The 70,813-nt window shown below is 39.1% G+C and overlaps 7 protein-coding genes and 1 non-coding gene across 9 annotated transcripts in view; 4 read left to right on the forward strand and 4 right to left on the reverse strand.

The window, feature by feature from the left end:
* Window positions 1–10,957: 10,957 nt before the first annotated feature.
* Window positions 10,958–12,772, forward strand: LOC117492881 (lipid droplet assembly factor 1-like). Its single transcript, XM_034143300.1, has 5 exons — window positions 10,958–11,053; window positions 11,204–11,352; window positions 11,500–11,668; window positions 11,771–11,916; window positions 12,247–12,772. The coding sequence occupies exons 2-5, from the start codon at window positions 11,251–11,253 to the stop codon at window positions 12,304–12,306; spliced, it is 477 nt and encodes a 158-aa protein (XP_033999191.1). The 5' UTR covers window positions 10,958–11,053; window positions 11,204–11,250; the 3' UTR covers window positions 12,307–12,772.
* An 882-nt stretch (window positions 12,773–13,654) lies between these two features.
* LOC117493074 (ER lumen protein-retaining receptor 2-like) lies at window positions 13,655–21,697 on the reverse strand. The gene is made up of 5 exons (XM_034143465.1): window positions 21,406–21,697; window positions 18,021–18,121; window positions 17,761–17,919; window positions 16,816–17,068; window positions 13,655–14,971 (listed from the first exon to the last, which is right to left on the reverse strand). The coding sequence occupies exons 1-5, from the start codon at window positions 21,494–21,496 to the stop codon at window positions 14,937–14,939; spliced, it is 639 nt and encodes a 212-aa protein (XP_033999356.1). The 5' UTR covers window positions 21,497–21,697; the 3' UTR covers window positions 13,655–14,936.
* A 2,447-nt stretch (window positions 21,698–24,144) lies between these two features.
* Window positions 24,145–27,589, forward strand: si:ch211-139g16.8 (immunoglobulin superfamily member 6). The gene is made up of 6 exons (XM_034142695.1): window positions 24,145–24,230; window positions 24,422–24,739; window positions 24,824–24,921; window positions 25,014–25,061; window positions 25,308–25,430; window positions 25,543–27,589. Exons 1-6 carry the CDS (start codon window positions 24,179–24,181, stop codon window positions 25,594–25,596), a joined length of 693 nt encoding a protein of 230 aa, XP_033998586.1. The 5' UTR covers window positions 24,145–24,178; the 3' UTR covers window positions 25,597–27,589.
* Window positions 25,897–32,195, reverse strand: mfsd13al (major facilitator superfamily domain containing 13a-like). The gene is made up of 7 exons (XM_034142692.1): window positions 31,699–32,195; window positions 30,807–31,121; window positions 30,287–30,706; window positions 29,463–29,617; window positions 29,282–29,365; window positions 28,949–29,092; window positions 25,897–28,110 (listed from the first exon to the last, which is right to left on the reverse strand). The coding sequence occupies exons 1-7, from the start codon at window positions 31,897–31,899 to the stop codon at window positions 27,969–27,971; spliced, it is 1,461 nt and encodes a 486-aa protein (XP_033998583.1). The 5' UTR covers window positions 31,900–32,195; the 3' UTR covers window positions 25,897–27,968.
* A 315-nt stretch (window positions 32,196–32,510) lies between these two features.
* On the forward strand, window positions 32,511–40,775 carry cdr2a (cerebellar degeneration-related protein 2a). 2 transcript variants are annotated; one of them, XM_034142693.1, is made up of 7 exons: window positions 32,511–32,730; window positions 34,212–34,324; window positions 35,935–36,083; window positions 36,181–36,357; window positions 37,677–37,991; window positions 38,338–38,608; window positions 39,282–40,775. In XM_034142693.1, exons 1-7 carry the CDS (start codon window positions 32,652–32,654, stop codon window positions 39,543–39,545), a joined length of 1,368 nt encoding a protein of 455 aa, XP_033998584.1. In that variant the 5' UTR covers window positions 32,511–32,651; the 3' UTR covers window positions 39,546–40,775. The 2 variants fall into 2 exon arrangements, with proteins under 2 accessions (XP_033998584.1, XP_033998585.1); XM_034142694.1 differs by having other exon boundaries at window positions 38,338–38,631; window positions 39,282–39,364.
* Window positions 40,776–41,908: 1,133 nt separating this feature from the next.
* Window positions 41,909–41,990, forward strand: trnal-uag. The gene has a single exon. It is a non-coding gene; the product is annotated as a tRNA-Leu (tRNA).
* A 1,070-nt stretch (window positions 41,991–43,060) lies between these two features.
* sdr42e2 (short chain dehydrogenase/reductase family 42E, member 2) lies at window positions 43,061–53,192 on the reverse strand. The gene is made up of 12 exons (XM_034143758.1): window positions 53,105–53,192; window positions 52,183–52,569; window positions 51,173–51,268; window positions 50,313–50,370; window positions 49,526–49,644; window positions 48,881–48,956; window positions 47,033–47,115; window positions 46,517–46,654; window positions 46,146–46,211; window positions 45,520–45,583; window positions 45,345–45,418; window positions 43,061–43,647 (listed from the first exon to the last, which is right to left on the reverse strand). Exons 2-12 carry the CDS (start codon window positions 52,519–52,521, stop codon window positions 43,405–43,407), a joined length of 1,356 nt encoding a protein of 451 aa, XP_033999649.1. The 5' UTR covers window positions 52,522–52,569; window positions 53,105–53,192; the 3' UTR covers window positions 43,061–43,404.
* A 17,222-nt stretch (window positions 53,193–70,414) lies between these two features.
* Window positions 70,415–70,813, reverse strand: part of mosmoa (modulator of smoothened a) — a 22,571-nt gene continuing 22,172 nt past the window's right edge. The window contains exon 3 of the mRNA XM_034144018.1: window positions 70,415–70,813. This exon is cut by the window's right edge and continues 2,011 nt beyond it. The gene's annotated coding sequence lies outside the window, so the exon portion shown is untranslated.

Raw genomic sequence — 70,813 nt, forward strand, 5'->3', positions numbered from 1 at the left:
CATGTACCCATATACTCACATATGTATACCCACATATACACATACACATATATATACATGTACATACCTACACCCATACCCACACATTTACATACACATATACATACACCCATATACACATACACATACACGTACGTACATGTATATAAAAAACAAAAAAACATACATTCATAGTCCCCCCTTTCTTCCTAACTTAGTGTCTTAAGTTCAGCTCTGCAGGCCATCACAGAGCCCCAGACAGATTCAAACATTTCTGAAGAGCCCCTCAGGTTATATTTCATCTTCTCCAAGTTCAGGTTAAACATTAGATCTTTAAGCCATAGAGATGCTTTAGGTGCTATTAAGGATTTCCATTCAAGGAGTATTCTTCTACGTGCTAATAGAGATGCAAAGGCTATACTGTCCTTAGTTTTCCTCCTCATCATTCGGTGGTCAGGTAGTACTCCAAAAATGGCAGTTTCTGCACATGGTGTCAATACCACGTCCAAGGCCTCAGCGAGGTGTTTGAAAATGCTTGTCCAGTATCCTTGTAGGCGAGGACAAGACCAAAACATATGAGTCATGTTTGCTGGTGACGTGTGGCATCTGTTATAGGTATCCGTGATATTAGGGTATATTTTGGAGAGTTTAGAATTGGTGTAATAGATACGGTGGACAACTTTAAGTTGTATAAGATTGAGCCTGGGTAGGAAGACTGGCAGACATTGAAAGAGGTACAGGGAGCGAGGGAGCACGTTCATTTTGATACAGTTTACCCTCCCAGCGATAGTTAAATGTAAATTATTCCACCTTTCCAAATCAGATTTGAGTCTATCGGGGATCTGGAGGGCCAGGTCATTTACAGGGAAGCACTCACTCTTGGAAAAGTTTAATTTGCACCCTGAAAAGGTTCCGAATCAAGTTAACAGATCAATTATCTGAGGAATGGTAGATATAGGGTTAGAAATGAACAATCGTAAATCGTCAGCGTATAACGAGAGTATGTGTTCTGAACCATGACTAATTAAAGTCTTGACAGCTGCGCTGACTAAGCCCACACTTTGTCCCTGTCAATGTCGGGATAGGTGGGAAACATAGCATAGTGTACATGAGAACACATACAGTACACAGATTGCATACGCCTATATTCACCTCTGGTTGAAGTTAAAGAAGCGCATGTGTATCAGCTTTCCAACTCCACATGGTAACATCCACAGGCACGGTCAGCCAATGATCAATATGCAGAGCTTGTAACAAGCCAAATAACACCTAAAACACTTCTGGCACAAACTGCTCACTGTGGACTGACAGTTCCCTGCATAAGCAATGCAGTTACCGTCCTGCTGCAACAAAATAGATCAATGTGTTTGTTTCAGTGACACAACCGGCATCTGGCCTCTTACAATAAATCACCACTTGTAAAGGCTGAGGTCACTTACACTTCTCATCTATACCGTAATATAAAGAAGGTCTGTCTGATAAATGTCCCGTCAGCCCTGAACCGTTTTCTCATGTGAAGCATATGCAGCAGACGAGCAGAGAAAAGGAGAAAATTAGAGAATGAAGACAGAAAGATGGAAGGACTTGTCTTCACACGTGTATGTGTGTGTGTGTGTGTGTGTGTGTGTGTGTGTGTGTGTGTGTGTGTGTGTGTATGTGTATGTGTGTGTGTGTGGTGTGTGTGTGTGTGTGTGTGCGTGTGCGTGTGCGTGTGCGTGTGCGTGTGCGTGTGCGTGTGCGTTTGCGAGTGCGTGTACGTGCGTGTACGTGCGTGTGCGCACTCACTGCCAAGTCTTACGGGTGTTGCTGCAGTGATAAAGATGGATGAGTCTGTCTGCTGCTGTGATTGGGCTGTTGTGGATTCTGAGTGAGTGCACATGCAAAGTTTTATTTATTTATATATTTATTTAAATGAACAGGCTGGTGTGTGCATTTAAGAGTGAAATAAGCAGAAGAAAAGAGTGAAAAAAGGGAACATTACATTTCATTTCAAACCTTTATTTATCCAGGTTGTATCCCATTGAGATCATTGATCTCTTTTTCAAGGGAGACCTGCTCAAGTAGGTTCCACATGAAACATTAAAAACATAACAGAGCAACAAACGGACATCATACAGTAGCATTACAGGGATTACAATTTACATAACTATCCACATGCACAGGTACCAACAGCTTCCGATTCAGTAGCATCTAACCGAGCTTTAAAAACATTTAGTGGCACCAGATTGCTCAGTTTCCATTTTAATTGCAGACTATTCCAGGACAGTGGAGCTGCGCATCTAAATGCTATTTTCCCTAAGACAGTCCTAGCAGTTGGCACATTTAATAAAACCACAGCATGCGATCTCAGGCAGTAGCCACTTACAATTCGCCGTGAGATCAGGGAGCAGATGTAGGATGGAAGTTTCCCTAACATGGCTTTATATATAAAAATGTACCAGTGACTGAGCCTCCGTACAGTTAGCGAAGGCAAACCAGCCATCTCAGCATCACTGCAAGGCAAGGACCATTGTAAATATATGTCAAGGTTATTTATCATATATGTCTGTCAAACTGTTATTTTAATGATGGATTTTCATTGAGAAGCATACTTACATACTGCAGATAACATTGAAAAATGTGCTGCTCAATGAAACATACATCAAAGCATGTGTTTTAAATGTATACTGACATTCAAGCAGTAAGTGGCGACAAATTGAGAAAAATTAAAAATAATGACATTCTGTCTATTTTACATAGTTCCCCTGTCTTTCTCTCACTCATGTTCAAATTATACATATTGCAAAAGCATAACATATAAAGTGTCCTCTGACTTAAAACTGCACGGTTCATAATAAGGGGTTGTCACATTTTTTTTTAAATTACAACTAGTAATATCTGAATTCCATTTGGCTGCTTCAGTTTCAGGGTCCATTGTTCATGCTTCTAATGCCCCATAATCATTGATACTGACAGTCAATGTATTCCACTTTGTGAAAAGTTGTGTCAGACGTGAGCATATATATGGTCTGAGATCAAGTAAGACCTGGTTGGAGCGCTGCCCAGCAACACCAGCTGCAACGATGTGATTTCAGACTTTTAGCAAAGATGTGTTTTCAGCTCTTGTCTGAGTGATACCTCTTGCTCAACCTCAAGAGTCTGCGAACCTGGCCAATACAGACCTCTACGTCTGAGTCTTTGCTCTTAGAGAGATTACATTTAGATTATAAATGCTACCAAACTTCTCACACTACAGTGATTTATTTGATTTAATTCTACTGTAATGACAGTACATTTGCTTAATGGAGCTAACTCAAAATGTGTTAACTTTGTGAGCAGAAGGCAGCAGATGTCAAAGAAAATGTATGAATTCAAATTAAGTTCTAGGATTATTATGATTATCATTTATTCGCCGGGACAAATGAATTTGCTCTTGCAGTGGCATTACAAAATCCTTCAGTTCTAGATGAAACACTTTGTGCTTTTCCTCAACATTTAATGGTGCCAACACATCCACTTAACCTTGAGGAGGCACTATGAGGAGCTAAGTGTTTCAATCATAATCTGCTAATGTAAAATATGTTTTAAAGGGGTGCAAATATAGCAGAAACCAATTAAAATACTGCAATGACTGCACTTGTGGTGCTTTTATACTAAACTCCATAGTATTTTGTAATGTATAAGTGTTCCAGCCCATTGGTGTTTCTGATATTTTGTTTACAAAGGGTTGAATTCATCGCTGAGTTGTTCTATTGGATCGGGTTATATCTTTATTGCTTTTGCCGCTGATGTAGGATATCTGTGTCATTGCCTCAGTCTCTCTCTGAAATACTCAACTCATCTTCTTTATCGAGCAATAACCGCTATCATCTTTTGTATAGCCGGACCAAGTGTTTGATATTGGAAAAATAGAAAGACAGAAGAGATGGATTAAAGATAAAGGAGAATGAGGGAGGAGAGACGGCAGCACGCTGTCATTATACTCAACTGATGAAGTGCAAGTCCTTCATGCAAGAAAAACCCACACGAATTACCGAAAATGGATTTTCACCGTGCACAGGCAATCAACTGACACGGTGAAATACATCAGTAAGAATTTGGATTTGCAGAATCAGTCACAGGTGTGTCGAACCTGAGCCTCGTTATGGGACTGCAGCTGGTGGGAAATAACAAATGTGTACTGGGAGTGTTGACGCATCAAAGCAGGCACTTTAACAGGAGGTTGGTACTGAGGGACACTGTGGGCTAAAGTGACTCTCGCAAAAAGTATCTAATAGGCAGTAAAAACTCCTGAAATGCTGATTTTTGTAGTGCCAAAACATATGCTGTTCAATAAAACGTGGTACAATAACACGGAACATGCTAATTTCTTTATTTGTAATGGAGATATCAGAACCTCCAAATAGTTGATGATGACGGCAGAGTTGAATAAATAAACACAACTAACTGGGGGGGGGGGGGGGACCTCAAGAAAAACATCTGAGGAGTGATCTCTCTCTCAGGACTGACCGATGCAAAATATGTTGTGTGAAAAGCATACATTAAAACATGGAAAATACATATAGATACTGTTTTTTTTGTGATTGAGTCATGAATACTTTATGAGAAATGCACCACTAAAGCCCCTTCAAGTTGTATATGGCTTTACTTCCTTAAAAAGGTAACATTAAACACAAAATTATTTAACCAACTGGATTTAGGACTAAAAAGATCAATTACTGTCCAATCAGCTTATTTTTTACATGATTTACTTTTAACTTTTAACTCCAGTCAAGGAAAACATTACATACATGAAGTCCATTTCTGTTTGAACCTTCCATTTGTGAAAGATATAAACGCATTGGTGTTTTGTTGTCAACTTAACGCGACTTCAACAAACAAACCTGCTGAGCTCTTATCCTGATAATCGCGGAGTCTCTTCATGTAGCACTCATGGCTTTCCTGTGATAGGGAGATTTGATGAATCCATGCTAATCCCCCTTTCATCACACCTCGTCCTTCTCCCTAGCTGCCGGCTCTGAAAACCTGCCTGTTTAATGTGCAGCCCTCTCTGCTTTCATCAAGCTAACCACGGCGCCTTGATGTTGAAGTAGTGCTTGATACGGGGTGGTTGGAGCATCAAACAATCTGCAAGTCCAACCAAAATACAGACACAAAAGGGTCACCTGGGAAGTTGACAGTGGCAAGTATTGTGTGGGTGAGATATTATGCACATGCACCTGACTAATTTGTTAATGTTTACTTCATAAAAGATTTGCGAAAGACCACTGAACAGTTTGATCAGAGTATGTTCTACCATGAGGTATGATGGATCCTAGGCTCTTTTTCCTGCGGCTGCATGGTTCCTTCTCTTGGTTCAAAATGATCAAGCCAGGTTTAATAAGCGAGTCGAGCAGCTGACATAAAGCTGCGGCACATTGGACATTGGACTCAGCATGCCTTACTCAGGGGGGAGTATTGGAAAATACAAAAGGATGGTCACAGTTTTAATGAGACAGAGGAACTCCTATGTTGCAACACCAGTCATTTTCTCCTCTTCATTTAGTCAAAAGGTCTCTCCTCCAGGTCAGACTCAGACAAAGGAGTAGCAAATAATGGATGAGGGGGTGATATTCTACCATCACCTTTCTTTAATGATGACCTCTTTCTCCTTCTTGTTATTCGTTCCTCTCTCTAGAGCTGTCACTAGCCCTGCTTCAGCTTTTAGCCGTCTCCCTCATTAATCATTACTCAAACAGTGTATCAAAATGCAAGAGCAAATAGAGGCAACGGCAATCCATCAACGCACTGAAGCCGCATGCATATGTAATGGGGAGTACAGTAGAAACAACACAACAACATTTTGCTTCTCAGGTTAATTTTTCTTTCAGGTGCAGTTATGAAAACCCACTGACCTGACTTTGAAATTGTTCACACTGCTTTGTTATTAAAAGTTAGATTTATGCTTTGGCAGTGTTGATTTATTATAGTTGAATTTGAAAAAACATGCTGAATAAATATTGCAAATTCAATCACTGACTACAATGAGGTGGATAATTAACAAAAGAAGCCTCATGTTTGGATTAAACAACAGATATACAAGGTGACAAGGATCATTTATTGTCATTTTACAACACAGAGTTGTACAACGAAATGCAGTTACAGTATACTAATTCAAATATTTGTATGGTGGTGTGCAGAGAAGGAGTTTACAGCTCTGGGAAAGCAGCTGTTCGGTAGTCCGCGGTACAACGATACTTGTGTATTGGGTGCCAAATGGCAGCAGGGGGAAGAGACTGTGGCTTGGCTGGCCTTTGTCCTTTATTATCTTTTGCCTCTTCGCAGGCACCTCTTCTCACCAGATGGGTAACAATGATGTGTTGGGCTATCCAGAGCCCTCCTGTCCTGGGCAGGATTGTTGATTTCCTCTCAAAATGAAATCTAGTTGTTGGTTAAAATCCAGTAAAAGTGACAGGTGTTACATTTGCAAATCAGATTCGGGGAGATTTTCAAGTGAATAAAGAGCTGGAATCAACAAAGAGCCTTCTCATGTAGGTTTTTTTTTTTTTCAATCATCATCTGTGGATTTATTGGCTCTGTATGTCTGCAGTCTGGTGAAGGTCCAGGCTGGCTGGGATGGTCTTTTTAATGTGCTGCAGAACTAGTCTCTCATAGCACCACAATGGGGGAGCATCACATGGCGGTAGCGGTGCTAATAAAAGCCACATGTGACTCCCAAAACAGATGAATTGATACACTGCGATTTTTATACGAAGATAAACAAAATCAAAGTTGTTTTAGAGAAGCAGATACATGATTTGATAGGCCTCTTGGCTGACTGTCCCTGTTTCCTTTCTCTCTGGTTAGCTAAGTTAGCTAGTTGCGAGCTGTATCTTTGTAATAATGTCTAATGTGAACAGTGCAACAGTTAACATTCCTCCTGTTTGTGCTGTGGGTGAAGTCATGCTGCTGTAGTTAGATATAGGAGGGCTCTGACGCGTCCTCCGCAGCGCCCTTTAGCACCCTCCAGGGAGCTCCCTTTGAGTCTCTTCCTCACCCCAGTGAGAACAGGAACTGAAAGCTCCCCTTCACTTCATTGGGCAAAATGACAACCAATGACAACAAGGACTGTCCTATTTGATGCAGGGCAGACTCCAAATCCTTTTTTTCCTAATGTTGCCAGCTGTTGGCCGTGCTCTCCTGTAACTTCAAAGAGAGGGGAGATGGCAAGACACGGATAGTGTGGTGGAGAAGTGTGGATATCAGGAGGGACAAGGGGGGAGAAACAACACCATGTCCCTCTTATTTTCTCATAAAACACAGCAGACATTGACTGCAGTGTGTACGTGAGGGACTGACGTCAATAATGCACACATGATATAATGTCCGTGGCCAAACCAGTTGGAAACGCATCAGTTAACATGGATTCACAGGAGATTTCTGACCTTTGTATGCCCCTCCTCTAGCAGTGATTAGTTTTACAATCAGCGGATGCAAATTGCAGTTAACTGACAGCCCATCAATCACATCATGGCTGCAATATGTAGAACGTCTCGACACGTGCCAGTAGACATATGGTCAATTTGCTCTCAGACGCTCGGATATTTCTTTGCACCACAGGTATACTGTATGGGAGGCATTAGGAACATTCGATGTTCATCTACCCTGAAGTCGAGGTACGGGATGAGTCATTTGTCTCAGGAGCCATCGAACAACTTTAATCCATCTTATGTTGTCCAACAGGAAATCAAGTGTAAAGTATAATATGTGACATTTTTTTAATATAACAATAATTGAATGTATTCCATTAACATTAAGATACATTTATAGTTTGCTCATATACAACATGCACTAGTTTAAAATGGTCCACATATATATAATTAGTAAGTTGCATAGAGCATTAATGTAAAACTAATGAACTCTCTCCCAGATGTTTCCCAGCTGTGACAGAAGATGAAGCCTTTCACCAGTAACTGAGGTCTACTATTAAACATCCCACTGCCAACTATGGTGTGTTATCAAGTGAAGCAGTGGGCGGTTGTGTGTTTGAGCATGGCAGCAACCAGGCTGTTGTGAACTCCAGAGCATAGAAAAGATAAGTGGTGTATAGAGGTGTAAGAGTCAGAAAAATAAAAGAGTAAAAAAACGGCATAGCAGAAAACATAGTTAATTAGTAGGAAGTCCTTGTTTTATCTGCACAAATGCAGTAATTGCACACAGAAGCCTTGGTTTACTGAGTTCATTGTGTTTAGCAGTCTGGAGAGGTACTGTTGAAGCTGTTTCTCTCTCACCAAATCATTCCCCTGTACTCAATACAAAAAGAGAGGGATTAATTTGTATGGCCGCCAGCTATAAAGCGTCCAAATCGGCACAGTGAGTTGTCATCACACGTCCCGGGGGTGTCTCTCTTTGGTGTAGCTCAAAACAGATCACACTGCAATTTCTCTTGCAGTTATGTGCCTGCATTTATTTAATGCTATCTGAGGGGGTAACTTAATTTGTGGGTGGCCGTGGAAACTCATATCTTTGATTGAAGAAGTAGTCAGCGGCGGTGGTAAAGTTCAGTCATTTAATATTCTGATCAGTCCCACAGAGGAGCCTGGCTGTTGCCATCTAATGGCAGTACAGAGCAGAAGGGAAGAAAGTGTGGTCATTATTTTTAAGGAGCTGTTCCAGTCTGACAGCTGTGAAGTAAACTGGGAACCCCCTCTGCTGGATCTCTAGAGAAATACTGTTGTAATTTCCCTTATGTTTGTTTTTAGAATAGAGTGTGCTGGGTGGCTTCTTATCTCATATGAAAAGTCAAAAAAGTATTTTATACCTTAGCTTCATCTAAAGTAGCCAGATTATAGTCACCTGAGAGAAATGAAAAGAGATATATAGTTTCCTCTACAATCACAAACAAATCATTTGATGATTCATAACCTGTCCAATAAAGACGATTGGTGGTTTATGGCACAATTAGGCAGAAGCAGAGAAGGCTGGCCATGACATGCATCATAATTAGTGACAGCGGTCTTTTAATGACAATGTTTAATATCCCTGAGAAGTAGCAGAAGATATGTAGTTGTACGCGCTGTAAAACACCAATGAGGATGGGCAATGCTCCCACTGTTATACATATAGCCTACATTAGGGCTGCACGATTTGGGGAAGTAATCTAATTGCGATTTTTCTGACAGATATTGCGATTCGATTTGCGATATTTGTTTTTAAGCGACCCAACGGAAGTTTATTGTAAAATGCGGCCATATCTCCGGCTAGGAAGGTCGTATCAACGTGCTCCCGTCTCTAGCACCCCCGCAGCCCGAGCTACGAGTGAAAGAACTAAACTTACATGAAACTTCCGTTGGGTTGCTTTAAAGTCAAGCTTCAGTTTAAGATTCACCCTGTAATAGATGTAAAACATGTGATGGAGCATCACTAACCTGACCCAAACCATCTAGGAAAGCTCCATTGGAAGCCATTTGGAAAAGGGCAGGCACTTTCAAGAATATATGACAGGTGATTGGATCAATCTGTCAATCACCTTATATCATGGGCCACTTCTGATTGGTTAACAATGGCTGGTACATGTAGAGCACAGCACTTCTGATTGGTGTGGATGACACACAAGAAAAATTGATAATCGCATCATTTCAAATCGTGATTTCGATTCAAAATCGATTAATCGTTCAGCCCTAGCCTACATACATATTTCTTAGACTGTTATCTTTCATCATGTATTATCTGGTCATATTCTGTGTCCTATGGGTGTCTTGAAAGGCACTTATAAATACAGTTTATTGAATATAATATTCATAACCTTTATTAGTGCACAATCACCTGAACTAAGAACTGTTGATTTTGTTACCTTAGAATGAGCCTTTGTGTGTACATACTGTAGATGTCAGGTCCACTCTGTTGCACCACCATGTTTGTAAAGAAGCTTTAACGGCAGAACACTGTTTCTGGAGGGGGTTTTTAAGTAACCTGAAAGCCATCGTACTTTACCAACACTCTTGTGAAACTGTCTTAATCCCAGCTGGTGCCTGCCAGTTGAATTTCATTGCATTACTAAAGTTATGGTGAGGTTGGCCTCTGGTTGAGGGGAAGGTCCTGCATTGCATTACTGCAGTGTTGCACTTGGTGGCTCGTAACCGCTGTCTTGTAAAGGGAGGGGTGAGCAAAGTAGTATTTAGTTGGCAGCAACCTGCAACCACAATGCTAGATGGCGCACAACCTCACACACCCCTCCCTTGTGGAAAGAGCAGATGAATCCATCACAGTAACGATGCTTGGATAATAATACAATTACTAATAAATGTATCTATATATTTGTATCTAGAGCCACCATAATGCTAGGACGTTTCCACATGAGAAAACAATTCTTAATAATATCAATCATTATAATACAACGTGTTTGCTCCTCAAACAGTGTGTGAGAACTTACTTGCAACTTTTAAACTTGTAAAACTTCTCCTACGCACCTCTGTCATGAAATAAATCTCTGATAAGTCATTTGGCTTTGTGAGCTTTCAATTCATTCAATTATGTGTTTCAGTTTCTCAGAGTGACCACTTATGATTATCAATGGACTCAGGTCAAATAGTTTGGATGCTGTACCTCATAATAGTAATAACAATAATCTAAATAATAATATCAGTTTCAATATTATTGAATCAATTACATATCATTTCCAAGTTTACAATAAATAAATACTTGCACATTCATTTTTAAGTATTGCTCTTGTATTTACTTCAAATGTTGATATCAAGTTCAATTGTATGGTCCAATACTGATCTTGCCTACTTTAATTAGAATAAAACCAGATGTTTATGATATCTAGATCCTCACATTATCTGTTGGAATATTAATTATGAAGCAGTTCTTTTGAAAAGTATTGCCCTCAGTCTCATGCTGTAACATTTTAGGTGAACAGCAGATGGCACCAGCAATACCAACACGCCTTTTAGAGTCCCTCCAGCAGAAATCCAGGAAGAGGAAGAAGGAGGAGGAAGAAGAAGAAGGGGTGTTATTATAAAAGGGTGTGTTGATACTGAGTTGGAGACAACTTCAAGACACAGTTTCATAAGTTGTGAGCTGACAACCGGACCAGGTTAACTACATTATTCAGGTTAGTCGCTTAACTTTGTTCTCAGTTTTCAGAAATGTCAAGTATTTAAAGGTTTTATGCTATACAGCTGTTAGTTAACTAAAGTATTGTATTTCATTAAAGTCACTGTTGTTTACTCTGATCCTTGATTTTTTTTTCTCATTGCACCAGCTGGCTGTCAGGCGGACTCAGTTTTCCTCAAGTCCTCAGTCTGGTGAATGGAGATGGATCAGTGCAGCAGCAAAAGCAGAGTGACTGTGTTTCAGTACTTGTTTGGGAGTTGGGCCACCCTGCTGAGCCGCTTTTATGATGACCCCAAGGTAAGACAACACTTAACACCTACATCTGTCAAAAAGAACGTTCTTTATTCTTTATGTTTGCTTTTCCGTCAGCAAATCCCAGGGGTCTGTGTTCATTTCCAGCTGAGTGAAAATGACAGCTGCATTTTGCTTTCATCTTTTTCCCAGGTAGCACATCTGATGAAAACAAAGATCGGGCAGTACCTGAGCAGCCACCCTTTCTTTGCTCTCACGGTGATGCTGTTTGGTGCCATGTCTGCAATTCCCGTGGGAATGTTCCTCTCTTTTGCTCTTGTGACCATTATCATGTCTGCAGTTGGTTTGGTTTTCTTTGAAGGTATGTCTGATCATGTCAATTACTTTTTTATGCAAGCTATAACTGTACTAATCTGACAGTACTTTTTATTAACCAAACTCAACTTATTTCTCTCTTTGTCAGCGTTCCTGTTGTTTGTAGGAGGGACGACTCTGCTTGCTGTGCTCTCTGGCATCGCCCTCTTCTCTGTCATGGTTTCATTCATCGTTAATGCGCTTTATTTCACCATCTCCAACATCCCCAGCCGCTATAACCCAAATCTGACAAAGGTAATGTACTGATGTGTGGGGTGTGTTTTGAACAAAAGAAGAACAAACACAACATTTTATTATATCACCATTTCATCCATAATTGGCCTTTTTCTTGGTAAGTTTGGTCTTAAAGATGAAATACAGCAGCCTACACAACCTGTTGAGCATTTCATTCAAAGCTTTATGCAACGCTTCTGTTAAATGTGGTTGTGGTGATACAATACAATCATTTCAGTTTCGTAATCCTATCTTCTAAAATTCCCATTTAAGTGTCCTGACATTTATATTATTATCTGTGAAATTGTTCCCACGGTGTATTTATTCTCTCTTGTCCTTTATTCCTATCAGCAACATGATATCCAGGAGAAGGAGAGTGAGGGTGAAACTTCAAAAACGAAGGAAATGTAAAAGCCTGATTATTGTTCTCTCTCAATTGTCAACTGTATGTGGAAAGGTTTAAAATTGCTTTGTGAACTGGCACCATAAATGAGCACTACTGAAGCTTGGTGGTTTGGATTGAGACCCTTGAATGTACTGTATGTAACAGATTGTGTAAGCACAAAGACTCCCTGATGGTTACTGTAAGTCTAAACCCTAAAGATTATTAGTACATTGTACTATGTGTCATTATCTCTATGTTTACATGTTATATAAGTATAACATATCACAGCCAAACTATGTAATAACTAATATTGCTTTATTAGTCCTAATACACACAGAATATTTATTGAGTTTTAGAAATGATTGTGTATGTAATGTATGTCTGCAGCTATCTGATGCACATGCCTGTTACTTGTTTGCTGTTACCTTTAAAAGAGCTCGATGTTGCACATTTGTGATGAAGCTTTGAATAAATGCACATCATGATAAACAAGTGTGTTCTTCTTCTGACAATTCTTGGCTTTAAAATATGATTCAAGATTCAAAGATTCAAAGGTTTATTGTCATAACAGATACACAACTACGGTGTTGTTATGTAATGTATGAAAAACTTAGATTGCCGGTTCCTCAACAGTGAAATTACATGGAGACATAAATAATTAACTTAACTTAAAGGTGGGGTAGGTAAGTTTGGAGAAACCAGCTCGAGATCGCTAGAATTTGAAAATACACAGCCGGAGAAAATCTGCCACTTCCTTACAGAGCCCCTCCTCCAACACACACGAACGAGCACATGACCAATGAGGGCACGAGATAAGTTTGTGCACAGATGGAAGACTGACAGGCAGGTAGGCCATCCAGTTATTTTAGCCGGGCCGGCTAAAATGATTGGTCGTGCTTTTTACAGTACTACAGCTTCCACAGATGACATTTTTTTAAGGATTTTTTGTCAAAGCACTTAAAATATTCATTGCTATCGGGATGTTAAGAGCATTCCATGGAATATAACAAAAAGTGTATCTCGAGCCGGTTTCTCAAACGTACCTACCCCACCTTTAATGGATTTAAAACAATGTATTATTGGCGATAGATGATCTGCTGAAAATAAAGTCTGGTGTACGGCACACAACAATTGTTTCTGAATTTATTTATGGATGTCATTTTTCTTAATGAGAGAATATCCTGATGTATTACAAGGAACTTTATGAAACGTCATATTTTAGTATTTCTCACCCTTACACCTGCCACATTTTCAAATATATAGTATGATGTGCTTACATTAAAGGGCACTACTACTGGCCCAAAACTCAATAGTGTAAGTGTGCTTATAATCTTAGCTTGAATGATTTTAAGAAGTCAAACAGCGACACTGGAAGGTGATTCTCAGAAGATCTTTAATGGAGGTGATATCATGCACAAAAAAAAAATTAACAGAAGACAAAGTTGTGAATTACTCATTTGAAAAGTTAAACAAGAGGCGTTTTTATAGAAATGCACCCATTGAACACAGTGATCCCCCTACTCGACAACAGACCAACATCTGTTCATTTGTTCACTCTCCAGACCGTTAACAATTGAAATGTCACAACCAGTCAAAGGGCTGAAAGATTCTCAGTCAATTATCATTATTCAGCTATATTCCTTATTGCTTTGCTCTTGACTTCATTGATTACGACCTTGAGAAAAACGACAAGTCACTGTTGGAAGGTGTTCAAGAGTTTGTTTCTGGGTGCAATGCTGGCAGAAACTAAATGTGTGCTCTATCCACATCCAAAATGTGATGTAGCATTGTTTAATTTATATTAAAGCTGAAGAACAATTGATGCATTTTGAAGCTGAAGAAAGAAGATCAATAAACACACGAATGATTTAATTCCAAAATAGCCATCATTCAAAAATACTGACATGTTTGTCCCAAAGACTGCTGGCACTAAGTTTTATATTTCATTGGTTACCTAAACTTAAGTTGAAACTATAAATCATGTAATGTTAACCGGTTACAAAATGTTTCAGATTTAAAGACAATTGTTAAAACAGAGTTTTATGCAATTTTAGAAATCAATGTTTTTACAAAATGCAAGTTTGTGTTTGTGGCGAAACTGTTGCTGTTGGCCTCTTAAATATTTCCATGAGAAGATACACGTATTATAGTATATGCAGACAAAGAAAATCCAAAAGTAAAAAAAGAAAAAGATGTGAGAAAGTGGACATAATCCTCATCAGGCACTCCGATACATTACCTCTTCATCTCACTCTTTAATAAGACTGTACATTTGTGCATTTCATTACCAATTCAAACAAGGTACTTTTCAGAGTCGACCCTATTTGTGACATTATAAAACAAAATAAAAAACAAGCGTATACACCTCACATGTAGAAAAAAAAAAAGCCTTTTCTCCTAATTGAACAGCAATGAAAATAAGTATAAGGCAAGATGCTGAACACAGAAATCCAAACGTTGACTGGGTATGATTTTTGTTCAGCTCCGCTGTTTGTTGGCATTTACCCTATCAGCAATCATCAAGAAGACTAGTGTTTTCCCCCCAAATAGTTGGCTCTTTGTCTCAGGCATTTTTCGCTGTAGGTCATGAGATGACATGATGTCATCTCCACACCCCCCTGAGTCTGCTGGGAGTCTCCATCTCCTTCCTTACGTTTTATGCCGGCAGGCTCAGCTTCTTGCCTTTCAGTACTGGGGGACGAGAGAGAAAGAAACCATCAGTGCCAGTGGTTGTTCATGCTGCCATAGCTAATCAAGTTTACATTTCTAAGAAGCTTTCAAATGGGAGTTCATCGATTTGTGTTCAGAAGTGACCACAAGTGGTTGTAATCCAAAAGCCCTTTTGAAGCAGCTATTTCCACGAGGCTGACCACAAAATGATTAAACTAGAAACTAAAAAGAACCTTGTGAACTCATCCCTGTAACCGTGTCCAACCCATCTGAAGAACTGAGAAAAATATTATAACATATTTTAAATAAAAGAATGGCTTGTGTGAGACCAAATATTCATACAGATAATAAAACACAGACAGCTGTCCTCCCTAATTTACCGCTGTGTTGTAACTTTCGTTTTTTTTACATAAACTCGTTTATACATAACATTTCTGGGCCATCTGAATGTACTAACTAAATACTTTTTTGGGGATCAGGCGGGACATTTCCGTAGAAACTAGTGGAATACTTAAAGTTTCCCCTGAGCCCAGCTAAGGAGGCCCACCCCCCACTTTGATAAAACCCAAATGTAGAGGATGTACTTCCTGTGGCAGCTAAAAAAGTTTAACTTGACAAAGTCAATGATGGGGCACTTCTAGACTGCCATCAAGTCCATCCTAACCCTCTCCATCACCATCTGGTATGCTGCTGCCACAGTGAAGGGCAGACTGCAGCACATCACCGCTCTGTGAGACAGTGATTGGTTCAATCTGCTGTCCCTCAGCAACCTGAGACAGGCGGGAAGGATTGTGTCGGACCTCTCCAAGCCCAGACAAAAACCTTGAACCTTGTACATCATCTCTTCACTTTGAATATTTGAACATCTTGAAAAAGGTTCTATACAGCCCCCCTTTCTAAAAATGTTTTACTGCAATTTATCATTTAATCTGGTTTACTTTGCCTGTGTTTTTAATTCCTCTACAGAAGTTATTTTATGTAGAGTATGCACCATCACAAAGGCACATTCCTTGTAAGTGAAAACGTATTTAAGTTAATAAACCTTATTGATATTCTGGTGTTGGCTCTCAGAAAACTACTGTTTTGAAGCTACTGTAAGGAAAGAAATGGCTAAAGTAACTGAAACACAAAGAAATGGCTAAAGTAACTGAAACACAAAGAAATGGCTAAAGTAACTGAAACACAAAGAAATGGCTAAAGTAACTGAAACACTGTCCAAGTTTTCTGAATTGTATTGTTCCAAAACAAACTAGTGTGAATAGCTGCAGTTTTGGAAGCACTTTGATAAGATTGTGAACGAAAGGTCTTGAGCGGTCTTAACTCTATATATTCGTCTCCAAGGCGACTGTAAGAAATACTTGTGAGAATAAAATCGTGAGAATAATTCATTCTGAAGGCAAACCGATGCTAATGTGAGGTCTCAGCAGTCGGAGTAAGCCGTATCAAGAGCATGTTTACAAATCAAGCGTCTCTTTAGCACAAAATCCCCTTTATGTATTAGTCGGAATGTGTTTCCTTGCTAAGCTACTGAGGGTGAACAGCAATACAAAGAGGGAATTTTGTGGTAAAAGGACCATTTCATTTAGAAAATGCAGAATGCCTCATATTAGCTTCCAATGCATTTTATTATGAGGTTTTTCAGGGAACGAGGACTGTGGATCTCTCACATCTCAGTCACACTAGGAAGAGATCGTGTCAGTGCCAGAGGAATGTGGAGTAATAATTATCCAACACATGATTATCTAAACTCTTTTAACAAACATATAGACATATTTGTATTCCTGATATATTGCCTGATAACCACGCTCTTATTTCCTTAGTTAATCCATCTAATGCCATAATCGGAAACCAGCAAGAAAACCCACCTTTGGTGACATAAAGGTAGAAGAAGTCACAGTAGAGGACAGTCTGGACCAATCCGGCCACGATGGCGATCATGTCAAAGAAGCCTTCGAAGTAGAAACGCCAGACCCAGTTGAAGAGATAGAGAGTCCGATACATGCCGAGGCAGAACAGGTAGTGGGTGGTGATGGTCTCCGCCTCGCCGGTCTTGCTGATCATGAAGAGCTGAGGCAAGATAGCCACCGACTCCAGGTAGATGGAGAACGTCCACAAGATCTGATGACAGAAACATGGTCAGGAATTAGGGATGCCACCATTGTGAAGTTCAACATTGATACCAAAATAAATGCTTACAGATTTTTTCCAATAGTCTATGGATTTTTTTTAATTGTTATTTATTCCCATTTTGTGCTAGGGAAACAATGCAATATTTAAAATAACAACTTAGCCGTTTCAAAAGTCACCTGAACTTTTAAAAGAACATCCAAAACATTCATCTGGTTGTAACTTATATATATCAATATTCCAATTACTTGTATATCGACTATTCTGCACAATTTCTATTATATTTTATATTATTTTATTTACTTGCGCTATTATCTGTTTTATTGTGTTGCACTGTGGGAGGAGCCTGTGACCTAAGAATTCCATTGTCTTAACTACACTGTAGCTATGTACGTATGACAATAAAAGCCTTGAATCCTTTATTACACTTGCTTTGATTGAACACAATTCCAACATTTATTAAAACCTCCTTTCAGAACTTTAACAAAGCCTTTTAGCCTGCTATAGAATGACCTACTCAATGAAAAGTTAAAATCAGTGAATCCCAAGAGGAATACCATTTGTTTTATATGCAAATCATACTACAGTAAGTTCAGACTTTTACAGGCATTTACAGCAGGACATCAGTTCCTTTTCAATTCATCCTATCACGCAAAGACTACAGTAGAGGAGGTTAAACCCACCTCCAGAGGAGAGAAGGTGTGGTTGATGAGAACAGCGAGACCCCCGACGGGAACAACCAGGAACTCCACTCTGAAACTGTCATGGTTGCCATCGTAGGTGGCCCTGAACTTCGCATAGATCAGGTAGACTGTCGCATACGCACATCCGATGTAGATCACCTGGTGAACAATGAAGAACAGTTGGTCAGTGAAAGTACTGGGGAGAAATGTGTGACATGTTTGAAGAGCTGCTGGCCAGAGCTGAAAAGTGACTGCCTTACCTTCATGCTGGTGTTATAGAGGGAGATGAAGGAGGTGAGCAGATCCAGGTAGCGCGCGGTGAACACGATAGCAAACAGGATTTGGCTTTTTCCAGAGATACCTTCAAAATAAATATGAATCAGATTAAACTTTTATGTTTAGCATAGCCATCAGCAACAACTTGACAAGTAGTTTGGATTAAACATGATTCATAAAATGCTTTTCTTAGTTGAACGGTGACATCTAGTGGAAATATAATGTAGCAACCCAAGTCCTTCCTTACACGTTTGTATAGGCATATTTAAAGCAAGTGCTTGTATAGAGTTCCTTATTTACAGTCAATCTTAATTACTAAATAATGCTATCTTTTGGAAAATGCAGAAACAAATGAAATCTCAGGTTGGCAGGTATGAGAGCAACTCAGGTACATGGATTTGGGTTCTTTAACTTACACAGCAGGGTACATTAGCCCTCACAGTGTACTATGAGAAAATACTAAAAAAGTGTGTACATTTTTCTCTTTGTATGCATCTCTGACTCTCTGAGCTGATCACAGCCAAACAATAACTCTTAAAACAATCTTGTAGTATCAAGGACCATTACAGACAGTTGAAAATCCCTTACACAACATTATAATATTTTATGTTGCAAATAAGCTTCAAGTGCTGTAAGATGCATGCAGATCCACACAGGGTGGTACGTTGGTTTGCACTGTTTGTCACCTTAAACAAAAAGGACCTTGGTTCAAACCTGGTGGCTTTACTATGAAGAGTTGTTTTATTATTTGCATCCGAGTGAGTTTCCTCAAAGTGTTTTCTCAATATTTGCTTACACTTTTCACATCATGTGTTGTCAGCAATATCAGCTTTATCCTTGCTTAGGATCTCTGTCTCTTTTCTTCTTCTCTCTGTGTGAGTGGCATACAGCATGCAGCGAAATGGGCTCTTTAGTTGTTCCATTATTATATGATATTATTCAGGGCCGGCCCGTAGCACTGGCGTTATAGATGTTCGCCTAGGGCGCGCTGCGCTGGTAGCTCTGGGAGGGAAACACATTTTTTTTACCGTTGGTGCTCATCCTAATTTTTGGCCTTGATGTAACAATATTCATAATTAAGAAAATGTAACACCCTTTTCCCCCCGGAAAACTTTTCATTTGCCCTGTACGATGGGCGCTGTAAGTGATGAAAATGGGGGATGTTGGCTTATCAGGCGCCCGCAGCTCACAGCCAAAGGGCGAGTGAGCGTGGGAGCGAGCGAGGGAGAGAGAGAAGAGCGCACCGGTACCGGCGCTGTTATTATAATCTGGTGCTAGCTGCTAACGGATATAAGAAGAAGATGTTTCTACAATAATGTGGAGGGAGAGTCCTCTCCAGTCAGACTGAGAGGCTGATAACTACAGCTCAGTGAGGTAATGTTACGAACTCAGAAACTCAAGGTATAGGACCCAATTGCACGACCCAGGAGACAGAGGTAAAGTATTTGTAAGATACTTTATTTTCAAAAGAAGAACAGAAATAAACACTATCAAATCTCTAGGATGAGATGACAAAAAGTGAACAAAAGAAAATCGCTCATGTAGTGAGGAACAAAAACATCTTGGTATCAAGGAGAGCATATATCTGACCTAGGCATGAGACAAGACGAACTGACAATGAACACCGGGAGACTGGGGAATTTAAACACACGACAACAAGACACAGGTGGAAACAATCAGGGGCGGGGCTGGTGCTGATGAGCACGGGAGACACACAAGAGGTAGATAATCAGGAAGCCTGGAATGACAGGTAAATAATGAGTGACAAAACAAACATAAAACAACATGAAAATGAAACTCCCTTAACATTTCTGTCGGTGCACAACAGGTAAAGGACTCTGAGTGTTTAGATAGTTCACTTTAGTCTAAGTTATCTCAGTGGGTCTCAAACGGTTTGATCACAATTGATGTAAACACATATTTCCAAGGCACTCCTTTATAATTATTGGGATGAACAGGTTTGAAATCATTCCAATGTATACTATAGGACAGTAACCAAAAATATCCTTTAAAACTGGAGAGATAAAAAAATATGCATAAATAAATGTTAACTAGGTAAAATAAGATATGAATGAACAACAAAAATAAAATAATTTATTTGTTATTGGCTATGGTAGGTGATTGGTTATGTTCATATACTTATTTGATTATTAAAATGTAAACCAATCTTTTTCATGTGGGTGTTTTAGAGTTGTACCGCCTAGATCTAGTAGTAATTATGCTCAAAGGGCACCAGATTGAAGCATTTTACTTGATTGTGTATTCCTTGGATACTTTATTGATCTTTATCTTTTCTACTGTACGATTCTCTGGCTGGGGGCGCCAGCTAAAATCTCGCCTAGGGCTGCAAATTGTCTAGAGCCGGCCCTGATATTATTAAATCATTATTTATGATGCAGGGAATTATAATGCATTTAATATATGTAGCTTGCAACAACATAACTAATGCTTTAATTTTGTTCAGATAGTTTACATTTTTGTAAAAAAAAAAATCACAAATAAACTTCTATATAGATTTTAAAAAGATGAAAAGCACTGACTGAACAGCAATGTGTGCAGCTACAGTTCTTGAGTAAATGTACTTGATTACTACCCCCACCGCCCACCTGGTATTATTAAGTACAATCGTATATGAAGATACAACTACGTGATATCTTACCCTGCATAGACTATACATAAACACTACAAACTCTGAGTTGTGACCATGGTTGTGACCACCTGACATAACCTCCAGTAACTTAGAACCTTTAGTCAACCCAGCAAATTTGCAGGAGGCCAGTCACAACACGTCTCCTCATAATTAAAAAGGTACGATCCACTGCTGTGGACTGCACACCAGAAATGTTTTTTTTTACCAATTAATATATACAGAGACCCAGAGAAAAGTGTAAATAACAGAGTAACACAAACTAAACTAGCACGTTAGTCACTTCCGTAGCGCCTTTCGAACGCCACGTCAGATGCCAGACTAGAAGAATCGAGCACCAAACTTCAAATTAACAGAGCAGGAGTAATGGATGTGTGATGTTTAGACAACATAAGTAGAGAAAGCTAAACAGACTAGTGAAATTGAAGAAATATCCCCCCAAAAACAAGTTAAACGCTGTATTACTTTGATCCTTCATCTACTAAACAGCAGGCACTTTAGTGACTACCTAAGCCCAGATAAATTTAGCCCATTGACTGCTAACGATGTTAGCCGTAGACTCAAATGAATGGGTTGTAAACGTATGCATGTAGCTAACGTTAGCTAGCTTGGAGCTTACAAGGCAAGAAGAGAGAAAGCTACTTGTTTCAGTCATTCAAAGAAAGGCAAAGGAAATCAGGGAAAAACATTGTAGCATTTGTTATACAATATATATGTCTTACCTGCACACGACCTGCTTTTCCATATTTTGAGTAGCAGGATGATGATAGCAGCCAGATGAGAGAGGTCCCCTGTCAGTCTGAAGATGTTCATGGTTGCAGAATGAATTAACAGACTCCAGCAAACACAGATGTCGCCTTTTATCCTTTGAAGTAGGTTTTTTAACTTAGTGCGGTTTTGTGTGAAAGCTTCTCCTCCAGAATGTGGCAACAAACCGGGCTGAGGGCTTCAAACGATTGAAAATATGGCGAGTGTGCAGGTCGACGTGGAAGGGGGCGTGAAAAGAACCCGCAGAGAGATTTGGATTGGACTAAAATATGACTGACAGCCCGAGAAGACCCGCCTACAGATAGCTGGACGCAAAGTGGGTGCAAACTTCAGCCCTGTGTAGGCGAGGAGCAGCTATAGTTGTGGTTATCACTACAGAAAGTGCACTATTTGAACTATTGTATCTGTTTTATGGTGTTGCGCTGTTGGAGGACCCTGTGACCTAACATTTTCATTGATATATCTACACTGTAGTTATGTACACATGACAATAAAAGCCTTGAATCTTGGCCTAGTTTAATGCAGTGTTGGAAAGGAACTAAGTAAAAGTACTCAAGTACTGTAATTGAGTACATTATGAGGTACAAAACTACTTGAGTATTGTCATTTTATGCTACTTCATACTCCTACTCCATTACCATTTTGAAGCATAATTATATTGTAGGCTACTTTTTATTTATTTGACAAGATTAGTTACTTGTTATTTTCGAAGGTTCATTTTATTAATAACTACAATTAAATAGACTAATGAAATGTAATGTACTATTACGGATGACGATACCTGACATTATAAAAAGTAATTAAATGTATCTCGTTCTTTACAATTTGCTAAAATAAAATAATAAACACATTTATGCATCACTAATTATGATCCAGTGTTATAATATATATCAGGGGAAGCCAACACGGTGCCCGCTGGCGCCTGGTCAAAGTACTGTACCTAAATAAAAAATTGAGGTAATTATACTTTACTTGAGTATTTTCGCATTTTGCTACACTACAGTTTTACTCTACATGTTGTTGCCGATTGTTGTTCTTTTTACTCCAAAACATTCATATTATAAATACAAAATATAAATCAACTAATACATTATTATATTTTATTATAGGTTTAGCTAGCCAGTTTATAAAAAAAGATTGTGCATCATTGACTGCATCATTGACTTTATGAACACATTAATGCATCAGTAATTATTATACAATATATTTTAAATATCTGGTGCTTATTTGTGCCATTCTGCATGAGGATTACTGCTACTTTTGGTACCCAAACTATTATTTTATGCATATACTTTTGAATTCAGGACTTTTACTTGTAGCTGATACTTTTAAGCTGTAGTATTTTTGTATTTTGCTGCTGTTTGCATTTCTCATGATGCACAATCCTGATAAAGTATATCAATGTTTTGTCATATTATTTCCTAATGCTCTGATTGTTCCCTGTTTGGTTACTCTGCATGGATTTTTGCTGCTGCTGTATATACCCTACACACATCAGAGCTTTACAATGCAAGATCTGCTCCCCAGTCATTAAGTCTCCTATAGGCTCCTGAGGCCCCCTTAAAATCCCAAGTGCACTGTTTTTTTTATGTTGTAATCAACAAAACAACTGCACGATAAGGTTCTTAAAACCCTTATGTTGTGTTCGGGTCTCCCGTGACACGTTTCAAGTTTTAAAAAAAAGTGTATAATTTGGTGTTCGGTTCTGGGGATACCCAGCAGCATTGTTGTGGGTGACTCGGGTTCAAATTTGTCCCAATCAAGATTACTCTTTTACTTTAGACACCCCAGCCCCACCCTCTTCATCCACCACTGTAACAATAAAAAAAAATTGCAACATGCACCTGGTCTCCCATCCCTCGGCCCCCCTCCCCCCACGGGAACTCCACCTTTCTCAACGAATATGTAGCCTACACTAACACTTGAACCTGAACACACACATGCACGCACACATACGCACGCATGCACACAAGCACGTACACACACACATACACACATACAAACACACTTCATCTTGTGGGGGTGTGGCATGAACAACATTGTCCAACAAACTATATTGTGAATCTATATGGGTCAATTTTGACCCGCGAACACCATGAACGGTAACAGCTTTCGAACACAACACAAGGTTTAAGCTGGATCTGACTCCATTTACTAATATTAACGAATCTCTTAAAGCCGACTTTGTTGAGGACCATTGGCAGTAACTTTGAATGATACCATAGGCTGACAGTGTTTTTAGTGAACAGCACACAGTCTCAGTGGGTTCACCCTTCTCTACGTTTTATGTTGATTTCAAAACATCTCTAGACTATAACCACACATCAGACATTTCCCTTTATTAGATTGCTGCATTGCTTATATGCACAGAGGTAACAGTACACTTCTTCAGACAATGTTGTTCATATTAGGCAATGACAGTCTGATGTGTCTTCCTGTTTATACAGACAAGAAAAATATTTTAGCATATTTCTGACCATAGATTTACATCTAAATCCTAAGCATTAAATCTATTTGCACTTGATATTACAGATGCCATAGTTATCATGACATGATTTTACACACTGAAATGCATGTTTATACAAATCCATAGTAACCATTCAGCTGCAGAGGACAGGGGGATAAATAGGAACTAAGTGTTGAGGAAGTGCAATATACCTACTTCCCATGTTGTCACCCAGCAAGAGAGGCAAGGAATAATGAAATCATTCACAGACTGTCACAGACATGGACCGCTTGTTTTGTTTCTCGCTCTTGCTCTCATACCTGCCAGTAACAGGTAAGATGTCTTTGTTTTGTATTTATCAGCTTTATTTACATCAGTCCTTGGCAATAATCTATTCAGGAATTTCATTTTTACCAGATGTATGCAAACATTACTTCTGTTCAACAATAGCTGCTTTCTCTGAAACATTTCTGGATAGGAGATACTGAATGTTATATCTGTTAAATGTCTGTTTTTTAATCTAGAGAGTATGGAGGGCTGCTTATCCCAGCCAAACAAGATGATCTGGCGGAAAACAGGGCAGACTGTTTTTCTCAAATGCCTCAGTTCAAATTGCTTAACCAAGGAGGGCTTGCAGTTTGAGTGGTTTGCTTTCAAGGAAAACGTCCATCTTCCTCTCAACGTGAGTAAGAATCCTCACAAGTACAGCCTGGACAAAGCCTCTTTAAACATCAAGTCACTTCACACAAATGAGAGCGGGATCTACTACTGTGCAGTATTTTCTGGATACACAGCAAAGGGCACATCGTATGTAGCGTTGGGTACCACTCTTGTGGTGACGGGTAAGTGTCTGATTTTAAAGGTACAGATGTTTGAATGTGTTGATGTAGATGAATTGGGATTAACAACCTTTGTGTTGTTCTCAGAATACATTAGTCCACTAGTGAGGCACATTCTTCTTTGGTTGTCATTTGCCCTCTTGGCCATCTACAGCTTGGCAATAGTGACACTTATTCTAAAGAAGGTAAGTTACTGAAACACATTTATTTGTAATGTTATGTATTGTTAAGATGTTACAGAGTTCATGAGAAATGTACCTGTTCCTCTCTGTTCCAGTGTGGCTGCAAAACGAGCGTCTGCAGAAAGAGGGGGGAAACAGATAAGGTTGTAAATATTTTTTTTAAATCTGATTTCTGTTTTAATATTCGTTTCACATGTTTACTAAACTGGGAAAAACCAACAGAGGCAAAAAGAGGAACAGGAACCAAGGCTTGTGTAAATTACTGTCCAGTCAAGGCTCTTACATTACCACATACTGTATGACTAGGCAGCCTTTCACCAGCTTTTCTTAACAACACAAAACAAAAGCAATCTCCAAATATCTCTGTTTAATAACATATTTCTTCTCAGACTCCCGGAGAGAAACATTCTTTTAAAAGAACACACTTCCGGGATGTCCTGCAAGAGATGTACAGCAAAAGGAATTTGGAGAAAGGCATTAAAGCTGAGAACAAAAAACCTTCTCAAGCTGAGGTAAATCTTGTTGCAGTATGTTTAGTCAACAGAAAAATTGAGTAAGCATGAGCCTTCTGCAAAGCTTGTGTCAAAGCATGTTTGTAATTCATAGACTTCAATTGTTTTGCAGGCTCCAGGCACCGAGTTCAACGGCTCAACTGATGACATCTATCAAAACGTCTAAGTGTCATTGATGTAAATGACCTCCAACATCCAGACTGAGAGGAAATTCCACAGCCGTTAGATACCTGGCACAGGATGCCGTGAAGAGACACAGGAAATTAACAAATCAAAGGCTGTAAGTTAGTCGAGTGCTTGTTCGCCTTTTCTCACGAAGGGAAACACAACAACCACAACGAAGATCCTCAGTTTTTCAGTTTCAGCAGTGATAGAACAATTGTAATTCCTTTTAAAATCACACTAGTGTTTACCTTGTGAAAAGAAACAAAAGAAAACCCAAACCAATTCAGAAATGAGGCACATCTTTTTAGTTCATCAATTTAATTTCTTCCATACAAGTTGTTTGATAGAAAAATAAATAGTGAATTGCATTTTCAGAAACAGAGAATAGAAAGTGTCACATTTTCAGGAAACAACTACCACATCGTTCACTAATGAAAGTAAAAATCTGAACTGTGCAACAAGTCTGCAAGAAGACAATGTAATTTCCCTTTTTCAACAATTAAGGTAAAAACAAACTAGTTTCAACATTCTGGGAAAAAAGTTTTTACAAGATTGCTCATTCAAAAATGTAATGACATAAAGGGAACATTGCCGATGACTTGCATACAGTCCTTGGCAATACAAGGAATGCAATATTGTCAGTATAGACAATGTTGCATTAACAAGGCAAACGTTTTGTATTGTTTAGTATTTGCTAAAAAAAAAAAAGACGTTTAAATTACAAAAACCTCTAATATGCAATCATTTTAAAATCTGATATGTTTGTGCTTCATCATATTCGGTACAATACCTTATATTTATTTCCTGCAAATGCCCATAGAAACGTTTCTGCCAGTTAACATTAGAAACTACTTCATAAAGTCAAGTTGGATGTTTACATACACAATGTTATACATTCAAAGCTGTGATATGCACTCTTTAACTTATACAACAATCACACATATACAGAAATGACAAATAGCTCAAAACAAGGCTGCCAGACTAGCTCTCCACTGTTCGAAGCGCACTCATATTGGAGTTATGCATAGAAACCTATCATGGCTTCCGGTTGAGAAACGTCTGCAATCTCGTGTTATCACTTTTAAAAAAAAAATCCAATTTAGCAAAAAACCATTGTATTTTTATGATCAAATAGTTTACACAAGAGACGAGCATGACCATAAGACTAGACAAGCTACATCAGGCCATCTACTGGCACCTAAACCCAGGACAAATCTTATGAAATCTTCTGTGACTTATAGAGCAATCAAGGAATGGAACTCATTGCCGAACTACCTTGCTGAAATAGAGTCCAGAGCCTCTTTCAAGAAGAGATTGAAGGGCCATCTACTAATGACCAAGTACCCTTGTGAACTGTGAACCCTCATTTAATTGTATCTCATGCCTTGTACTGGTGGGTGTCTTGTGCACTCATCCTTGGCTGATATTGAAAGTGGATGAGATTGTTGATGATGTTGGAGATTGTTGATGATATTGGTGATGTTGTTAACGTTGTTAATGATGTCAGGACTTATGTCTTGAATGTTGTTATTGTATTATTGTTGTATTATTGTTGTATTGTTTTAAGTGTCGCACCCCAGGAAGAGTAGCTTTTGTCAAGAGCAAAAGCTAATGGGGATCCTAAATAAACATAAAACACATCATGCCTTCTATCTCTTTAAGCTCAAAGGTATGAGCCATGCTGTGATTACATCACATTTTTTTTACTGAGTATAAGTACTGATTATATAGTGAAGATAATTAGAAGGCACAAAAACCCTTGCTTTGCTTTTGGTGCGGGAATCCAATTCCAATTGTTTCTTGTTGGACTATAATAACGAGTGAAATAAAAATTGCCCATGTTTACAGCAAAGAAGATGGTGTCGACTGCACTGCAGCTACTTATGTGTTATGTCTTATGTTATATTTGTTTGTAGTATTTGCATGACATGTGTTTTTATTTTGTATTTGGAACAGTGTACGTCTTGGATTGCTAGAATAAAGTAAAAAAAAGATTTGGACAATTACTATTATCATTAAAAGGAAGAAATATAATTCTTATTTCCCCTGCCAGTACAGTATGTCTCTCTTTTCCTTTAATGACTTTCTGATTAGCATTACAATTCTACAATGTTTGGTCAAGTTATCCAGAAAGTGTTTGAAAGGTTATATTTTCACTTCTTCAAATATAATTATTATTTACAGTGTATCTCCTTGGTGTCACCTGTCAGCAAACAGGTGCTTTTACACCACTGATGCTTTACAGTGGTGAATTTAGTACATGTTCAGTAAAAACCTGAATTCTCTCAAATATAATCTCATTATCACATAGCACAAAAAAAGATGTTCCCCAAATTCCAGCTGGTGAAAGATCAACCGTCTTAGATATTGAAGTTAATTATCGAGGTACTTTGTGTCCACCGTGTGACTGCTGCGGATGGAAAACAGCCTCCAGGAAAGGACTTGCAGCGCAGCGACACACAGGGGCACCAGACACACCAAGTAGAACATGACGTTCCGGAGGCTCCCCCAGGCACTGCAAACAGACACAAAGGGAGTCTATGTTTAAATTATTTTACAACGCATCACCATTTGACTTGTTGCACAATGTTATAATAATGAAACTGAAAGTGTAACAACCTGAACACGTTAGGCAGATTGTTTAAAGTGTATTCCAGAGATGATGTTTCTTCTAAAGCAAATTAAAAACCTATCTTTTTCATTTGGATTAACGTTCAATTGTCACCAGTATCATTGTCCATGTTTTAATGTATTTTTATTCTGTTTTGCTTTTATTTTGCATTTTTAAATTTTCTTTTTTAAATTGTTTTATTTTAACATATTATCACTGTAGATGTTTTTACATTATTTTAATATTGTTGTTGTGTTTTCTGTAAAGCACTTTGGGCTGCTTTGTGCATGAAAGGTGCTATACAAATACAGTTTATTATTATTAAATGTGTTTAAATAAAGTGAATGTCAAATCTTCTTTGAGCATTTTTTACACAGGCCTGTTTTTAATTAGATTTGTGTGCTAACTTTTTCAGCCCATATCCAACATATCCGAAATATCTCTTAATCTATGAAACAATGTAACTGAAATAAAAGGACATCTCAGAATAAACTACATTTAGTAGTGGTATGTGATTTCTGTACAAGCGTTTCACTTAAACCAAAAGTTATCACAATGAAATGTTGGTAGTTCTTCTTTTTTAACAGCTCTTATAATATCAGTTTTCACAGATTGTTGGTTTTCTCAAGTTAAGGAGAGCAAATAAATATTACTGAATAAAAACTACTGTACATCAAATCTTAACAGTTTTAGTTTAGACTTGTTCTGATCTATAAACTGAGAAGCAAGAACGTCTCCATACCTTGGATTTGAACCCGTTTCTGCTTCCTTCAGCTGTTCATATCCAAACTGGTTGAGGATAGTCAGCACGATCATTGGGGCTAGAGACTGAGCCGGCTTAGTGAACAGAGCGTTCGTCCCAAACACCATGGAGGAGAGAGGGGAACTGTTGATGAGGGAAAACACGTTATAATATTATATCACCAGTCAAATAACAGGAACATGTTTAATTATAACTTGGCTTCAGTAGAAAACATCTTGGCAATGGTAACAAGACAATGTATTTTTGTCAGATGAAATTCTGTGTATTCATATGTGAAAAGTGGAAGTTTGCTGATAATCATCTGTATTTTACCTGCGCTTGTACTTCTGCATGTCTTTGTCAATGATGTCAGCCAAAGGTAAGCCAAAGAGACTGAAGGCTGCTTGGATTATGACCCTGCACGAAAGACAAGAAGAGAGTGAAGGTTAAATTCTATCAAGTTGTAGTGATAATGTAAAACAAAACAATGAAAGATGTAAGTTTAACCTCTTACATATTAACAGTGAGGAAAAATGCCAGGATGTAATAGTGCTGAGGACCGAGTGCGAGCATGATAGCCGACATTCCAGATTGCATGTAGAAGGTGTAGAGGATGATCCTGTAGTAGCCGAGGCTGTGGAGCAGACTCTGACAGCTTAATACTAACAGCTGGGAAGGAGACAAGGAGTCAGGAACAACACATAAACATAAAGGCATAGCATACTATATTTTTAAAGTAGTAAATAAACACTTTCTTGTTGGTGCATTTGGTGCTGCAGCCGAGCTCAGTTTAAATGTGGACTTCCAAAAAGTAAGGGCTGCACAATATATATTGGGCTGATAATGGGATATTTACATTATTGGGTATTTTTCTTATGGTTTAAGTTAGAGCCAAAAATAATTGGCTGATATAATAAAGAAACATTGCATTCATTGACTTTAAAAGGTGCTGCATCTACGCACTCTGATACAGTAGGGGGCAGTATGCACCTTTAAAGTTGGTTTTGGAGTTTTTGTATACATCACAACAAATAAGAAGTATATTTGTTTGTTTTTGCCGTGTTAACAATAGAGACAGTGATATTTTGTTGAGTCTGAGCAATGCAATATCAAATCTTCCAACTACACCTTTGCCTTTTTTACATTCTGATGTGCCATAACTACAGGTTTCCTTTTTTTATTAAATGTTGAATGATAGTTTAGCAGCCATAGGAATGTTATTGGTATTGCCTGAAAATATCCATTACGTGCATTCCAATTGTTTTAACGGAGTTGTAATTAATAGTCAGCATTGTCATTCGAGACGACAGGACAAAAGGACACAAACAAAGACAGTACCTGTGGACACATGAATCCCGCTCCGTACATGATGCTCTTGGCAAGTGATGGAAGCACATCTGGAGGGATCAGGTGCTCAGTAAAGATCATGGTAAAGTTATTAAAGAAAGCTAACACGAACACCTGAAAGAAGTTCATGAACACAAAAATCTGGAAGTCCCTGTTGCTCAGAATTTGCCATGTCAAAGATTTCAACATGGAGAAGGAAACTGCGGATTGATGGGAAGTCTGGTCAGCAGATCCCCCTGAATCTGATACTTGGTCGAAGCGGCTCTCGCTGTTGAAGCCTGTGTAGAGCATGCAGCCACAGCTCAGGATAGCGATCAGAACTGAGAAGGCTTGGAAGGATGCAAAGTCCTCCATGTTTTTGGAAAGAACACCACAGAAGAGGACACTTGAGGAACCAATGAGAGAAGCCACCTGGAAAATAAAAGGTATAAGATGGTATCAGAGAGGTATGAGAAGCATGGACTTTTTCACTGATGAAAAAAGTGTTACAGTATGTATTAAAAGTCCTTACCTGGTTGTACTTCACAAGTCTTATTCGGCTCTGATGGTGCCCCGAAATCTCTGCAAACAACGCACATTGTGCCAGCAGCACAAAAGTCAGCATGGCGTCAAAAGCACACAGCGACACTGTCAAGTGCACGCCGCTCAGCCAGTCCCCGGGGGCGTACGTCTGCCATGGGAACCAGGCTAGAAGAAAAGCCAGTGAGTAGAGGGGAGCCCCGTACAGGATGGAGAGACGTCGCTGAGAGCAGCACGGCACCCTGGAGTTATCTTGCAGGTATCCAAACAGAGGGTCGTTGATCGCATTCCACACCATGTACACCACCTGGGAAGATAGGAGTCATATTGAAACATATTGAGAGGATTTGCTGCTTTCTCCATTTCACATGACTATCTCGTAAGCATTTCGGTCATGTGTGTACGTGCATCTGAAAGCTAATCTTGCAATTTCCCCAAGGGACAAGGAAATGTTCCTGTTTGTACTTGCATTCCTAATTAAAGCAAATTGTGGTTTGTATCAATTGAATCATACGTCAAAGCAGTGTTTTTGTAAGGCCAGAAACACCTTGTTGAGTTCTTGACTGTAATATTGAGTGAACTTTTTAGCAGTAAATTGAGTGAGTATCTTTAGGTTTTGGACAGTTGGCTGAAAGAAATAAGCAATATGGAGACATCAACCCACACTCTGGGAAATGTTAAGCATATTTTACTTCTGCCAGATATCCCATTAACTAAACAATTAGTTATCAGTGATCAAAATAATTAGGTAACAGACCTAATTCTTTGTGTGGACCATATTACTGTTGACTACTAGCAGTGTTATTGTATTTATTATGATCTATTATAACATTGATAGACATTTGCATACAAAGAACAGCAATACGTCAAAATGAAATACTCACTTGTGATTGGTGGAATGCTCCCTCTGATATCTTGTACTTATTGAGAAAGAGTTTGACATAGTAGAAGCTGAATATGTTGTTTATCATGCCAGACCCCAGTGTAGTCATGGCATAAGCCACAGCTGCAGGATTGAGCCCCAAATATATCAGGAGACGAAGTACATTCGCTTTTCCGGAAGCAGGTTTCCCCTCCATGGCCATGGCAGCTCAAATGGTAACAACCAAGTTCTCTGCAGGTTTAAGCAGCTGGAGCAAAGAAAGGTTGTCGCTTTTAACAACTATGTTACGCTGTTATTTAGCATTTCTACAAAGTAGCCTACTGCTAATAGCAAAGATAGTAGGTTGGTCAATAATTCCACAGCAAAAAAATCGTTCGGTACTAAGCTTCCTGTTCTTCCAAGTGTCACATTTTCATTTAAACAATGTTTCTTCCCGTAAGTAAATGTTTCCTAAATGTCACATTAGGAACAGCTCGATAGTCAACAGTCCGTCGGACACATTTCTCTCTACGGAGCAAGGCGGGGCTTCTAGACAACTAAACATGTGATTGGCCATAAGTGTTGTTCTCCAATTTGCTGCTTCGTGATTCGTCGTTAGAAAATGTCTGTTAACGTAAACAGGAACAACGATTTTTAAACGTGTTAAACAGTAATTAAATGTATTTTCTCTACAAATTTAGATTATGAATTGTATAGAAAGTCATTTTTAATATTGGGTTATAATTTTAGAAAATGTATTAAATTAATTATGTGGTTTATCTGCCACCTGCCGGATGCTGGGGCGTATTTGCCACGTTGCTGTAGACAACAGACAGAACGCCTTTACACACGCCGGGAGGATGTCACTTTACTTTTGTCCGCTCACAGGGGTGGACCGAGAACAACTTCAAGCCGCTGAACCTGTGTGTCAGGTTTCTGTCAGCTGGAGCCGCTAACAGCCCCGCGGCTATAACAATGCTCAGTGACGTGATTTTGGAGGAAGAGTTTGACAAGAATGGAGAGGCTTGGTACGACCCGCAGGACCTGGAACATGGTAAGAGCTGCTCGGCTCTGCGGTCGCACCCTAAACTCTGTCTGACTTTGTGGGCTGATGTAATTACTGCATGGACAGTTGTATACAGACAGCAGGATAATATGACTGATTTATTGCCACATCTTGTCTGGTACAAAAGTAATAAGAGATACAAACTTTTATTCTGCTTGATTGGTGGTCATATGAGATTTCTCTAAACTGATGGGACTAGCAAGAAGGCTCACAGATGATGAAGTCTATAGTCTGTTCTTGTGACTAAATCATCACACTGGTCATGAGGTGAAAGCTGGTTCCCTGAGGCTGTCACAGGCCCTTTGTTGGTTACCTTTTGCTCATCATGCATGTTGTTTGTGCTACTGACAAGTCTACAAAGTTGGGTTTAGATTAAAATATGTTTAAAGATCTATAGACATAAGATACTTTATTAATGCTTGATTAAAAAACTTTACTCTCTAATATGTGATGTATGGCTACCTATTTACTAGATTGTGCTTGCATTACATAATGGATTTGTTTTTTTAATTGACATATTCACAGGTATGTTACAATACAGTGATTTGAATATTTAAAAGAAATATATATAGGCAGATGGGTTATTTTGAGTGTATTAAAAGTGGTCGATTGACAACAAATATATTTTGTTGTATGTCAATATATTGTAATAGTAATTTTTCAAAGCAAAGACTGTTAACAACCACTGGTTTTAGATTCTTAATTGGGGGATTTGATGCTTCCATTTGGCATACACGACGTAATAAAAAGTAAATATGTTTGTTTTGGCCTATGTCAGATGAATTGTCACTAAAGGTAGTTGATTGTTGCAGCTGAAATGAATCACTTTTATAACAAAATGATAAATGACCAGATCAAGGACCAAGTAGGCAGTCTGTCCTCAACCTGAAAGCAGATACAGAGGCAGCTTGTTACACAGGGAGATGGCAGCAGGAAGGAAAGGTTTCCTGCTGCATTCCACAGTGGGGCTGAATCGGATTTATTGTTTGTAGATATCAGAAGGATAAGCGTTTCTGCAGCAGCATCCTCTCCACCAACAACTCTAAGGACTTCATTGTAGGGCTCAAGGTTGTTGTTGTAACCACATGACAGATCGAGTAAAAAAATCCCAGGGCATACACTGCTGATTGCCAGCAACATGTTTGGTGTCATCGCATTGTTATTGGAGAGTTCCACATAAAACATGCTTCCCTTCTCTTCAGGGGACTAGTCAACATGTCTCTGGACAAGGGCCAGAATTTAAGATCATTTTGTGGGAGAAATGTTGACAAGGAGATCCCAAGGCATGCCTTAGATTCCTCTGTGATTGGCCATGCCAGATACTTAACAGTGTGAGACAATGAGGTGTGGGTGTGTATGTGTGTGTGTGTGTTTACCCGTCACACAAGTCTAGTTCTATTTGTTGCCTGTGTTTGGGCATTGAAAGTGTCCTGTATCTTGTGTTTACATGTTCTCCCGTGCTTTGACAGATCTCCACTTGGCAGCGGAGCTTGGGAAAACTCTCCTGGAGAGGAACCATGAGCTGGAGCAGGCCCTGCAGCAGATGTACTCCACCAACCAGGAGCAGCTGCTGGAGATAGAGGTGATACATGTTAGGAAGGAACTAATCAGACTTCATGAAGCTCAAGCTGAACTAAACTCTCTCTAAGGACAGTATGTGAGCAATGCATATCCATGTCATGCAAAAATATGCGTATATGTACAGTATATCCTCCAAAGGGGGATTTATCGAGAAAAGTCCATGTCAAGGGTTTTAAAAGCTCTTTCACTGCAGGGGAGGGATCGTGGTGAATGTCCCTCAACTTTAAATCGGATGAAGTAAAGGCTTATGTAATTCTGAACAGACCTATTGAGCCCTTAGTAAAGCCCTCTTGGCAGGATGCTGTTTACGTAATTATATGAACATTTCAAACAGCTTATTTGCCACCTTTCACCTTTTACTTAGTAAGACAGCATCAAATAAAAAATGAAGGAAGTATTACAAAAGTCACGAAAAATACAATGTGTCATAATGTAGTGGGATAAAAGTCTACATTGTTCAAATAACCAACATCCTAATTACAAAATCACTTTTTGGTGTTCATCTGTCAACGTCTCTGTTGGTAATTTCAATCTATTTTAATAAAGCAGAGTATAGATTGTGCTTCATTTGTAGGTTTTCAGGTTAAGATTATATATGAACGCAATGGGACCTTACATTTCAGTGCTCAGACATTTCATTTTGGCACATGCAGACAGTGCTTATCTATTTGAGTTTGAGGACATGGCATTCAGCAGGTGAAAGAAGATAAGAGCCTTAATTTGTTTATGGCAGTTGGATCTGTTGGCTTAAGGATTTTTTGAAGTCGATATGATAATCGCCATACGTCTGTCTGACCTTCATCCTCTTGCAGTGTGATACAGGGCTGTGCTGCTGCATGGTTGCATTGTTTTCTATCAAAGTCATTTAGTTAAAAGACGATAAAGGGCTATTGCAGGAACATCTTCATAGATAATGAGTGCATTCTTATCCACCATGCAAAAAAGCTCAAACATTTCCCTCTTAACAGGCAGCTCTTTGCGTCTAAGAAGCCTTTGTCTGGTTGGTAATAAAATGTATTGACCTGGGAAATAAAACCAAATATAAAAGCGTGTAAAATATGCTACCTCCATCTTTTTTTTTTATGGGTTATACTATGTGATAAGTCAATCATCAGAAATCTGCCACATAATTGTTAAAATATATTAACAGTTTAAGTAATTTTCTTTTTGCAAATATGTACGTTTTCAGCCTCTTAATAAGGAGATTTCATGCTTTTGGAATTTCAAACCAAGACATTGAAAGACATTTGAAACACTGGAAACAACATTTTTCACTGTAATCTCACATGTTATTGAGCAAATGATTAATCAAAAGATGAATGGACAGATAATAAATAATGAAAATTATCATATTCCTAATTGGAATCAACAAATCTATGAATACATCCGTAGAGCTTGACCAACAAGCCTGGGGCCCAAAGTAGCCTTTTTTTTGTTATGTCTTATTTTGTTTTTTCAACAGCTCAAACATCAAATATTCAGTTTGCATTTATACAAAGCAGAAGAAAACAAATTGATTTAAACATGATATGAATTGAAGACACAATTGTTACAAACCTCAAAAACACAAATCAATCTAAGTCTTTGTCCTTTCCCTCTCTTGTTCTCCAGCACCTGACCAAGCAGGTGGAGCTGCTGCGTCAGATGAACGATCAGCACGCCAGAGTGTACGAGCAGCTGGACGTGGCTGCCCGGGATCTGGAGCATGACAACCGCAGGCTGGTGACGGACAGCCGCCTGGCCCAGCGGAAGATCCACAGGTACCACATCAGTTATCTGTGAATTTGGCTTTTAAATTATACTTATATATTTGGTTAAGTGCAGTGCCACGATCTCCTTTCTCCTGCCTCTCTCCAGTCTAACAGAGACCGTTGAGGGGATTCAGACGTACATGGAGAGCCTGCAGACTCAGGTGGAGGAGTTGAAGACGGCTCAGGTGGAGCGGGTCAAGAGAGAGCAGGCAGAGCAGCGCCGCAGCCTGGGAGCACAGAGTGTGTCCTGTCTCAAAGAGCTGTACGACTTACACCACGACAGGTATTTCATGTCTGGGGTGATGCGTTTCGTTACACATGTTCTGCTAGACAGTGCTAATGGCAGATATCACAGAATGAGACCGAATGAGAACATTCTTTGTAGATCTGTTGTGGGATAAAGTCACAGTTAGTGATGTACCCAATAGTTTGAAGCTTCAAATTCCAAAGCAACATATGTTGGATGTTTATTCATTACATTAAATGCGGTGTTTGTGCACAAATGCAGATAAAGAAAAGCTTCAAACATATAATTATTACTTTCATATTTGTAGAATCAGATTTTGATGGTGCCGAAGTAGGAATCCTATTTCCAAAAGCTTCAGTCATAACAATTACAATTAATTAAAAAAAGTTAGATTTGATCATTTCCAAAATGTCCTTTTTCATCTTTCAAATACTCTGCGGCAATCCCTATTGTTGGGGTTAAGACCAAACCAACATTTGTTCAATGCTGTCACACTTGCCGCACACAAAGGAAGGCAAATACATGTATTAACAGGCAAGTTTAGCGTCAATCTACCAACACCAATAATAATATTTATATAACCACAATGTCAAAAAAGTTTACCCTCTTCTTTTAGGTGGATTAAAATATGATGACAGACATTCAAACACCTCTATTGAAGGTTTGAATGTGAAGATAATGTTAATGACATTCAGTACAACTCTAGTTGGAGTAGTTACTGTGGGCATTTGGACAGTTAACTTTATTACAGTGAAAACTACTCCGATATATCTGCTTGATGTTTTTTTCTTGCACCTTTACATGAGAAGTGAAGGTTTAGTGCATCTGAATAGTCTGTTGTCTGATCATCTCTTACCCTCAGTGCGCTGCTGACTCAGCTGCTTGGATGCTGACTGGACACCTACAGGTCACACAGAGCCGGACCAGACCTCCTTCTTTAGACATAATCTAATGAGGAGGACATTAACCCTCCCCCATTGTCAGGATTATTCTAATACACACAGACAACTGTTGCTTTAGCTCTCTACGTGGCATGCCACTTGTTTGATGTGCAGAGTTGTCATTTATAAGGTTAACAAAATAACTGTTGACATCATTCGGTTTCATGTTTGCAGAAAATGGAAGCACCCAAGGGCGTAGTTTCTGTTTCATTGTCAAAGTAATGCAGTAGGTAGTGTAGGAAACAGCATATTATAATTAAGTATAGTATATTGACTTGTGAGTATATCCAACATTAGAGTGCTTTCTTTTCGAAAAAGCACTCTAATGCATCTTTTCATGTAATGCAGTCTCAATGTTTTTAAGTGTTTTATGTCTGAATGTGCTTTTATTAACACTTCCGTATCTTTGCTCAGGCATCTACCCCACGATGATCTGCGTGTGGAAGGACTCTGGTCACCGCAGGGCTCTTTCCATGACAGACACAGACGGCAGGACCCGGAGGAGGAGCATGCATCTCTGCAGCGCTCCGTTCAGACCCTCCAGAGCCAGATATCTGCGGAGCGGAGCCGCAGGGAGGCTGCAGAGCGGGAGAGCGAGTTGACCTCCAGCGAGAACAGAGACCTGGAAGATCGGCTGGCCATGCTGTCCGGCTGCCCAGCCAGGCAGAGGGAGCTGGAGACTGAGGTGGAGCAGCTGAGGCTCCTCTGGCGAGCTGAATGTGCCAACAGGTAGGCTTGTAAAACTATTTTGAATGCAACTTTATGATTGAGATTTGGGGATACAACATTTGATACCATGCTTCCCACAGGCCAACGACATGATAGTGAAATTAAGGGGGAAAAATTAACAAACAAAAACCTTAAACAGAAGTAAATTCTCTGATATAAGATAAGATAAGATGGACCTGTATTAATCCCCGTGGGGTAATTCAGTTGTTTAAACAGCAACAGGATAAAATTGAAATGATATACAGTTAAGTAACTTTTAAAATAAGAAATGAATTAAACATATATACATGTTTGGGTCAGTCTGATATACCTGACTTATTCCTACTTGTCCCCTCCGCTCTCTCAGTGCCAGAAGACCGTACCAGCTGCTGCTTCCTGACACAATGTTCTTTGCCTCCGAAGAAAGACAGGATGAGAGGGACGAGAAAGTAGAAAAGGACGAGGAGCAGAGGAGAAACTTCAGGCAGAGGTCTAACAGTGACAGCGTTCTGAAAACGACAAACCCAGCTGACCTTCGCCGTGATCACGAGCGGCTGTGTGTAAGGCGAGCCGAGGCGGTGAAACAGAGGGGCATCTCTCTGCTCAACGAGGTGGATGCACAATACAGCGCACTGCAGGTGGCGTATGCATAGCATCTCTGGTACAATAGACGCATCAAAAATATTCAGAAGAAAAAGTATTATTGTTGTTGAATTTCTCAATATTTGTTCGAACAATGCTTCTCTTAAAGGTCACCTATTATGCAAAATCCACTTTTTCATGTCTTTTATACATATGTATGTGTCCCCTCTGTGTAAAGAGATTCTGAAAGTTTCAGGAATACAGATTCACTCTCTTTTTGTCCTGATCCATTTATATAAAAAACCTGTTTGTAAATGAGCTGATTAGATTTTGGCCACTTTATGATGTCATAATGTTTTTTTTTGGCTTGTGTAACCATTACCTAATAACCAACAAAGGTAACCCCCGCCCACCTTATCACCTGAATCTCCTATAATATCTCTCAGAGGGGCGTGGGGAGTGGCTCCTTATTTTCATCTAAAGTAACAGACAGAGAATCAGCACTTTTGAAACAGGGCTGAAACAGAGGGGATTATGGGATGCTGCTACAATGATCTGTTTGGTGTTTCGAGCCAAACACTTCAGAGACATGTTTTGTATATATCTGAGACCTATAATATATTGATGAAAAACAGTATAATAGGGGACCTTTAACTTTTAAAGAAGTCTGTACATAGCATTGAAAAGAAAATGTGTGGACTTCCCTGAAAATATGTGTTTGTCGTCCAGGTGAAATATGACGAGCTGCTGCGGCGGTGTCAGCGGGCGGACGGGCCCAGCCATAAATCCGTCCAGACGTCCATTACTCCGTGTGCGAGCGGCCGAACCTTCCGCCGCCGCTCATCTCTTCTGTCTGATATGACAGACGGTCAGCAGCCAGAGTACAAGGCTCTCTTCAAGGAGATCTTCACCCGCATTCAAAGAACCAAAGAGGACCTCAGCGACAACATACATCCAGTCGAGGACAACGACGCTCAGGGCTCTGCCAGATGATTCTGTTTGTGTCTTTTCAAAGTGTTTGGCAAAGGAGAAACCTGCAGGCTGCTTTGCTATCAAAATATCAGAGGATGCAATATCCTTGACAAGGTGCTCTCCGATTATATAATGACATTTTGATACACCTTGCTTTTGTAAGTCAGCACTGTTCCTTTTATTGCGTCCTTATCGAACAAATGAAGTGTTATAAAACGTGTTATTTAAGCAGCTAAGCAAGAATTATTGTATGGAGATATATTTATAGTTGAATAATTTGTACCATCAGCTTGTATTACCTCCAACAGTATTCAGTGTTTATGTAATGAGGACACTGTAATCACTTGGTGCTTGGGAGAGAAATGCTCACGTATAATATTGTTGTATTCGGTGTTGACCTACGACTTATGTAAACAGAAAAGTTGGAATGTTGTAATAGGATGAAAAACTGTAGTTATGTATTTACTAAAGACTCAGGAGTTTATAATATTAGCTTAACAGCTAATGTGAGGTGGTTATGCAAGTTGCCGAAAGTTTATTCGTAGAGGGTCATCGGCATGTCAACAGAGAAATATAAGTGGACACTGGAAAACAGTTTTGACTAGTTTGTGCTTTCTGTTCCGTGTCTGCACAGCTTCTTACGATTGTCTCCATGCCAGTAGGACACATAACAGCTTTGCACTTTTTATTTCTCAATCAAATGTTTTCTTTTTATTTATTGTTTTTTGAACTAACATTCAATTTCTATTTATTTTCTTTGTTGTTGAATAAGCAAAGCAGATTAGTCAGCTGAGAGTGAAAGTAATTGTACACTGAGGTGCTTATTTTTTGGATGTACATATCTGACACAGAGGAAAACGTAAAAAACCTTTGCCTCAAGTTGTCGGAATATTTCTTCTGACTAGGACATTTCCTGATCTTAATATAGAACCAATTGTGTTGATCAGGTAACCATAAACAACAGAAAGATGTTTATTAAATATTATTTATTTTTTACTGTGGCTCTTTTGGCCTGAAATGAGCTTCAAGAGATCATTTATATTTTGATGAAAAATGTATTTGACATGTCTTCCTTTGCAGTTCAAAATGGTGTTAAAGTAATTGTACTTTTAATTGTCCTTGTGATGTGATGCTCATGTGGAAAAGGTTGCTTAATGGACAATCCTGTTGTACTAAAATACAGTATAGTATGGCATTTAGCAATATGCTTCTTAGAAACTGTGAAACTTATTATTAAAAACATTAACACAAGTGCTCTGTCACAATGTCTAAAACACCAACTCTGGCATCATCAGTGCGTGCATCTGAGTGCTGAATTGTGGGTGCGGTAGGTGCGGTAGCATAAGAGATAGCATCACTACATAGTTTGTATGTGCAGAGAGGTTTCCACCTGTCTTCCCTCAGTGTGTTGTAGAAACGATCAAAACACTACAGCAGTGTAGCATTTTCTCTCAGTGCACCTGCTCTTCTGAACTTCCATCCCCCAGCATCCAGCTAACAATTAATGGGGCTTTGTCTCTTTTTCATAATTAGGTTTTGCATAACTGTGATTTCCGCACACTGCTTTCAAATCCAATAAACCTCAAAACAAGGGGATTGCATACCTCACTTGCCTTAAGGGGACAGATCTTGGCAAGACCATAAGTATATAAGCACAAATCTTTAAACGGCATTAGCGAAGCAATAAGCAAAGGTCTTTTTTTTTAATGAAATTATAGTACCCTTATGTTCCGCTATTGAAATCAAAGGAAGTTTTAACCACAAGGAAAAGATCACCAAAATTATGCAAAAGCATTTTAATTTTTAAGTGTTGTAGTATAATCAACAAGAAAACATCAATGTATGAAGTGTTTTTGGTAGCACTTCAGTTTAGTTATTAAATAACAAATATTAAGCAAAATACCCTCAAATGTACTCCCCTACTGATTATATGTCCAGTAGGGGAAGTGTTAGAAGATGTATAAAGTGATTTTGGTAGGACTTTACTTTATAACAGGGAAGTTATTTAATATTGCATTGCAGATTTAAGTTGTCGGCTCGTTTTGATAGAGATTAGGTTGAAGCTCCTTGTATACCTAACTTTGGTTGTTTAGAGACGTCGTTTTAAGAACGTTTTGTTTTTGATCAATGCATTGCATCTGTTAGTAACTTTCTAACTGAAGAGGGCTTTTAAATTGAAATTACTTCCAAAGATCTTTTGCTCGCTTTTCTGTTAACTGGTGTAAGGAAGAACAGTTTTTTAAACGAAGGTACATTGTCAAATCTCTTTTTACTATTCTCGCAATTACTATACGAATATCCTACTAACTTATATATATATATATGCATCATATTTGATTATTATATTGTTATTTTACTGGTATAGCTTTTTAGAGCTGTAATATGGTAGCGTGGCCGAGTGGTCTAAGGCGCTGGATTTAGGCTCCAGTCATTTCGATGGCGTGGGTTCGAATCCCACCGCTGCCAGAATTATTTTATTCATAGAGACGGCTTGTATTATTTGATCAAATGGAAAGGTTTGGCAAGTTACGTAAATAAAGGACTAGTAGCCTACTGAGTAATATGTTATAACATAGTAAATAACGTTATTTTAGCAGTTCCGCTCCCAATGAAACACATGACAACCCCAAGATATTATGTTAGCAAACGCATAATGAAGCAGAGCGTCAGATATTGGAGTATTTGTAGCTAATAGTTTAATTAATCTATATGACAACACGATTCAGTTGAATTCTACACGTGTAGTTATATCACATACAACCCTGTAGTAGGCAGACTCACCATGTTAATAACCACTCGTAAACTTTGATGGCGTCTGTTGTTTACACTGTGCATGCTGACGATGTGGGTGGGTCAGATAACGGAGTGTTTGTAACATTAATAGTTAAATTAATCTATATGACAACACGACACAACAGTTTAGATGAATTCTACACTTATAGTTATATCATATACAACAGTCTAGTAAGACTCACCATGTTCATTACGACGTGTAAACTTTGATAGAGTCCGTTGTTTTCACTATCTACATAAAACGAAACTAACTAGCTAGCATTCCCTTCTATGCTTCAACATTTCTCCACCGTGATTGGTCAAATGTTGGACGAATGTAGGAGCTCGCACTCTCATTGGCCAAAGAATGTTGGAGCTTGGCGTGGGTTCGATTCCCACCGCTGCCAAAATGTTTACATTTTTTCATTGAATTCCAATTAATAGAGACGCCTTGTTTCTTTATTATTTGGTATAATAAACATATGGTAGACATTTGCCACTATGGCTAATTTTGCCATTACAGATGACTATTTAGGACTGGGGAAATCGTTGGTAGTGCAAGTGCGCACTCTTGTGGCAGCCTGAATATGTACACATCCACAAGTTCAGTACTTACATTTTATAGGAAGTGTTAGATTACACTTGTGTCATGGGAATTCATTTTCAATTTAAAGTTATGCTTTTCTTTAAATTGTATAGAAAAGAGAGAACTTATAAAGTGAAGCTCGTATCGTAGGCATTCATAGTTAATGCTTTTATTTCGCAAAAGTGTACAAAATTACATATTCAACTCTTTGTGAATCACAACAAATCGTTATCATGGAACCTGGAAACATGCTTTAAATAAAATCAATCAAAATTGTAATATTTGCAGTACAAAATTAGATGCATAGTTAATTCAAACTGTAGAGAAATCAATAACATTCACACAACTCAGGTCTAATACTTTTAAGCAGCCTGGTAGTTTCATCGTTTGGAAATCAGATACCCATATACAAAAAATCTAAAAGATGGAGACATTTTTATATAATATGACATTCCAAAGATGTTTTTTTCTCACAAACTATATTGACCGCGATCCAACCAGTACGTTTTCAATACAAATGGTTTAGTTCTGACAGAGTATGCAGGATATCATCAGTATCAGCAGGCTGAGGCCCATCAGCAGCAGGAGGACCAGGGGCTGCTGGGGGGTCCAGGAGAGGCTGAGGAAAGCTGAGCTGGAGCGAGGCTGTCTGGACTTCAGGTAGTGCTCCACAGAGTCCGCCAGGCTGTAGGACTTGGGACAGTATCCCAGCTCTCGACGCGCTTTGTCAATCTTGAAGGTGTGGCTCACAGCTATGCTCCTTACCTGCAGTGGAAGACATTTACATGAATTAATAATTCATCAAGACAGAAATCATCTCCAGACGCCGCAGGACAGGAGAGAAAGGTAAAGGTCACACTGTCAGGCTAATGGTTCACATTAACCTCTATTTGGCAAACTTGGTTTTACATTCGGATAGCCTGTGACTGATTGATGCCTCCGGTTACTGCATCTCCTTACTGATTGGGTATAAGGTGTCAGCATGTGAAAAGGAGTTCAAACAGACACCAGTGAGACAGGAAAAGCTTGTTACCAATCTGTCATCTTCCAGCTCGCTCTTTACTGCTTCAAACACTGCTCAAATTCCACAAAAGATCTATCTATGCATGTACAGTAACCTTGCCTTTTTACTGCCTTCAACGTTACCTCACTTGAGACAACTTTAAAGCTTTAGGCAATTCACTTCCCCATGTATTACCTTACTATGCTGATGGCATACATTTTTACAAATTGGCCACACATTAATTATAAAATTTGAAATAAGCACATAAAAATATCTTCCTTGCAGACCAGGAATGTGTGTGCGAGAGGAAAAACTCTGCACATCACGCGATGGCTTAACCTGAGAGTTGGCAGGATCATTTGATGCCAGCTGCCGACTCCGCTCACCATAGCAACAGCTGAGGTCACTTCCTGAAGACTTCATCCTGACCTTCCTGTTCTGACCCTCAGCAGTTTATGTTTTATTCACAGAAACAATCATTAATCCCCGGGCCAGCAGCTGTCTGACAGAATGAGCTGCAGGCCCACAGGCTCAGCTCAGTTTCTGTCTCATTACACTTTCATGAGTCTGTACAGGCGGCGGACGGAGGCTCCTTAAGAAGCAGCGGAAAGGTCTCCCCCAGCAGGATTGCACACTGCCCTTTTCCTGATACACTATCATTATTCCGTTTTTGAAGTAGTGCTATGGAGGAGTGGATGGTATTCAGATGCTTTTAGTAACTAGGACAACTTTGGGATTTCATTTCTGGCCGACAATTTTTCAAGGCTCATTTTGGTTTAACATAATTAATGCACAAATCAGACGAAGGAAGGGAAGAGCAAGGGGGCTGATAGGAAAATACCCGCCCTACAGAAGTCTGTCTTCACTGTTGTGGAAGAGACTTAAGCATAGATCTACAGATGAGAGAGCAGACAACCAACACACAAGTACATACTTTCACTAAAGTAGCTATAGATACGGTCCTTATCTCTGCTCAGTTTATTCCAATCAGAAAGCCTGAGGAGTTATACACCATTTTCTTTCCAATAATCAATTACAGAGTTCAATTTTAGTATGTCATAAAACTTGTTGAGGGCTAAGCTTTCAAAATTCAGGGGGCTGATGAAGTCTGTCTTCACTGTTGTGGAAGAGACTTAAGCATGGATCTACAGATGAGAGAGCAAATAACCAACACACAAGAACATACTTTCACTAAGGTAGCTACATGTGTATACTCTCTATATACAGTATATGAAACAATGCTGATCTCTGCTCAGTGTATTCCGATCAGCAAGCCAAAGGAATTATTTGAGGAATCTGAGGGTAACACCATTTTTTCCAAGAATCAATTACAGAGTTCAATTTTAATATGTCATAAAACTTGTTGAAGAGCAGAACAGACTAAGCTTTCAAAATGCATGGAGTCTGAGACTGAAACGTGTTGAGTTTTGAGCAAAGAGGCAGGAAGAAGCATGATTACCTCGCTCCTGGTGAAGAGCAGAGGCACCTCTATCACAGGTCTCAGGGCTAGATGCAAATACTCAACAAGGATGGCTGAAAAGAAGAAAAATATACATGCACGTTGGTATTGGTAACAACTCACCAAATGTTTGAATACATATGCTCTAAAAGGTAGAACAATAATGCTGAGCTACCTGCTGAATAGACGAGTGAAACAGGAAGGTTTATCGTTGGTTGGCTGTGGCCCAGCCTCTCAAACTGCAGCATGTAACAGAGAGAAAAACATTCCACTTAAACTGTAAATATCCCTGACAGCATAAAGGATAAGGCAGGTTATTTTATATCTAATAGATCTATAGATCTGTAGATAACTAAGTAATGACGACAAGTGTCTAACAATACCATACACCATATCCTGTCTATAGAACTTAAGCCCATTCGTGGATGTAAATATCAAAAACATTTTTCAGATATTTTCTTTTTTTTAAAGATTCAGTCGTTTGTTGAAACAGCTTGGTTTCACTCAAACAGTGGTCAATAGTGCATTATGTTTCGGACTATTTCAGCGGCCAATTAAAACACCTTTGTGGTATTTAGTCAAAGTGAACTATAGTAACCATTATTACGCCACACGTGTGTTTTGGATTTTTTTTTGGACAAAGATGGATCCCGCTGAACACAGAAGAACAACGTAATCAAGCTTTGGCTTTACAGACAATACTTGTTGGTAGAATTGAATCAATGTTAGTTTAGTTGTTTTCATGATATTTTTTGACAATAGGAATATACAGTATATGACCTGCATTACTATTTAACTTACCAAAGGTCTCAACCACTCAAACAGATTTAATGAAACTCCATCATTGATGAAATAGGCCTGTCCACTCTGCAAAAGCACAGAAAACAATTAATAATAGGAGCTAGTTTTAATTTTGAACATACACACACTCATCCTGTCTGTCTATGGTCTTAGTTTGTGATGTTTAGACTAAAAAGAGTAACTATAACTTCAGTTAATAATAAACGATATTTAATTCATAAATCTGTAACTGACACTTAAAAAGTATGGTTAGGAGCGTTGTTGCATGTCGTAGTTTAAAACATAATCTTTAGGTCTGATTTATTCTGTGTAGTTTCATCAGATTGATCACATCATAGATCTCTGGGTCGTATCTGTTCGTCCTGACTCACAGCGACTCCGTTCCTCTTCAGTGTGAGAGCCTCGGCAGCCAGCTTGTGGGCCAGCACCAGGTTATCCACATGGACCCAGTTCATCCGGGCCCGGGGGTCACCAAACCTGAAGCTGAACAACCGGCGCTCCACATTCATCTGAGAGATAGAGAGGGAGGAGGGGCGTCGTTCTGTGGTTAGTGTGGTGGTTCTACATCACACATTCTGTATTCTTTAACATGCTCAAGCAAAAGTGAAGCATCGTTATGTCTGTACATCATAAAATGTTTTTTGAAAAGAAAAGTTTTTAAAAAACTGTCTTACATTTCAGCGATTTATTGGCTTTCGATAAAACTAGGCACTGAGAAAAGTTGAAATTAAATTGCTTTTCATGTAAATTGACATTAAACTATTTAGTCAGAAATGCATTCTGCAAGGGAGGCTACAGATACTACAAAATGTATATCTTTCCAAGTTACAAAATAAGATGAATAAATACATTGTTAACATATGCCAAGTTGATTCTGTGTCTCTCACCATGACTCTGTGGAGGTGTCTCCTCTCCTCTGGTCCGTAGATGCCGCAGGGCCGCAGGACGCAGCTCCGAAGCAGACCTCCACCTGCACAAGGGACCATTCAAAACTTCACTGAAAACATGCATGTAATGTGTTTTAAAGATCCCCTATTATACTGTTTTTCATTACTTTATTATAAGTCTCAGATATATACAAAACATGTCTCTGAAGCCACTCCCCACGCCCCTCTGAGAGATATTTGAAAGACACAATGGTGCTCTAGGAGGAGATTCAGGTGATAAAGTGGGGGGGGGGGGGGGGTTACCTTGGTTGGTTATTGGCTAATGGTTACACAAACCAAAAAACCTTTATGACATCATAAAGTGGCCAAAATCTGATCAGCTCATTTTCAGACAGGTTTTTATATAAATGGATCAGGACAAAAAGTGAGCAAATCTTTTTTCCTGAAACTTTCAGAATCTCTTTACACAGAGGGGACACATGTTGATGTATAAAAGACATGAAAACGTGGATTTTGCATAACAGGTGACCTTTAAAACCTGTTATCAGTGCACTCATATTTAAGCAAAGAAATCCTCACCGAAGCTGTTTTATTTTCCTTTTCCGCTGTGACAGACTTGTTTTGTTTGTGTCACATGCTACTAGTGAACCTCTCCATGAAGAAATATTTTGGTAATTTATCTCGCACGACTCCTCTAGCTATTTAGTTTTAAGAATACCATAGATGCAAGAAAAGACTATGAAAAGACTGTGACTCAGACACAAAGCAGTGATTAGGAATGTGTCTGCTACTTCAGCACCACGGACAGCTCCATATATTTATTAAAACCATAGACTGTACATATCCAACAGAGCACAGTAACCTAACCTTAGTCAGATGAAGGATCAATAAGTCGGACTAGGCTAGCACATTACATAGTATTGGATAATTGCAACTATCTTGGCATTGCTTTTAAATGGAAACATTTGAGGAGTTAAGGGGATGGGAAACTGGACAAACATTTAAAAAATAACTTGTTTACTCTTTTAATAATAATAATAATAATAATAATAATAATAATAATAATAATAATAATAAATGTATTTTGTAAGCGCTTTTACAGGTGCTCAAAGTCGCTTTACAGTTAACAACAATTAAATATAGTAAAAATCACATTAAAATCAAGCAATAAAACAAAAATCACACATTAAAAGCCAGTTTGAAGAGGTGAGTCTTTGTACGTTTTTTGAAGGTGTTGAGGTCAGTGCTTTTAACTCTTATTTTCTAATTTAATCAAAAGGTTATGTTTTTCAAATGAACTATCAACTATCAACGTTGTACTTAAGTCAATTTGAGTGAATGTGTTTTGTTTCTTTTCACCACTGCAGAGGCATTGGGAGAAAACGTGCAGTACATGCTGGAGCAGATACAGGAACTTTAACTTGCAGTATGTCATAAAACAGCAATGAGATACCATCCCCTTATACATTTAATTCATATCTGAGCTTCATTTAATGAAGGCGATGCTCACTGTTGGATGTCGGGTTACACTGGAGGAGGTAATGGGACACTTAACAGCTGAGAATGTAAATAACATGAAGGAACTCGAAAACCCATTTTATGCATTAAAGATGTTGGAAAGTAGTCCAAGACTGTCGCACTGGAAACTAGACAGTCTTGTCCAGCTCTAAATTTGAACTGGTGTCACTGAGTTCATATAGGATCGAACAAACCGTTTCCATGGCAATCACTGAGCGCTTTAGTGTGTTTCCTTTTGCACAATTATTTTAGAGCTAAACTCAAAAAGCTGTGGCTGCAATCTCCTCTGATCTGATTTACATTTTCCATGTTGTCATTGCACACACTGACCTTTTAGGGGGCATCCGTCGGCAGAGAGGACCATCTGCTCTGCTATTGTTTTGGTTCTGGAGTAGTTGTCAATGTGCTGGAACAGAGATAAAAACAAAATGCTGAAAGTGTAGTTTGGCAAATGTACGGGACATTTAAATATGTTGGTCTAGTAGCAAAACCACAGTTTAAAAACAAATCAAAGCTCTTGTTCGGTGAGAGTAACAGCATTCAAATGTAATCAAAATACCAAGAATTATAATATTTATCATGCAGAAGAGCCCATTTTAGACTAAAATATATATAAAAGATTAGAGATTATAATTATAGCTGCAATTATGTGTAAGCATTACTTAAATTGATTTGGACTGATTGTTATGCTATTTAAAAAAACTTGTCTTTATATTTAATGATTTTGTGTTGTATTAATAAACCCACAAAGAAATATATCAAAGAAATGTAGGAGAATACACATTTCATCAAATCAAATAAAAAGTGAATCAAATAAAAAAGTATATGCAATAATATAATTGGATAAAATACAATACAATGGTACATGAAAGATGCATTTTGCTCACTATTTGTGTAATTGTACTCAGCTAGATTTCATCACTGCAATATTCAATATGATAAGTTATTGTTATAAGTGATTTTCTTTATACGCACCACGTCGGGGGGTACACATTGCACGGAGCCCTCGTCCCCATCCTCAATTGGTTTCCCAGCAAACACCACATTGATGGTGCTGGTGTACACCAGCCTGGGGATGCTCCTCTCCCTGCACACTGAGAGAGAGGCAGGTCACACACCAAACACTACAGAGAGGATTTATTTGGATTTGCGGATTAACAACTTTATTTTGTAGAAAAATATAACATTATGTCTCACTATTTACTGCAGAAATGATTTGTTTACAATGTGTGATTAATAACTTTTCAGCTAAATCAGCTATCAAAACTCAAACTCACCAGACCAAGTACATTTCACATCATAGTTAAAGGTGGGGTATGTCATTTATTTCAGAAACACTTTTTGTTATATTCCATGGAATGCTCTTAACATCCCGATAGCAATGAATACATTAAATGCTTTGACAATAAATACATAAAAAAATGTCATCTGTGGAAGCCGTGGCGCTGTAAAAAGCACGACCAATCATCTGAGCCGGCCCGGCTAAAATAACTGGATGGCCTACCTGCCTGTCAGCCTTCCATCTGTGCACAAACTTATCTCGTGCCCTCATTGGTCATGTGTGCGTTCGTGTGTGTTGGAGGAGGGGCTCTGTAAGGAAGTCTGAAGGAAGAGGCAGATTTTCTCCGGTTGTGTACTTTCAAATTCTAGCGCACTCGAGCTGGTTTCTCCAAAATGACATACCCTACCTTTAAGAATGTCAATTACCTCTTAATTTGTATCTTTAAATATTATATTGAATCACTGATACATGAATACCTACCGTTTATGACATTATTGGTCCCGCCCACATTGACTGACTCCACCTGTTCTTTTCTCAGCTGACAGATAAACAAAATGATAATTATAATGAATATGAATGATACATTGATGTACACACTTCTTCTTACATCGTGACTATTTGCTCTCTCTTACACACACAAACAAACTAACTGTAGTGAAGTCAATTTGCTTTAATTTCTTTATTGGTGGAGCACTGGGGGTTTTGGCTTTGAAGGAGCATTAGTGTAATTATTAACATTCGTTGAACAAAACAGATGCAGTCAGTGACCAAGGGCAGCCTTAAAGTAATGTGAGCATGACTGAGAAGTAGTAGGTATGTGTGCTCGTATGTGTGAATGTATGGCATGTGTGTAGGTATGTGCACTCGAGGGACGGTTTGTCGAGAGCACCTAAAGGAGAGGCCACGCCCGAAAACTGGGGATGCTGCTTTTCTGGTTCTCCAGCTGCAGGGTGTGTGTCGGTAAGTGGAAAACACATGTTTATCTGGTTTTACTATTGTGTTTGTGTTTGAGTCAATTGACATTTGTTTGTGTTATTCTGTAATCCTCTGATTTCAATCTCAAAATAAAAATATAGTAATTAAGAGAATTTGCAGGTAATTAAAATTCAAATAATAATAATGAAAAGAAAACAAAATCCTAATTATTTCTAGTAATTGGTTAACTTTGTTTAGCTAGTATAACAATCAATGTTTTATGTTTAACGTATTCTGCATGTAAACAGATTACTACATTCAAAAGTGAACAAAGCCCACGAATGAACATCCTCCCTAGTCTTTTTTCCTCTGACTTTTTTTGAATGATTAAGGGGTGAAAAAAGGCGAAAAGAAAGGAAAGTCACCTGTTCTGGTCCAGACATGCCGTAAGAAGCCGTGTGGAATACACAGTCGACCCCTTCACACATTTTATAGAGGGAAGAATAATCCCGGATGTCACCCTTTAAGAACAAAAAGAAAGAAAAATGACCCTAAATGTAATGCTTGATGCTTCATTTGGAAACAGCTATCTTCATTAGTTCCATTACTTTACATCCGTTCCATGCGGTGTTATCAGTAAGGTCTTAGCCTCTCATTCACAAATACACACAGTCACACACACACACACACCGCTGGCAGCAGGCTACCATGCAGTGTGCTGGCAAACCATCAGGAGCTATTTGGGTTTCTGTGTTTTGCTCCATGACAGTATGACAGGAGGACTGCCAGCCCCATGTGTCCACAAAGCAGTTTGACAAGTTAGGAGCATTGCTGTCACAGAGCATGTGTGAGTTAATATCTATCCCATGGAAGGACAGTTGTAATTAAGGTAAGTGTGCCATGAGGTCTTCAGGTGAAACCCGAAACATGTCTCCACCCTCTGTGACCCAGCAGCTGGCGGTCTGAGGCAGATCACTCACCTGTGTCTTTTTTCAGGACAGAATGCAGACTAACCACAGAGACACACTGACGCTGGCTCATTCAAGGCTAGAGATGATTTTCAAGTCTGTAAGGAGGCGTGTCGGTTAAAAGAAGAAGCTATTCTTTAGGTGCCATGTATGTTTACCTTTCCCAAATGTTATTGGCATGCATGCCTTTTAATTTAATTAGTTCTGAATTGGCGATAGACAGGCTAACATTTAAAAAGTAAGTGAAGGGACAGTTATTGGGCACAATACCATGGAACCACAGCTTTATGACTTAAACAATCATTGCTGTTGTTGGTGTAGTATCCTGTATAATTACCCTGTCATAGTATTGACTTGAATTAAATTGTCGGGGCAAGATTATTTGGTAAAATGCATGGAAGATTAGAGAAACAGAAACATCTTCATCTCTTTGATAGCAGGATCTCAGGTCCCTCACTGCTACATACCTGATAGAAGGTGGCCCCATCAGGGATGTCACAGGGAGGCCTGTTCATGTCCAGAAGGATCACTGAAACCCCCTGGCTGGCCAGATCTCTCCCCAGCCTGAACCCAAAGTATCCCCCTCCCCCTGTGACCAGCACCTTCCCTGAGGAGACGCCCCGGGCCAGCGCTGTCTCCTCTCCCAGTCTGGAGGCCCAACTCTCCGGGCTGCTGCAGCTGGTTGCCATGGCTCCACTCAGCCTCTGGCGGATGGCGGTGGTCGGGCTGGAGGCGATGGCAGGGGCTGGGTGGTCGACCCATGGCTGCTGGGGGAGGTTGAGCATGTTGGGTCCACTGGCCTGCATGACACTCTGAAGCTACTTCACCTCACAGAGAGCCTCCAGACTTATGTCCTGATGGGTGGAGTAAAGGTACATATCGATTTTAACAATTGTTAACAGAATCAAGATGTAATCTGGCAAAATGGTCACATCAGGTACAGTTTAACTACAATGGCCTCACAATTAAACTTCAATGCAATGATTATCTCACAAAACTAAAATAATTTTTAAACTGGAAGATCAAATGTACACACATCCTCCTGAGTATAACATATTTCATGGACTGGGAATTATTTCATGATTAATTAAAGTAAATGAAAAAATTGTATGTTTATTTTTTATACTTTTTGTGAAAAAAAAACACAAATGCAAAACACATGAAACAGCCATTGTTTTTTAGAGATAACGGGTGCAGTCTCCAGCCAAAGCAATATCCATATATTAACACTTAATATGTACCTCTTCTGTCTTTTTCAGCAAAACGAATCAGTTAGTGAGACATTTAGCATTCAAAGTGAAGAATCCGACACGAGGATCAGATTGCCGTCACGTGCATACTTTAAACGTCTCTAATAGGCTACTGATATTAATACTCATAATCATTTACCTTAATATTCCTGTCAACCTCTCACATCCATACCTGTGGCGGTTGGCTCGTGAAATAATCCCGTCTATACCTTCCCCTCCCTCTCGCACATGGTGCCTCGCGCGTCACATCTCTCTGTCAATCACCTGCACCTCACCTGAGGACACTACCGTAATGTCTGTGTGCGCGGCGCAGGAGGTTCGTGTTTCCAGGAGCATCAAGTGGCAACAGAGCCTGCCCCTATTTGGGTGTCTCGAATTTAAAGCCCTGGTTCATAGCAATACAAACTCCAATTTGTTAGTTTTGTTTATTCAGTGTAATGTGTGTCGAAAACCTGTCAAATTTCCTTAAATGATCTAGTGTTATATCAGTTGATTATTATGTGTAACTAAATAAAGTCTGCACTCATGGACAGATTATAAAATATCAGGCTACTGGGACACATGCATGCTCACAAATATAAATGAACAGTAAAATAAAATAAAAGTTTAAATGACTTGTTATTGACTATTGTGCATTATGTTATTGGTTATTGGAGGCCATATTCTAACGATTCTTTGATTATTTAATTTTTTTTTTTTTCATATGGGTGTTACGAGATGTATCCATAGATTTAGTTTCTTAATTTTGTGCACAAGATTGATGCATTTAACTCCAAAATCATTTCTTTTTTTAAATCTACCCGGGGGAGCATGCCCCCATGCAAGTGGGGAGGTCCACCCCCCACTTAAAACATGTTCACATGGATATGATACTAAATATATTTGCACACTTTTTATATAGTAACCTATGTCAATTACCTTCTAGTTTGGTAGTACATTGGTCTAGTGTAGATACTTTTAATTCATTATTTACATTTAATGTTGTGTGATCTTTGGATACTATATTGATATATATATATTTTTTTTTTATTATATATTGTCGGGCTGGCTTAGCCCCCGATGTTACTAGATCAAGGCAACACCCTTGTAAAGTTCCCCCAACAATTGGTGGTGTCTTTGTAGTAGCTTTGGATGTTTTTGTGTTTGTTTAAGGTCTCTTTGTAGTCGTTTATCATCACTTCATATAGTCGCTCTTGTCTTTTTGTTGTCATTCGACTTATAAATGTTAACTATCACTTTATAAAAGGATCTGATACAAACAATCCATCTTCTTTCCTCCTATTGCCCGCCCCGGTATAGACCAGGGATCTTAAATATAAGTAGTTCTGCTAATTCCTATCCCAATGCAATAGAAAACTGTGAGACAGAGTGAAGAAGATATTGAGGATTTTGAACTTAAAGGCTTAATAATACAATCAGGCTTAAAATCTCAAGTTTATTTTGGGAATGGGATAAGATGAAAAGGCCAAAGGGGCATATACAGTAGGCCATGAAACATCTTCATGTTATGTGTGGCAAGTTCAAATGATTTCTATATGTCTGTAAACACAGGCCAATCAAATCTCTAGTGATATAACAAATGTATTTTTGCCATGACAACAGGCCAGGTAAAACCACGGCGATCATTTCCTGAGCTCAGTGTTTTTGGAGAGGACAGAAATAGAAGCTTCATATTTTATTTAGAAGACAGCTGACAGACTGCCAAACCTGAGCTGACAGTTATGTGCTGCACGTAATTAAAGAAGGGTGAAAAAAAGAATCTTAAGTAGATAGAGCTCTTGAGTACAGAGGCAATTTGGAGATAACTAGACTCTGGAAAAGGAGGATGAATTTGAAATGTTCTTTTTTTATGTACTCTTATTTTTAAACAGATAGGACATGGTGTGTGATTTACTACTAATCCCAGATTGCATTTACTCTCATTTGGGTTGTGTGGCTTTAGTATCTCATGCATGCCGAGGGATACGAATATCATGACATAAAAGACTCCACTGATTTAGCATCGTACATAACATTGTCAGACTTACTATAGACAGTCGAGGGGAAACAAGAGCAGAGAAAGCAGATATATCATCATTTTCATTCACATATTGTTCTTTGTGGGGAAAATGTGCTGTTTACCCACAATAGTTGGCCAATAACAGTTTGAACTATGCTAATAAGCGCTTATGTAGCAAATGACATAACTTGAGCAAGACTTCATTGACATGTCTTCATAGGGCCTCCAAAGCAACTTTTACCAGTTGTTTTTTAGACTTTACTCCGTGTTTTTGTGTTTTTTTAGGACAATAAATGAATAATCTTACCTTTAAGAGAACATGATCAGTCCTAACTCACTGCCTTCTTCCTCTGCTGGTCATTTGTTTTTTCAGCACTCGGTGTGATAAGAGGATTGAGTTACTCTCTCATTAAATGCTGCCAAAGCACACCAATGAATCACAGTCAGCAGTGGGGAAGAAGAAAATGAACCTTTTATTTTATCCTTAATGGGAAATGCAGGTGTTCACTCAGCTGTAACACAAAGTACAAAACACACACATGCACAGGACAGGACCTATACACATTAGGTCTGAATACATATACAATCACATGCATTTTTCTGATATACGCAGAGATGTCTGAGCAAACAGGAAGTGCTGTGGTAACAGTGCTGACCTGTGTAAACCATATCTACACCTTTGACATTCTGCTACGTTGCTCAAGAAATGGTTTGATCAATGAATCAATTATCTCAATTTTCTGTCCTAGGACTGTTCAAATCATCTTTAATGTATGCATGAAAACTACCAAAAGGACAGCATACTGTGAAAACCGATACAAAGTGTATTTATTTAACTAAGTTTTATACAAACTTTGGGTTCTATTATTCTGTATTCTAGGACGCATTTCATTACTCAGATATTTCCTACTTCACAGTGCTCCTCTGAGAGCATCGCCCCTTGTGACAGCTCTGTAAATAACAAGAATAATCAGAAATCTGGTATTTGTATGTATAGAATCATTTAAAATGCAATGCAAAACCCTGCACACTAGTTACTGTTTTGACAAGACAAGTGAACAGCTGTCTCTCATTTTGCAGGACTGAGATTTGTAACATCTGTGAAAAAAGTATAAATTCAACCTGGAAATCTGCCTGTTTGGAGAACAAACACAAATTAGAGCTTCAGTTCTTATCCTCAGTGCACTTTTATTTAACCCTACAGTATATCGAGATAAATAGGATTAAGGATCCCACAGTAATTAGTCGTTCTGACTCCTGATGGGCAGCAGAGGGAGCCAGACAACAGCTTTGAAATACACCATGAGCCTCTAAACACCGCAGATTAGTCTGAGGGCACTCGTGGTTTGATCTCTCTGGTCGTCCTCAGTGCTCTGGTTAGTGTGCAGAGGCTTTCATCTTCTAGATATTTCTGAACCACTTAGACAGAAATATAGACAAAAATGGAGAGGGTCATGTTCCCCTGGGCTTCTATATGCGTTCATAAATCCTATAGACACAGGGTGATGATGACGTACTTAATTATTTTTATTTTGATAGGATCCGCTTTCATAAAGATGCTTATAAGAAATAAGACAGAATGACATACTCTACAGAGACCACCACACCTTGGATCCTTGTGAACTACCAAGAAATGCAGAAAATATGACAAAATGTAGGCTACTTTAAAAAATGGCCTAATCATTATGCTGTCGCAGGCAATAATTGTCTAATCCAATAACATTATACTTGTGAAGTGGGTGAACATTTGTTGAGTTACAAAATAGAGCAATTACCCAGCATCCATGCTTTTAACACTCCTCAGTGAAAGATGTGTCAGGATGTGACAGGTTTATTTGTTTTGTTGAAATTAGTATAGCCTAAGTGGATTGGTCATACAGTTAGCTCATTTTAAGAAACGGGACCACAGGGGTTACACTTCTGAAAAGAGGCAGCCTGATGAGCTATACTGAGAGGATTTTATGCTAAATCAATTAGTTTTACTTTATGTATAACTTCCCAAAAATCACTTGTGTGAAAAAGTGGGACAGAGAGAAAGGAAGCTGTGAGCGGCAAAGGTAGTGGTTGAACTTTAATTATACAAGTATCTGAAACGAGAGTCCACAGCGATGCAAAGTGCTCTGTGAAGCCTAACATTAACAAAAAGCAGCATCTTCTCTATTGCTTGTGGTAGAAACTGCGGGGGTCTTTGAGTTTAATCTACTCTGCTCATTAACTCTTGCCACAAACTGAAGAGGGACTAAATCTTGCAGGAAATAAAAGTGTCACTGATGTCTATAGTTTTAAGGGGGGGGAGTATTGATGCAGGAGCAATGATTTGCTGATTAAACCATTACCTTACATTTAGAAAAGTGTCGGAGTTCTGCTCTCTTATCTGTCCAACACATTGAATGAAATAAAAGTGCAGCATAAGGGCTGACTGCACTGCAGACATGTGACAGGACAAATAGAGGACAGGAAAGGAAATGTTCCTCAGTGACCTTCAGTCAGCCTTAAACGCAGGGAAGGAAATTACAATCTGCCAGCAGCCAAACTCTTGACCGATGGGCAGCCAGCCAGCAGTCACATTATCTGGAAATACTCTGAAAGCCTACATATACCCACAGCATACTCTAGTACACTAAAATGCATCAATTCAAACCACAGTCAGTGCCTACTGTAATTGTTTTTGTGTTTAAAGGAATAATTCAACCACAAAACGATCATTTTTATACCTACCCCGTGTCACCTTGACATCTTGAAAACACTCACATGCTTCAATGGAGACCAGTGAATCCCCAAAATTAGAATTTTTATTAAAACAATATTTAAAACACTTCCAAATTAAAAAACATTGGATTAGAGCAATTGTTTTAAGTGTTTTCGTTATTTTCCTTATGGGAAGGAGTGAGATTATGACTGGAGGCTCGGACAAGAAGGAGTAGAATGTGTAAAATAAAAAGGAAAATATTGACGGCATGTCTTGGTAATCCTCAATGGATTAAGTTTGGTCAATTAGATTTGTAAATCACATGATTACAAATTAACCGTCTCCACAACAACCGAGCAAACTCTATCTATTGATGATCACAAGATTCAGCTGAGATTGCAATACAATGGTTTAAAGGTGGGGTAGGTAAGTTTGAGAAACCAGCTCGAGATACACTTTTTGTTATATTCCATGGAATGCTCTTAACATCCCGATAGCAATGAATATCTTAAGTGCTTTGACAAAAAATCCATAAAAAAAAATTCATCTGTGGAAGCCGTAGTACTGTAAAAAGTACGACCAATCATTTTAGCCGGCCCGGCTAAAATAACTGGATAGCCTACCTGCCTGTCAGCCTTCCATCTGTGCACAAACTTATCTCGTGCCCTCATTGGTCATGTGCGCGTTCGTGTGTGTTGGAGGAGGGGCTCTATAAGGAAGTGGCAGATTTTCTCCGGTTGTGTATTTTCAAATTCTAGCGATCTCGAGCCGGTTTCTCAAACTTACCTACCCTACCTTTAAGTTAAGGGGTCCTCTAATATTATTACACCTCCATAAAACAAGATTCATAAGATAAATATTTAATCAAAATATCACAATTGAAGTATCGTTTTTTTACTTTAAGTTAACTCTATTCGTCATGCTTCAAAACCATTATATCTCACTTTCTCCATAATAAAACTCAACAGTGTCTTTAATCAGAGCCCTCCTGTCTCCTAAATGCCCTAAAAATATATAATTGTTTTTTTTAAATGTCCTGTCAAACCACACATTTAACTCTTTTGGCTTTTATACAACAAAGACATGGTATTTAAGTACATTTAATATAAAGTACCCGAATCATGAAACAAACAACGCTGTGCCTGCAGCTCAATGGAGCCCCAGGATTTTCCTTTTAAAAATGATGTTACCAATTGAACACTTTTCCTTTATAGACATCACAGTAGAGATACACAGTGACAGGAGAAGGGGATTGACATGCTGATGAAATGTCTTTTCACTGTAACACTCACAAATCAGTGGCACATTTTTATAAATGAAACAAGCTTTGGATTTATGACAAAACAGGTTAAAATAGTGTCAGTATAGCTAATGAATTCCTGCTGATTTTGCCAGAGAATGAAGCTTGCTTGCTTCCTGCGTAGAGATAAAGGAGAAAGCAATTGAGAAAAGTGACAGACAAGCCCATAATTCCTCCGAGGACAAAATTGGAAGCCTGGGACAAAGATGACGGTGGTTCGGCTGCTTCAAGGACAGAGGAAAAAGTGAGGGGAGGGGTAAAGCTGCTCCGAGTAGCTCTGTAACAGAGAGTGTGATGGATATTTTGTGGGAAAGCAGCAAGGATCTCTTCGATGCATGAACAGTTGAACTTCTTTCAGGCGTTCATCATGATGTTTTGTCAGGATACTTTGCTGTCTTTATCATCACTATGTTTGCAATAAACCAACAGAAGGCTGAACAGCAGCACAGATAATGTTGTAGCAGAATCTGACAAACAGCTTTTACTCTAAGTCTGCTCTTGTTAAGGTCAGAGGCTCGCAGGCAATCCATATTTGGCATTTACCTTTCCATCCATCGCTCCGGAGCCCAATCAGCCCGAGCAGCTGTCCTGATGCACCTGATGGCTCGAAGCAAAGCAGGGAGAGGAAAGAGGGTGCAACGCTTCAGACATTATCTCTGTGTTTATCTGCAGCTGGAGAACAAGACATGGAAGCGAGGATAAAATATGTTCTATAATTACAGTTAAATCAAGGAGAGGACAAAAAGGATTACAGTCTCCTCCTGTATATCACAATAACTGAAACGTCCTCCAGTCGTCCCCGACAGAGACTGTAAGCTCTGATGTCCCTCGGTAACAAAATGGCATCAATCTTTTTCTCATTAAACATCTAAGATCTCATAGGTCTCTGCAGTCTAAAGAGAAGCTGAGAACAAGTGACAGTGTTCTTCAGACGGCTCTTTGCAAGCCAGGAAGACAACAACAATATTTTCTTTGTGTGTTCAGTTATTGTTTGTGACACAGAGGTCTGTTCATTATAGCTCCTGTTGCAGTCCCAGCATGCACCTGTTCAGTCAGCCATTCAGTGTGTGTGAGCTGCAGAGGGCTAAAGAGGAGAGAATAATTGCAAAAACATGAGGAAAACAAAAAGAGGGAAAAGGAGAGTGCAGAGGGTCTTTTTCTATATATTTATATCATCATACCGCCTTTATTCTTCCGTGTACTGCACAATAATGACCCTTGAGCTAAATTAGGTTTTCGTTTTATTTTCTCTTTAGAGAGTTGGATAAAGCCTTGCTGCTAAATTCATCTCACGGTAGTGCAGCAAAACAATTCCAACACGGACCAAAACACACTTTTTTCCAATAGACTTTATTGAAAAAGGAATGTATCCTGGCCTTGTGTGAAAGTGCGTTAAACCTGCATCGTTCTAATGGAACGGTACGGAGCGACTTACTGGTTGCACAAAGAAGTCAGATTGTATAGAAGTCTATGAGAAAAGGACCCTATGTAGATTTATTACCTCATTTGACATTTTGTCAGTCTCAGTCGCTGGCTTAAAGTTATAAATTATGATCACATCTAGAGTGAAATAGACAATAAACAAGACACTTCCAATGGCACTCTCAAGGCCAAACGACTTAAAATTATTTTTCTTGTATAAGCACGCAACATCAAATATTTCCCTTTGTATAATGTTCTTTCAACCCTTGAAGGTTATTTATCTGTCAAATCTTCACAGAGCCTAGAAGAGATGGTTATATATACATGACGTCACCCCATTGTGAAGCCTGATATCCAGTTCTTATAAAACATCTAAGTTCTCTTCAGAATGTTGAAGTTGTTCATGTAATTATTATGTCAGTACACAACTACATGTAGCATGATAAGTGAAGGTTATTTGAGTATTGGTCCAGCTCTTAGACAAAACAGCAGAAGGCCAGCTCGAGGCCTCTCTTTAAGGCCATCAAGAGGTTACTCTCCCCCCTGGAACCCCCCCGTCCGTCCGTCCAATCTTAGCCCAACCATGACACTGCAGTAGAGCCAGAGGGACAAACAGAGGACAGTAAGTCTACAGACAAACCTTCTTTCTATGTTTTTCCACAAACAACACTGTTGTTAACTGTTGTTCAGCTTGTTTTATTTGTACTGTACTATTATGTAATGTTTCAAAGGCTCAACATTGTGAGAAGCTGTAAACAAATGTTTCTCATCTTGTTCTGTTAGCCTTCGTTGACGACGGATAGAGAAACAAACTCCTCTGCTCACCAGGACACAGAAGCCTACAATATCATATGAGTGTGTGTGTTTGCACATATACACACACATACAATCCTCTCCATCATGCACGCGTCTCGCCTCTCCTCGCAGAGGCACAGACTGTTCTCACATGTACTCTAATACTCCCCAATGACTCATCTAAAATAACAGGAGAGGCATATCCAAAGAGACATTAATACCCTCATGAAAATAAACGGTGGAGCCCGGCAGAAATAAACACTGTTCAGCGAGCTCGGTCTGTGGGCCGCTCCTCCGCTCCTACTGATACAACTATACATAACACAACCATGGGAGATCAGGCTGAAGTGACTGAGCAGCTCTTTAGGATACCACAAAGTTGTCTGATGAATAATGGGTGCTGCTTTCACCGGGCAATACACTTGGACAGATATGTGCCAGCAGTTATATCCGGGGAAAGATGACTGAAAGAGGAGACCGGCCCAGACCAACAACCACAAAGAGACACAAAATCACCACAAATGCCCCTTTCACACCGGCGCTTTTCCAGCTCCTGCTGGGAGCTAGAGCCTGAAAAGCGCCGGTTTTTCCTGTTCACACCGCAGCGGCGGCGCGTCATAGCTCCGGAATGCGGTTCACTTCCAGCTCCAAAAAATTGTCGGTCCAGAGGCAAGAGCTTTGGAGCTATGACGCGGCGTCGCTTACGTCTCTTACGTCGAGGCGTGCAGGAAACCTTACTTTGACCATCCGTTCGCTGTTATTGATCATTGTGGAGAGCAGGCAGACGTTTGGTTTGTTATTATAGCAGCTATCGGATGGAATTAATACATGGGCTGTACAGGTTGTCATGTCCGACTATCACAAGTAGAATCATAATGAAAAATACGCCGGTAAAAAGTGCCTGGAGAAAACGGCTTAGCAAGTAGTCAGTTTAGCTTCGGTTGCTATGCTAACATCACCCATGTTATACCAGAGAAACTTTCATAACAGCGTTGTGATGCCAAACAGTGTCAATTCAGACTGACACACATTCACTTAAGGGGAACTGGGGATATGTATCAGCTGCTTGTGTGACAGTCAGACAGTGAATACTTTAGAGCCGTGTGAGCTAACCTGGAGCTAACGGGAGAATACACTCCCGTTGAAGAGCAGCCAGCACTGTAGCGGTCGGTAAATGCTGAAACACATTAATAAACAATGAACCACGGCACTCTGGAGAAAAGTATAAGGTTGGAGAAGTCGTTATTTAATTTAATCTGGCTTCGTATGATTAAAAGCAACACGATCGTCGACCCGACGCAGTCCCCCCCCCGTTGTTGTGGGAGAAAATCTCTCGGCAGCTCTGGGCAGTGTGAACAGAGCGGGAGCTGAAAAGGGAAACCGGAGCTGAACCAGAAAAGCTCTCGCTAGGAGCTAGAAAGGGAAAAGCGCTGGTGTGAAAGCCGCAAAAGAGACACAAAATGACCACAAGGAGACAAAAAGCATCCGGAGAAGACATACATTGACTTCAATGAGACACAAAAGGATTTACAACCACTATGAAAACGTGCAAACATACCCAAAAATGACCACAAAAAGACTAAAGGTAACGTTATGAAAGTATATACCACACATCCTAACTGAGCCAATAACCTTTCATACACATTTGACAAAATGTAAAACAGAAAGAAAATCTTAAACCAAGGTTCTTTTCTAGCTTTGTCCATACCTTTTAATCACTTATTAATTCTCATTCAATCTCATTCAATCCCATGATTCTTAGGAAGAATGAGTTATTATGGTCATTTACGCAAACTCAATCTGACTGTGAAATGCAGAAAAAGTGGACGAGTAAGACCTCGAGTTAAAATGTTCACAATATAAAAATAAAAAAATGGATTGTTTCAAAGCTCACTCTAGAAATTACATCAAGAATATTTAATGATAAAACATTTTGAGGTGTAACTCGAAAACAGCTCGGCGTATTCATTATGCTAATGATAAATGTGAGAATAAAAACTTGATTTATTTTCAGCTGGAAATGATCAACTGAAGATTACAATCAGTAAAGTATGTGGACAGACAGACTTGTTGACCCTTGACCTCTAATATTACACCTAGTGTTAATGTTGTTAGTACACATAACTGTAATTAACTTGATGAGTTTTCAGATCTTTACTGGACATTTCCTCTCAAGATGCTTCACTCAAACTGAAAATAATGTAAGGTAAGTATAATATACCAACGCTATATAATAAATATGATAATGTGTAAATGGTATGAGTCATCTCTGTTACAGCTCAGTTAAACAGTCAGGATGTGACTGCAGCAAACACACCAGTCACAGGTGCACACTGTAAGAATCATGGCAGCTGTGATAGCCTCATATGACGTGTGTGTGTGTGTGTGTGTGTGTGTGTGTGTGTGTGTGTGTGTGTGTGTGTGTGTGTGTGTGTGTGTGTGTGTGTGTGTGTGTGTGTGTGTGTGTGTGTGTGTGTGTGTGTGTGTGTGTGTGTGTGTGTGTGTGTGTGTGTGAGAGAGCATTCAGCAGCATCTGTTCCTACACTCGGGTACACCTAAGCGACAGCAGATGTCTTTGCATTCCAGTGTAACAAGTGTTTGTGTTTATTCATGCAGACTGCTGTGATTGGCAGAAATACACGTTGACAGAGCAGGAAGTCCAGCTGTTTGGCTCTTACTCTCGCAATATATGTATGTTGGTTGTTGCTTAGGATTACTGCTATGGAACTTCACAACATGTCATGTGTGCCGCATTTCTATTCCCTATGAGGACAATAAAGTATATTGTAGTAGTGTATACAACATGACAGTAACATCAATACAGACTGAGGGAAACAGGAGCTGCTGCAGCATTGATTTGATATTAAAGCAGCAGGAATAGATTGTTCGGCCACTTGAGGGCGGCGGAAGAAGCAGCAAATGTCTGTTTGCAGTTTGGTACTGGAGAGAAAATGAACAGTGGGGTTACAAAAGCTTGTTCACTACAAATACCTGAGTTGACACATCATTAATTAACCATTGCAAAAAAAGGTGTTGCCATGAATATAAAAAGGTATAAGCAAACTAATGATATAATCTCTCTTGTGGCATTAGCATAAAATATATGTTCAAAACAATATGTTAACCCTCCTGTTGTCTTCGGGTCAAATCTGACCGATTTACTACTTTCATCAATCATAACTTTTTAGTTTTACATTCGATTGCATTAAGGCTTTATGATATCCTTCACAGTAGACATTTGAACATATAAAATTGCTGATCACCACTTTTATTGAATTTTGGATGATTTAGTCGACTTTGTAACACCCATGGTGTTCCCGGTCAAAAATGACCGCCATAAAGAAAAGGAATTAGTAACCATCCGGATCAGATAAAACACACACACAAACACCCACCCACACACACACACACACACACACACACACACACACACACACACACACACACACACACACACACACACACACACACACACACACAAACACACACACACATACTCTAGATGTGTGTGTCCCCCACCCTTATGTGCCCAATCCCCCCATGTGAATCACACCTGGCACACACAAATACACACACACACACACACACACACACAGAACAATTTGACACATTTCCCGCTCTTATGTGCCCATCCCCCCACATGGATCACAACTGGCACACGCAATACATGTTCAGTGTCTATTCTTTGTTACTGCAGTTGTTCCTGTATACCAGTAGTCTGATACAATATGTACAGTTTGAAAGAGTGTTAAATGAAATCTGGTGATGATTAATGGTTTTTGTGTTAATGTAATAGCAGTTAAAACAGGACCGGTCAAATTTGACCGCGAACACCAAAGTAAGGGGGGGGAAATGAAGACAATATAAGGGTTAAAACCATAGACTGTATATATAAAACGTTTGTTTTCAAACAGAAGTTAAAAGAGATACCATTTCTATCTTATTCCTTTTCAAAAAAATACCAGATGACCAAAACAAGAATTTAACAAATACAATTCTATAGTTTAAATTATACCAAAAGAATACACACAGTGTCTCCATGTATATTTTGTAATTGTTGTCTTTTGCGGTACTTTATTGTGTGTATCCGTGACACTATACTTGTATGTATTTGTCCTATAGCTAATTGCTCAATTTAAAAATTAAAATAAGTAGTCCAACCCTGATTTCCACACACAATTAGTTTTCCAACGGTGATAGCACACTCAGAGATAAATTGTAGAGATGGCGTTTTATGTTTCTTGTAGTATTGTGATTACTCTTCAGTCTTATTCCTGTTCTTCTTGCCTCAGCAGCAGATCTGCAGTGCTGACGAGCCGCAGACAAACATCCGTCTGACAGGAATCATCGCTGCGTCCTCTGCCGCCCACCTACTGAAGGATCAATAGCTAAAGTTAGCACTAAAAAAGCATCTGTGAGGAGTCAGACCGGCGACTCACATCACTTTGATGCCGCTGTGTATATTGGCTTTTTACTGCTTACATAGACCTTTTTGTAGCAGACACAGTATGTGGCTGTAAAAGCATTGTCAAATAAACTCTGTGATTTAATTGAATGCATTTGGAAATGAACATAAAGATGGAACTTGGTAATGATACAGGAAGCAAAATCAGCATCGACATTATTGTAAAAGAAAAAGATTGTTTAGACCTATAAAGAATGCCTTGAGTGTTTTTAATAACAGCAACTATGTGAAGGCAAAGCTCTGAATCAATAAAGCATTTTATATTGTGATTATAAAGATTCGTTATGGCATGTCATTGGAAACATATTTCAGGGCCTTTTTTAAGGTCCTCGATCAATTCAAAGATGTATTCTGCTTGTTCTTACTTTATTGTGATATATGAGATTTGCAGAAATATTCCTGAATGTATAAGCACCATTTTTGTTTGGAAACAATTAAGGTCCATTGTGTAACATGAAACACAAGTGTGATGTGGAAACTTGTATTTGCGGTGCAAATACACTTTGAGTGGGCTATTCAAGGACATTCAGAGACATCTTGTGTCTAGTTTAACTTGTACAATATTACATTTATAGATTCTGGATTTTCCAACGAGAGAAAGGGAGATTTTCAAGAATTTTAGGAAGCAGTTAATTTAACACAAATTATTTTCCAAGCAGAGTACTTTTGGATCTCTTAAAACATGAGGCGACTCTTTAGAAGGATAGGGTGAATGTGCAAAGATAGATCCTCAGGTGGAGCACAACAATCTGGATCAGCCTCTCCTGAGAACAGATGGCAGCGATATTTCCCTCTAAGTGCTCCTGGCAGCATGCTGACACTATAATCTATCTTAGCGGGCAGACGGGAAGGACAGCACACTGTAAACCATGAGCACAGCGTTCATGGAAGGAGCACTGTGCACACACACTTTCTATAAAATACAGGAATAGGTGGTGCTGCAGAATATTTTCGGTCAACGCTTCCTCCACCCACACAACTTATGTTATGTCACGAAACAGGAAAGCATTCTGCATTCTATGTATTTCTGTCTTCAATGTGATGTGAAACAGCAAATGACAACAAATCAGATTTCATCAGAAGATTTATTGGACTGAATCTAACACGGTAAAGATGCTGAGATAAAAAGATAATTGGATCATTTCGGCTGGAAATGCCAATATGTGTCTTTTGAGTCCAGAGCCATTCTTCTGTCATACTTCTTAGATCTCCCATATTGTCTCTGTGAATTGGGAAACGTGATATAAACCAGAGCAGAGGGTACACATCAAGACATATTGGTTCAGCAGATGGCAGACTGTTGTTAAACGACAGACATTTTCACAATATTAGAAAAGGATTGCTCGGTGTTGTCGCATTAAATATATTGAGCTCCCAGCAGTAAAGTGAAACATAGTCCCAGAATAAATCCTCTAATGGAAGTTGTATTGCAGCAATTCATCATAATGTACTGCATGTTGACATTTCTTGTAACAAACCCGTAACTCTTCTAATCAAATCTCGTTGAGGTAAAGCAGTTGTAATTCATTACCATCCAGCATAATGTGTATTGCTGCAACACTCAGGTTGCTCATTTTAATTGGCATTAAAATATGGACACTGTGGAAGGTTTTTATAGGTTATAATCTGCTTCACTTTTAAAGGACTGCACATTCCTTTCTTAGCGAACCTACTGGTTAGTTATAACGATGATTTTTTGGGCCAGAGAAATGACTCCCACCTTCATCTAGACTGAAAGACCTGATCTGGGGTCTGTCAGTGTTCATCTATCTTCCAATAACTCACTATTAAGCATGTGCTGTCGATCAGGGGGGCCGACTAAATCAAGTCTAGCAGTCGCATCTGTGAGGCCTCCTTTATACGCTCGCCCCCTCTGTACTTAATGCAGGGTGATACTGCTTTACACACATATTGTGAGAGCGGATAACATAGACAATTGAGTTGAGGGGGTGAAAGCAAACAACATAGGAGCAACCATGAGAACTTATTCTTCAAGGTAGATGAGAAGCATGTGTCACACAGTAAGACTGCTTGTAACCTTTTAACGCTTACTCTGAAACGAAATGCTGAATTTCAGTTGGAGTTGTAAGTGTTTTCCTTTTATTCAAATTATATTATGAAGCACTTTTGAATGTTGATTTTTTAACTCAAATTCTTTATTGTATATTTCTATGTTATATAAAAAATGCATCACTTAAACAATCTGTTTCTTTTTTCCCTTGAATTATTTTTAGACATTGTGGCAGAGTGTTTCATGAAAAAAGGTGAGATTACAGAATCATGTTTAAGGAGCCTCTGCATTACGGACGAGATCACATTTTCATTAGTGCTTTTTCCTCTAGTTCTGCCTTCAGAGAGCAGAGCGATGTCTGAACTGAAGTGATACGCTGAGCCGAAATACTGTGACCTTCTGAAATCCTAAATGGAAACGCTATGCTCATCTCTGCAGGTCACTGAGAGGTTAATGGAGGTGCAGTCCTGAGAGGAGACACGCTGCACAGCGCCAGAGAGACATAGCAGGCCAAGGAAACTCCTCAAGCTGAATGTGTGAAGAAAACCTGTTTTTGGTAGGCTTGTGTCGAGAGTTGAACACTGGTCCTCAAATCTCTGTGGCTATTCGTGTAAAGTGTGATATATATCTGCTTTCCTTAGGAGTCCTGAGTTTGAACTGTTGTTGTGCATTGGTTGAGCGGGTTTGATGGGTGTCAATGTTGATCGGAATAAACAATGAACTGATAACTAATAAACCCAACTTCAGAAGATGGTATTGTTTTCGGGCAGTTTTCATGAGCTTTAAAGGAATACTTTTAGGAAATACAAACATTGGTACTCTGCTAAACGGGAAGCTACGGCCAGCTAACATTTACATTACGAAAAAGACTGGAAACAGCTAGCCTGCCTAAAGAGAGGTAAGCTAGATGTTACCCCTGTTTACAGACATCATGCTAAGCTATGCTAGCCAGCTGCTGGTGATAGCTTCATATTTAAAAACACAAACATTGGTTGCATGGATCGATCTTCTCTTAGGACAATATGTATGGAAGCAAATGTCTGCCCTAAAATGTAAAGCTATTACTTTAAAAACTCAGTCAAAACCTTGTCTAAAATGTAATTTTTTTAATTCCTTAAAACCTGACCTCTCGTAAGTTCGGTTGCAATCAAAAGCTGCCCTCTCGTTCAATAACAAATCAAATAATTCTGACAATCGGTGAAGGTAAAAATAAAGGGTGCAACTACTGCGCTCCTTTATGAGAAATGTTTTCTCGCAAATGTTTTACGCAGACTCTTAAACATGATGTGTAGATAAGCAAGTGTTATTCTGAAGGAAAAGTTGCCTTTGCAAAACGAAATTCTGAAGATAACTAACCTCATTAGATCACTTGGCTTAGACAATACTTCTCTAAAAATAGACTTCAAGGCCATTTGACAGTATTTAACAGATGCACTCTGGGAACACAGATCGTCCTTTCACTGCTGCATCCCGAGAGGCTGCCCTTGAAGTCAGTTTTTTTTTCAAGTTCAATGAAGAGTAGAAGGACATCTGAATCCCATCCTGCAGAAGTAGCATGTTCATTTTCAGATAAATAGTTTAAGATTAGATGATGAGTTGTGTTTTGCCATTCACATCCCCTTAAAGTGGACCTATCATGCTATATTTGAATAATATAGTGTAGGACCATACCTATATAAGGCATATTTATACTTTTTTTTTTTCAAAATACCAAACAGATCATGCATTTTAGCCATGCCTCATTTAGCTCAATTTGAAAAATGTTAGCTCTGTTTTTGCAAGGGCTGATTCTGTGAGAACAGCACCATCTACTGGCCTGGCATATGTACTACAGCGTCTCCAGCGCTTTCGAACGGCAATGGCCGTGGCTGTCTCCTCCTGATTGGTGGAGTTGGCCCAATAGCCGTAGCGCCACCGTCCTGACGTCAGGACAGTGTTCAAATCTGGATCAGTTTTTATCAGATCCGTTGCAGCCCCTTTTTTAGAGATTTGGGTATGGAGGAAAATAGAGAGGGTTGTGTTTTCTGACACTTGGTGAGTTCCCTGGAACACCGGGGACACATATTCATGTATAAAAGACGTTCAAAAGTGCATTTTGCATGATAGGTCCCCTTTAAATGAGCACAATACATCATAAAAACTGTATCAGAGCAACACACACCCGTTTTTCCTCTTTTTATTCAGTGATAAATAATTTCCTATGATCATAGGCTTTATGTGAAGACATCCGATCAAGGCAAGAGACAATTTGTGGGCACACATTGCCACCATTAGAAAATAATAGCAGAAACAAAAACAATGAGGTAAGAAGTTCTCTCTTTTTTATACATTTGTGGTGCTTCTATGTTACCTATACTGTCCAATGCACAGTGCTTCCTAATACAGAGATCCTGCCTTTTGAGTGTCTGTACATTATTAAACAAAAACAGGTCATGGCACAATACGGGCCGACCAAGACGGGGGGGGAAGCACTGCAGAGTGTCGCAGCCGTACATTTCATCAGACTGAGAGGGAGAGAAGCTGAACAGGAAACAGAAGTATAAAACAAACTGTAAAGACTGTGCAACAGAACACACACACACACACACACACACACACACACACACACACACACACACACACACACACACACACACACACACACACACACACACACACACACACACACACACACACACACACACACACACACACACACACACACACACACAACACACACACACACACACACACACACACACACACACACACACACACACACACACACACACACACACACACACACACACACACACACACACACACACACACACACACACACACACACACACAGAGGGTCAGTAGATTCTATGCTCCTAAAAGTTGTTATAAGTGTGAATACGTAAAGTATAAGCTTATAAGTGTACTTTTGTACATATATGTGGAGGTGCAATCGAAAAACCAAAAACACCTGCAGCTATTTTGATAGGGAGGGATAGTTGAAGGATGTTAACCGTAGATGGACTTTTGATATTTATAAATCAAACTGTTTTCAGAAATATTGGTTTAATGTAATTTGGGTCTACAGGATTTTGAATAACCAGTTTGAAAAATTAGATGAACTACCGAAGTCGGTAAAAGGCTAGCTAAACTGGTATCCTAGTAACCAATACTTAAATATGGCCAAT

The sequence above is a fragment of the Trematomus bernacchii genome, unplaced genomic scaffold (genome assembly GCF_902827165.1).
Source record: "Trematomus bernacchii unplaced genomic scaffold, fTreBer1.1, whole genome shotgun sequence".
In the NCBI taxonomy this organism is placed as follows: Eukaryota; Metazoa; Chordata; class Actinopteri; order Perciformes; family Nototheniidae; genus Trematomus; species Trematomus bernacchii.

Coding starts and splice junctions, on each gene's coding strand:
- LOC117492881 (XM_034143300.1), top strand. CDS start 11,251: ATGGAGATGGATCAGTGCAGCAGCAAAAGCAGAGTGACTGTGTTTCAG. Junction 11,353..11,499: donor GCTTTTATGATGACCCCAAG/GTAAGACAACAC, acceptor TCTTTTTCCCAG/GTAGCACATCTGATGAAAAC. Junction 11,917..12,246: donor ATAACCCAAATCTGACAAAG/GTAATGTACTGA, acceptor TATTCCTATCAG/CAACATGATATCCAGGAGAA.
- LOC117493074 (XM_034143465.1), bottom strand. CDS start 21,496: ATGAACATCTTCAGACTGACAGGGGACCTCTCTCATCTGGCTGCTATC. Junction 18,122..21,405: donor GAAAAGCAGGTCGTGTGCAG/GTAAGACATATA, acceptor TTTATTTTGAAG/GTATCTCTGGAAAAAGCCAA. Junction 17,069..17,760: donor ACACCTTCTCTCCTCTGGAG/GTGGGTTTAACC, acceptor TTCTGTCATCAG/ATCTTGTGGACGTTCTCCAT.
- si:ch211-139g16.8 (XM_034142695.1), top strand. CDS start 24,179: ATGGACCGCTTGTTTTGTTTCTCGCTCTTGCTCTCATACCTGCCAGTA. Junction 24,231..24,421: donor CTCATACCTGCCAGTAACAG/GTAAGATGTCTT, acceptor TTTTTAATCTAG/AGAGTATGGAGGGCTGCTTA. Junction 25,431..25,542: donor AAAAACCTTCTCAAGCTGAG/GTAAATCTTGTT, acceptor ATTGTTTTGCAG/GCTCCAGGCACCGAGTTCAA.
- mfsd13al (XM_034142692.1), bottom strand. CDS start 31,899: ATGGCCATGGAGGGGAAACCTGCTTCCGGAAAAGCGAATGTACTTCGT. Junction 29,618..30,286: donor CGGGATTCATGTGTCCACAG/GTACTGTCTTTG, acceptor TCTCCTTCCCAG/CTGTTAGTATTAAGCTGTCA. Junction 29,093..29,281: donor ATGCAGAAGTACAAGCGCAG/GTAAAATACAGA, acceptor CCTCATCAACAG/TTCCCCTCTCTCCTCCATGG.
- cdr2a (XM_034142693.1), top strand. CDS start 32,652: ATGCTCAGTGACGTGATTTTGGAGGAAGAGTTTGACAAGAATGGAGAG. Junction 34,325..35,934: donor AGCAGCTGCTGGAGATAGAG/GTGATACATGTT, acceptor CTTGTTCTCCAG/CACCTGACCAAGCAGGTGGA. Junction 36,084..36,180: donor GCCCAGCGGAAGATCCACAG/GTACCACATCAG, acceptor GCCTCTCTCCAG/TCTAACAGAGACCGTTGAGG.
- sdr42e2 (XM_034143758.1), bottom strand. CDS start 52,521: ATGCAGGCCAGTGGACCCAACATGCTCAACCTCCCCCAGCAGCCATGG. Junction 51,269..52,182: donor ATGGGGCCACCTTCTATCAG/GTATGTAGCAGT, acceptor TTGTTCTTAAAG/GGTGACATCCGGGATTATTC. Junction 45,584..46,145: donor TTGAGTGGTTGAGACCTTTG/GTAAGTTAAATA, acceptor TACATGCTGCAG/TTTGAGAGGCTGGGCCACAG.